Here is a 71,929-nt window from a genome sequence, read left to right as displayed (position 1 = left end):
GAGCTAGAAGGATTTCCTCTCGAAGGAAGATGTGGAGTTCATCGAGGTTGACAACGAAGTCTCTAGATAAATCAGACTTCATGTCGACCTCGGGCCAAACGGTGATATTTGGATGGTATCCTTTGTTAGCAAAGAATGGAGTAATACCAGTGGAAGCATTAGGAGCGTTGTTATAGGCAAACTCGGTGATCGGAAGTAAATGCAACCAGTCATTTTGTTGATAGGAGCAATAGATCCTGATGTACTGCTCGAGAGTCTAGTTGACACGCTCAGTCTGCTCATTGGCCTCCAGATGATATCCAGAGGTATAGTGAAGTTCCATGGAGAGCGCTTTACCAAGAGCCCAGAAAAACGCTGAAACAAATTCGGAACCACAATCGGAAGTAACATGATTAGGAACACCATGCTTAGAGCAAACATGAATAACGAAAGCTCAGCTAGTTGTTCAGAAGTGATAGTATTGAAAGTTGGAATAAGAATAGCTTGCTTGGAAGATCAATCCACAATGACTAGGATAGCTGTGTAACCATTCGACATTGGCAGTTGCTCAATGAAGTCCATGGAAATGGAATCCCATGGGTGGACCAGAACCGGCAAAGGTTTCAACAAGCCGTAAGGCCGATGGTGCCGAGGCTTATTGCAATCGCAAGTTGTGCAGGAGGTAATGTAGTCACGAACAAAGTCTCTGACCTTAGGCCAGGTGTATTGACGGCGTACTCCCTCTAGAGTTCAGTTCTGGCCAAAATGGTCTGAGAGTGGATAATCGTGAAAGTAGCGGAGGACTTGAAGGTGAAGATCACCATGATTTGGAACATAAATACAGTCATCAAGGCGTAATAACCCATCATTACCTAAGCTCCAACTGTCATATGCATGCAATTCACCCAATACGCTTCCCGGCCCGGCCCGGAGCGGCCTGACTTTGGATTAATAACCTTGTGACCTACATTCTATTTATTTATTATTCCGAGCTTTCATCGAGGTCTTCTGACTGTATTTGGGATGTATATAAGCTAGAATACTTTGTACGTTGTAGTCAAGCTTGAAATCAAGTGTACCACCTTATCCCACTCTTTAATACCTTTGCTTCTGAGCTGCTCCGGACTCCCAGATCAGAGGAACCATCTAGGCTGCTCATCTTGATATTATATCCTTGCCATTATATTCCCGGGGACACCAACAGTGTGTGTGAAGGGTGTTGCTAATAGCTTCACCGACGTCCCACTCCCAGTGTGTACTACAGGCCAGTACTTGGCTCCAGATCTCGGAGTTATCCTGGGCCATTTCCGGCACATATCTAACCTCAGAACCTCTATAGTTATTGACCTGTAGGCACGGTCTTGTCACCAACGTTCATTGGAAGTATCTTTTGCAAGTTCCAAACCAGCAACGGAGCTTGGGTCCTTGTTAAGATCATGTACACCGTGTAACCGTGCCAAGGCCACAGGGTGTCTAAGTGCGGAAGACGAATGGGACAGTAGTGAAGTTATTAACAACACCGCCGTTACGCCGTTAGTCCCCGGAGAGCGAGAGTAGAGAGAGAGGAGCTAAGTAGCAGCCAGGTCGGGGCGGCGGTATCGCCGGTGACGAGGAGCGGACCAGAGAACGTTAAAGTCCTAAGGTCGAGGAGAACGTACTTCGAGGCGTTGAGCCTGAAGACTTTAGAGAAGAGTTAAGTTGAGAAGGGAGATCTAAGTTGATAATTAAACTGAGGAACTACAGTAGCGTACAGGCAGTATTTATATCTACGGATCGGCGCAGCGGTGCGGAGCGCCAGACTAACTACTAGGAGCTATACGAGTAGTACCTGCAGGGTAGAGTAAAAGACAATAAGAAGGGACTAGAACGAAAGGGTATGTGTAGCGAGAAAGAACAATAAGAGTGAGATAACAATAAGGAGCAGATCTTCGGAATCCCGAACGGCGGAATGGAGGCCCGCGGCATGGACTTGACAGTATCCCCCTCTTAGGCTTGAGCCCTCGAAAGCCATTAATACCGGTAGTTGGTTAGTCACCAAGGAAAAATTTTAAAGGCCGTCAGGATCGGGGATTTGGCCCTTCAGTCAGCAGGAAAATTTTCAAAAGCCGTTAGTACCGGGAATTGGTGTTAGTGAAAATTTTCGGTTCACCGTACACCCCGTACAACTCGAAGGAAAATTTTCGCTGGTCCGTGCGCAGTTTTTTGTCCTATAAAAGGCCCAGGGTTTTGCCGCTAAGGCCCTAACTTTTCCAAAAATCCTAAGTCCACCAGCATGTCGACCAGCCGCACCATTACCACTACTAGCAACAAATCTTCTACCGCCGGACCTTCGAGGTCGCGACCGGCTCCTCCTCCACCCATTGGCCTCACCGTTCCCAACGAGCCTGGAGAAGACGACGACGATGACGTGGAAGAAGACGACGACGAAGCTATCCGGCGGGCGGAGGAGAAGGTCCGCCGGATGAAGGCACGGAAAGCGGCGGCGGCGGCTAAGAAGAAGGCCGAGGAGGAGGCGGTCAGGAAAGCCGCAGAGGAGGCTCAGAGGAGGAAGGAAGCAGCAGCGCGAGAGTTGGAGGAACGCCGGCGGAAGATGGCGGAGGCGGCTACCGCCCGTAGTCGACGTGGGTCTTCGCCCGGAGAAAGTTCGGTTTCCCCACAACGGCCGGTGGTAGAAATTCGAAAGGACAAAGGCAAAGGCAAAAACAAGGCCCAGGTGAGTAATGAACCCTTAGACGTTAATCCCGTACTAATTTCCTTGTTTGTAGCCTGTTGGTGGGGACCCCGATGACGGCGGCGACGGGGACGACGATGACGATGACGAAGACGATAGAGCTCCCTGCGAACGATGCAGGAGCAAAAAGATCTCTTGCCAGATGCAGGCTGGTAAGAGGAGCTCTATCATTTGCAAACCCTGCCACGACGCAAAGGTACGATGCTCGTATTCCGGGCGGCCCTCAACGGTGAAGCGAGAGGGGGGAGGAAATCCGCTTGGCGAGCGGATAGCCGTCCTTGAGAGCCAGATGGCTCAGTTGCTCGCCGACAACCGTCAACTCCGAGACGGTCAGATCAAGGCGAATACATACCATCGCCACATGGTCCGGAAGTTGGAGTGGTTAGTGACGGATGCCAACAGGAGAAGGAAGACGCCCCCTGAATTGCCGGAGGCCGGGCCATCGGCACCTTCGAAGAAGAGAAGGAGGGTAGTAGACAGTGATGAGGAGGAAGAAAAGGAGATTGAAGGGGAGATGGAGAAGGAGGGGGAAGAAGTGGAGTTGGAGGGAGAAGAAGAGGAGAACGACGAACCGGCGCCGAAGAAGGCCCGGTCGGACAAAGGGAAGGAGAAGGAGAGGGAGAGGGCAGAGTAGGGTAGTTTCGGACATCGGACATCGGCCTCCCGGCCTTCTTCTTGTAATCTTCTTGTAACCCTGCCCGCTTTGTATAGTTTTGTTTTTTGGACTTGTGTATATAAAAAAAATATGTTAACTCGATTTTGAAATCAGAAAGCGAATGGGCCGCGAAGCGGCGGAAGAATTAATTAGTTCAAAGTGTAAGTAGTTGTAAATGTAAATGAAATATAAGTGAAAAATACATTGAAGGGAAAGTAAGCAATTAAGAGAAAGAGATAAACACTCAATTTACTATCATCGTGTTTATCCTCTAAACGCACAAAGTAAACTTCGGCGGAGCACGGCGGAAACGGGGGAAAGGAAATAAAATGTTTTTGTGTGATCAGGGTCCAGGTTTCAAAGGGTATCGAGCGTGGAATGCGGGTACCAGTTCATCCGCATGTAATTCATCAGCAGCAACCCAGGAGAATTCATCGTCGGTACCTTCGTAACCGGCCCACCGAATATAATAACGTAGAGGACAACGCTTATACCTTCTGTCCAGCTTGGAGTCCAGGATTTCGGCCACGTTGTACTCCTCTTCACCATCAACTTCGATTGGAGGTGGAGGAGATTGAGTACAATTCGGGAATGGATTCGGCGTAACCGGCTCCAGCTGTGAGACGTGGAAAACCGGATGAATGCGGCGAAGGTAGTCTGGGAGCTTGAGCTCATAAGACAAAGTACCAGGTCGACTGATGACCTTGAAAGGACCAAGATATTTTTCTGAGAATTTTTCAGTAGGACGAGTAGAACGAATGTGCTTAGCAAGAACGAATACTTCGGAGCCGATCGGGAACTCCGGGTGCGAGATTCTCTTCCTGTCAGCTTGTTCCTTGTAACGAGACTGAGCTAGAAGGATTTCCTCTCGAAGGAAGACGTGGAGTTCATCAAGGTTGACGACGAAGTCTCTAGCTAGGTCAGACTTCATATCGACCTCGGGCCGAACGGTGATGTTTGGGTGGTATCCTTTGTTAGCGAAGAATGGAGTAATACCAGTGGAAGCATTGGGAGCGTTGTTATAGGCGAACTCGGCGATCGGGAGTAGAGGAGACCAGTCATCCTGTTGGTAGGAGCAATAGATCCTGATGTACTGCTCGAGAGTCTGGTTGACACGCTCAGTTTGCCCATCGGCTTCCGGATGGTATCCAGAGGTATAGTGAAGTTCCATGGAGAGCGCTTTACCGAGAGCCCGGAAGAACGCCGAAACAAATTCGGAACCACGATCGGAAGTAACATGATTAGGAACACCATGCTTAGAGAAGACGTGAATAACAAAAAGCTCAGCTAGTTGTTCGGAAGTAATGGTGTCGTGAGTTGGAATAAATATAGCTTGTTTGGAAGATCGATCCACGACGACTAGGATAGCTGTATAGGCATTCGACATTGGTAGTTGTTCAATGAAGTCCATGGAGATGGAATCCCATGGTCGGACCGGAACTGGCAGAGGTTTCAACAAGCCGTAAGGCCGGTGACGGCGGGGCTTATTGCGACCACAGATAGTGCAGGAAGTAACGTAGTCACGAACAAAGTCTCTGACCTTGGGCCAGGTGTATTGACGACGTACAGCTTCGAGAGTGCGGTTCTGGCCGAAATGGCCTGAGAGTGGATGATCATGGAAATAGCGAAGGACTTGAAGGCGAAGATCGCCGTGATTAGGGACATAAATACGGTCGTCAAGGCGTAGTAGCTTGTCACTACCTAAGCTCCAACGTTCATTGGAAGGATCTTTAGCAAGTTCCAAACCAGCAACGGAGCTCGGATCGGCGGGAAGGGCGAGAATGATAGCTTGGTGTAGGGCTTCGATATCCATGATAATCGAGGCTCGTAAGGCTGGGCCTTCCAGGAAGGTAGCTCGAAGAGACGCAGTGAGTTGTTCGTTAGTAAAGATAGGACGAAAGTTATGAGGGTTCACTTGGGCGTAGCCGATATCCCCCTCTTTAGGGTAGACGTCCCAGCGTCTAGTTATCGAATCGGGTTTCTCGCCGAGTTTCCCCGGTCGGAAGCGAATGACCATATTAAATTGATGTAAAAATTCTGACCATCGGACCTGTCGGCGTGTGAGAATCTTGGTAGTAGAGAAATACTCAAGATTTTTGTGATCGGTGACGACGTCCACCGGATGACCCGAGCCTTCCAGATAATGACGCCAAGCTTTAAAGGCCTCGAAGATGGCCAGTAGCTCTTTGTCGTGTGTATCATAGTTGAGTTCCGCCGCATGAAGCGTTCTGGAAAGGAAGGCTAGAGGATGAATTTCACCGTCAGCATATTGGATGGAAAGAATAGCCACAATGGCGTAATCGGAAGCGTCGGTTTCCACGATAAGTGGGCGATTCGGCTCCCAATGGGCCAGTATCGGCGCAGAAGTAAAAGCGATTTTGAGGTTTTCGAAGGCCTCTTGACAGCTGCTGTCCCAGATCCAGGGAGCGCCTTTTCGGGTAAGCCGAGTCATCGGCACAACGATATCGCTATAATTATAAATGAAACGACGATAGAAATTTGCAAAACCCAGAAAGGACTGAATGTCCTTGACCTTCCTCGGAACCGGCCACTCTAGAACTGTCTGAACTTTCTCTTTGGACATGGTTAATCCGTCGGGAGAAAGAATGTAACCCAAATACTCAACAGTATCCATATTGAATTCGCACTTCTCGGGGTTGGCGTAAAGCCAATGTTTCCGTAACCGCCAAAGAACCTCCTTGACGTGTTCTCGGTGTTCTTCTGGCGTATCAGAGTAGATCAGAATATCGTCAAGATAGACGATGACACAGACATCGAGCATGTCAGAGAAGATGTCATTAACAAACCGCTGGAAAGCCGCAGGGGCGTTCGTAAGGCCGAACGGCATGACCTTCCATTCGTAAGAGCCGTAGCGGGTCCGAAAGGTGGTTTTCCATTCGTCACCTTCAGCGATTCTGACTAGATGATAAGCGTGAGCGAGATCCAATTTGGTGTATATTTTAGCTCTTTTCGGAGCGTCGAGAAGATCTGATATGAGTGGGAGTGGGTAACGATCCTTTTTGGTAATACGATTGAGTCCACGGAAATCGACGCAAAGGCGAAGTTTGCCGTCTTTCTTCGGGACAAAAAGGACCGGAGCGCCGTGAGGAGAGGATGATGGGGTGATGGCACCAGTAGCCAGCTGTTTGTCAATAAAGTCTTTAAGGGCGACTAACTCCTTTTCAGACAAAGGATAAATACGGCCGAGGGGCGGCGAAGCGCCCTCTTCCAAGTCAATCTTCAAGTCGTAAGGTCTGTGTTCAGGAAGAGAATCTGCAGCTATCTCGTCAAAGACGTCTGCAAACTCAGCATACTCTGCTGGGATGGAAGGAGGAAGTGGAGGGGCAGTAGGAGCGGTGGAAGAGCGGTCGGCGGCGCGGGCCGCGACCTCTGAGTGGAATGCACGAAGAAGAATGGGTTCCATACCGGCGTCCTTGCAAGCCCTATTGAAGACTGCAGCACTGACAAGTGCAATGTCTACCTCGGGAGTTTCCAGCTGAGCAGCGAATTGAGAGACCGTAGGGTAAGAGTAGATGGGTTCAAAAGGGAATTTGGACGAAAGGGGCTTGGCCCGTGAAGTCCGAGAGCGGGAGCGAGAGCGAGAGCGAGGTGAGTCCCCAGGAGGGGTCTCCAGAATTGTCGGTGAAACCGACGGCGAAGGATCCGGTAGCGGAACAGCGACCTTTGCATCAACGGTGTTGATAGCAGAAGGCACAGACGTCTGTGGAGAATCAAAATGTGAAGTGTTACGGAACGTAATGTTTCGAGATGCCCAGTCAATCAACGGATTGTAGCGGGATAAGAAACTGTAACCTAATACTGCTTTACAGGATGAATCTAAATGTGTAACATAAAAGGGTAATAGAAGCAGCTCGCCGGCAGGGAACCGAACGGCGATATTCGCCATATCGGTAATAGGTTTAGAAGACAATGAACCATCAAAAAGACGAAGATTAACAGGAGAAATTTTGGTCGTAGGAATAGAGTTCTGAGAAACGTAACGAGTATCGATGAAAGAGTCAGTAGAACCAGAATCAACAAGAGTAGGAAATTTAAGAAGAGCAGAGATGGGTTCGGCCGGCGCGGCCGAATCGGATAAAGGAAATTCAGTAGTCAATGATATTACAAGAGATCGTTCAATAGAAGAAAGAGCGGACGCGTTGAGATATAACTCCCCAGATGAGGTACGAACCTGATCAACGCAGCTCCCGTTTCGTACCGGGGAACAAGAGCTGCGGACTAGTTTTCCGATTCCTCTTCAACAACCTCAACGGTTGCTTCGGGGGTTTCTTCAACCTCAGCAGCACGGCCCTTCGATTCTCGGGCCTTTCGCTTGTTGCAGTCGGCAATCTGATGCTTACCACCGCAGAAGAGACAAAGGTTGTTCTTCATCCTTCTTTCCTTCTCGGAGGGAAGGACTTTCCCATCTGCACCAAGATGGTTGAACGCGGGGCGTTGACCGCCGGATTGGCCGGAATTCGAAGAGTTCTGGGGCTTACCATTGTTGTTAGGCTTACCACCAGAGAAGGGTTTAGGCTTCGGCGTGAACGGCGCCGAAGAGCCAGATGGCTGAGAGTTGTTTTGCTGGTTAGTAGAACCAGTCTTGAAGTCCGAGGAACCCTTCTTCGGGTTCCGAGCAACAAAAGGCTTACCAGCCTCACGCTTTCTAGTTTCCTCGCGTTTCCAATAACAATTGTCAATACGAAGAACTTCTTGACGATAATCGGCGAGCGTCGCCGGCTCGGGCAAACGCGCCATTTCGTCCTTGATGCGTTCAGCTAGGCCTCGTCCATAAGCCCATTTCAGGGCAGCAGAATCCCAGTTGGTACTAGCAGCCAGGGTGTTGAACCGGATGTTGTATTTCCGGATGTTCTCGGTTTCCTTCATCTTCAGATTACCGAGAGAATCTTCGGCCTCGCCTTGGGCGTCGTAAACGCCGAAATTGTCCTGAAGCTCCTTTACAAGGGCCTTGAAGGAGGATGTCCAGGCCGGCAGCGAGTCGAGATCCGGGTCGAGGATATCAGGGACAAACCATTCTTTGGCTGACCCACTGAGATAGGAAAGGGTATAGTTCACCTTCCTTTGGTCGGTGAAGTACTTTGGACGGTCATTGAAGACCAGGGCGAGATTGACGAAGAATGTCTTGAGTTTTCGGGGATCCGAACCGTCGAAGACCTCTGGCTCCTTGACCTTGCTCTTGGATTCAGAGCTGTCAGAGGGACGGTACCAAGGGTCTCAATGGAACCCTTGAACCCCGAGAGGAGTTCCAACATAGCTCGTTGCTCGTTGGGGATGTCAGGAGAGATTGGGGAACGAGGTCCACCAGGTCCACCAGGACCGCCGGGACCGCCGGGACCACCAGGCCCACCAGGTTCACCACGCGGTAAACCGCCGGAATCGTCATCCAGATCGTCATGATTGTTGTCGGCGCCCGGATCGTCGGGGTCGACAGGAGGGTCTTGATCATCGTGATCACCGGTGTCCAAATCGAAGTGAGGAGGTGGGTCACGAGGAGATTCAGAAGCAGCTCGACGTTGGGGTTGTTTCCCCGTACGGCGGGCTATGGCTTGGAGGATTGGAGAGTCAATACGAGTAGTTGAACGGCCCCGAGCCGGAGCGACCACGGGGGGTTGTCCACGGCGAGGGGTCAGGACTTGGACAGGTTGTCCGTCCCCAGTGTACAGGGTGCTGTATTCGAATTGTTGTTCCTCTTCCATGGCTTCAGGAAGAATCGACGTAGTTGGGACTGTAGCTGGACCGAAACCGCGATTACGGCGACGTGGTTGACCGATAGCAGAGATAGAGTCGGAGAATGGGGCAAATGATTGAGCTGTAGTGAAGAAAGTGTTTTCTTCGGAGTTAGCTCTAGATTGAGCTCGAGTTTTCGGAGGCATAAAAAATGATATGTCAGTACGACGTTAACGGATTGAGTTTAATTATACTGTTAAGATCATGTACACCGTGTAACCGTGCCAAGGCCACAGGGTGTCTAAGTGCGGAAGACGAATGGGACAGTAGTGAAGTTATTAACAACACCGCCGTTACGCCGTTAGTCCCCGGAGAGCGAGAGTAGAGAGAGAGGAGCTAAGTAGCAGCCAGGTCGGGGCGGCGGTATCGCCGGTGACGAGGAGCGGACCAGAGAACGTTAAAGTCCTAAGGTCGAGGAGAACGTACTTCGAGGCGTTGAGCCTGAAGACTTTAGAGAAGAGTTAAGTTGAGAAGGGAGATCTAAGTTGATAATTAAACTGAGGAACTACAGTAGCGTACAGGCAGTATTTATATCTACGGATCGGCGCAGCGGTGCGGAGCGCCAGACTAACTACTAGGAGCTATACGAGTAGTACCTGCAGGGTAGAGTAAAAGACAATAAGAAGGGACTAGAACGAAAGGGTATGTGTAGCGAGAAAGAACAATAAGAGTGAGATAACAATAAGGAGCAGATCTTCGGAATCCCGAACGGCGGAATGGAGGCCCGCGGCATGGACTTGACAGTCCTTTGGAAGAGCGAGAATGATAGCTTGATGTAAAGCTTTGATATTCATAACGATAGAGGCTCAGAGCATTGGGCCTTCTAAGAAGGTAGCTCGAAAAGAAGTAGTCAGTTGCTCATTAGTGAAGATAGGTCTGAAGTTGTGAGGGTTGACTTGTGCGTAGCCGATATCCCCCTCTTTGGGATAGACATCCCAGCGTCTAGTTATCAAATCTGGTTTTTCACCGAGCTTCCCTGGTCGGAAGCGAATTACCATGTTGAATTGGTGGAGATACTCTGACCAATGGACATGTCGACGGGTGAGAATCTTGGTAGTAGAAAAATACTGAAGATTTTTGTGATCAGTGACAATGTCCACCGGATTGCCAGAACCTTCCAGATAGTGACGCCAAGCTTTGAAAGCTTCGAAGATGGCGAGGAGCTCTTTGTCGTGTGTGTCGTAGTTGAGCTCCGCAGCGTGAAGAGTTCTGGAAAGGAAAGCTAAAGGATGAATTTCACCGTCAACAGTCTGGATGGAGAGAATCGCCACAATGGCATAGTCGGAAGCGTCGGTTTCCATGATGATAGGACGATTGGGTTCCCAGTGAGCAAGAATAGGCACAGAAGTGAAAGCAGTTTTGAGGTTTTTAAAAGCCTCTTGACAGTCGTTGTCCCAGATACAGGGAGTGCCCTTCTGGATAAGCTGGGACATCAGCACAACGATATCACTATAATTATAAATGAAACAATGACAGAAGTTTGCAAAACCCAGAAAGAACTGAATGTCCTTAACCTTCCTAGGAACAGGCCATTCCAGAATGGTCTGCACTTTCTCTTTGGACAAGGTCAATCCGTCAGGAGAAAGAATGTAGCCCAAATACTCAACGGTATCCATATTGAACTCGCATTTGTTAGGATTGGTGTAAAGCCAATGTTTCCGTAATTGCTGAAGAACTTCCTTGATGTGTTCTTGGTGTTCCTCTGGCGTGTTGGAGTAGATCAGAATGTCATCGAGATAGACAATGACACTGTCAAGTCCATGCCTCGGGCCTCCATTCCGCCGCTCGGTACTCCGAAGATCCACTCGTTATTGTAATCTCTTCTTATTGTTCTTTCTCGCTACACATACCCTTTTGTTCTAGTCTCTCCTTATTGTCTTTTACTCTACCCTTTTGTTCTAGTCTCTCCTTATTGTCTTTTACTCTACCCTGCAGGTACTACTCGTATAGCTCCTAGTAGTTAGTCTGGCGCTCCGCACCGCTGCGCCGTTCCGTAGATATAAATACTGCCTGTACGCTACTGTAGTTCCTCAGTTTAATTATCAACTTAGCTCTTCTCTAAGTCTTCAGGCTCAACGCCTTGAAGTACGTTCTACTCGAACTTAGGACTTGAACGTTCTCTGGTCCGCTCCTCGTCATCGGCGATACCGCCGCTCCGACTTGGCTGCTACTTAGCTCCTCCCTCTATACTCTCGATCTCCGGGGACTAACGGCGTAACGGCGGTGTTGTTAATAACTTCACTACTGTCCCATTCGACCTCCGCCCTTAGACACCTTGTGGCCCTGGCACGGTTACACAGTGTACATGATCTTAACAGAGACACATTAATTTGCCGTTTGCTGCAGATGTTCCGAAGACAGATAGGAACTATCTTCAAGCATTGAAACCCAAAGTAGAAGACCAATTTAAGGATCTTCTGGGAATTAAATTAGAAAGTTTGATTCCAAGGGAATTGACGGAAGAACAACAGCAGATGGTTGCGTTGAATAAAGACCTCATGGAGGCAAATATGAAAGAAATTAGAGCTGTGAAGTCATTACAGTCGGACTTCAAAGAAGGAGCAGACATTATGACGCAGTTAACAGCAGTAATGGCACAGATGGCCAAAGAAAATGCTAAAGGAATGATTAATTCGATACCACCGAGTGGTCCCTCGAATCAATCTAATAGATTTGAAAGAAATACGACACCGAGAAGTTCGAATGGAACTCAGTGGGCATGTTTCTTGTGCAAGTCGACAGATCATTTTATGAATGAATGTCCACACTTGCTGGAATTTACAAAAAGAGGTTGGATGATGCCTGAAGGAGGTGACTCGAAGCGTTACAAATTAAGAGACAACGCTAGAATGCCTCGAGACGATCCAAACATACCTCGTTACAAGAAAATTGAACAAATGGCGAAAGACTTGGGATGGGATCGTGCTGAATCCTATTTTGCAAACATGGAAGATGATGAAGATGATAAAGTCATGGATCAGCAGATGAATCCTAATGTCAATCTAGCTGTTTGGATGACAAGAATAGAGGAACTATCAGATAGACTTGGGAATTTGGAAGCACATCGAGAAGATGATGTTCGTGTGTTCAACCAAGATAGTTCAAATGGAAAAAAATAAGTACTCCAATGAAGGAGCAGGATCGGTCCATGAGAACTTTAAGATCCAATGCTGTAGCTCCGGAGGAAAGTGAGAAAGCAAAACGAAATCAATTTAATGATAATACGAAAAGATTAGTATTTGATGGGGTGCATATACCCAAGAAACCAGGTTTAATAACAGGTAAATTGGTTGAAATGACCAATGGAAATCAGAAAACAGTGAGATTTGAGGGTCCAAAGCCCATAGTTCGGCCTTTGAAGAAGCCCTCAGTCACGATTGAAGACGTTGATGCATCGGATGACGAGGACGCTATTAAATTAATTCCTTCGTCAAGACCAACGAATCAAATTAATAGCGAACATAGACCATATGATCATGTTCAACCTAGGACGTATCGTCCTATTCAAATTAATACACCTACGAAGGTACCAAGAGACCAGACGAATCAAATTGATAGTCATGGATATACTCCAGCCTATAAAATTAGGAATGAAGTCTCGAGACCAGGTGTAGAAGAAGATATAGCAAAGAAAATATTCGATGCTAAAGTTGATTTGAGTACAAAAGAATTAGCAGCTTTATCACCTGCTATCAGAAAGATTATTATGCGCAAGATACGCAATAGAAGAGTCCGTCCAAGGACTAAAACGAATAACTACGTATCAACTTTATCTGAAGATGGAGAAACTGAAATTTTGGACGATCCATCTAGGGTACAGATGATTGATACATGCATTAGAATTGAAGATCTTTGGCAGGATCAGGCGGATATGTTTGAAGTCTTGACTGAAAGTCGTAATGACATCCCTGTGGGATCTATAGTGCAGAAAGATATTGTGGAAAGTTTTCTACGAGACCTTTCTATTGATGATGAACGAAGGAACATTGCCATAGTTGCTAATCAAAGCGTGGCATATGAAGATCATAATGATCATCCAGTGGTAGTAGCGAATCAATCCAATGGATTACGTGCTGTTACTCCTGAAATCAATAATAAAGATGAAGAGATTGAAAGTGTATTGGACCAAAGTTCACAAATTGTTGTAATAGACCGATTGATAGCTATAGGTCTAGGAATCACTTGGGATCCAGAATTCACGATCAGAATGCAAGATGCAAGTGGAAAATTAAACCAAACTCTTGGTTTAGCAACAAATATTCCATTTAAATTTGGTGAAGTTACGGTGTACTTACAACTACACGTACAGAATAAAGCGCCATTTCAACTGTTATTAGGGAGACCTTTTGACGTCTTGGTGGAAAGTGAAATTAAGACCTTTGGAAACGGAGATTCCGAGATAACAATCAGCGATCCGAACTCACACAAGAGGGTTACTGTAGGAACCTATCCTCGTAGCCAGAAAGGTCAAAACATTCAAATTAATACCTCACGGTATAATGAACCAAAGAATGTTACACCTGATAATGAAAAATTGACAGGTGAAAATGATTCAAAGGGAAATTTTCATTCCTCAATGAGTTGAGTAGCAACCAAGGAGAGGATGAATACGCTATAAGCTTCCACTTTGATGAAAAGCAAAACATCGTATTAGATGGATACAAACGATGTGAACAAGAAACGTTCTCTAAGAAAGAGCTTTCTGAAGCATATGTTCTTGCATCTAGAGAACATTTAAAGTCTCAAGATGATCGAGCCGAAGAAATAATTGATTGTTACCTTAATCAAAAGACGATTGGGGATAAACAACTATTCTGTGTATGGAGAGATGGTGTTTTAGGTGAATTGGACAATCAATTGAATAATGACCAATTCAATTTAAATCCTATAAAGTCATTCTTCCTTCAGAATGGAAGGATCAAGCCTAAACCCATACGAAGGAAAGTTCAGAAGAGGCGATTTGTTGAACCTGTACTACAAAATTTTAGTTTGGAGGAGAATTGCGATAAATCTGAATCCACAGAGACCACACAGAATCAATGTAATAACGAAAACATCTCTGAAACGATCAGAGATCATAATTGGAATAAACCTAAAAACTCTCAGAGAACTAGGAAGAGAATGGTTCGATATGAAGTACTCAAAAGAGGGACTGAATCATTTCAAAGATCTCAGCCGAGTTTTGAGAAAGTAAGATATGAGTCGAGGCAACGAAAGAAAGGAAAAGCCCAGGACTCGAAGGACAAGAAAGAGAATGTTCAGCCAGACTTATTGAATGAACCTCCAACAATTAAACTTGAAGAACGTATTAAATTGAATCCGCAGGATAAATCTCCTATCAATTTAATAGATGAAATGAATAAACAAGTGGTTAATGAAGCCATAGGAGTCGAGAAACCAATCAACTTGAATACAGAAGAAGTGTTTACGAAGTATAAACCTGTTGACAAGAAGGTTAGCCCGATAAAGGCAACGTGTAAGACCTGGGTCAAAATGGGTCTTAGGGTAGGTTTGGTATATGAAGTTTTATGTTGTAGCGTGCTAGGAGCAGGCTGGAGCTCGAAGGGAGCTACGAGAACCGCGACCGAGGACGGGAATGACCTAGTAGTGTCTGGAACGACGAGATGATGACCCTTGAGGGGGTCCCTAGGAGGTCCAGGGAGGTCCCTAAGGCGTAGGGAGGTTAAGGAAGAGTGCGGGACCGTACAGTATTGCGTAGTAGGAGTTGTACTCGCTAGAACGTCAATATAGGATCGAGTAGGTCGTATATGCAACTGGGTCTCGAGAGTGTAAGCTCCCGAGAAGGGATATGTCAGGAAGGGTAGGTCCCTGGGGGCTGAGCTTGAGGATGGATGTCCTCGAGTGTGGGAGGTGGTAACGGAGAAGCAATACGTAGTCCGACGTGAGGGGTAGCTTCGACGTTACCTAGATCGAGGTCCCGAAGCTTACGAAGTAGCTAGGGAGCTCTGGGAGGTTTGGGGAAGGGTAGCTCACCAAGGCGGGTAGGCGTTGGGGAGCTTTAGTAATGTTCGAGGGAGCTCGGGGACTCACTCGGAAGGCTTAGACTTGAAGTGAAAGCGTATATTCGATCGTATAGATGATCAGAGAGACAATAGACAGAAGTAGAGAGAAACAGAGGTAGAGAAACAGAGAGTAAAGAGAAATCCGTATGGTTAGCAGGTACAAAGGGACAGAGACTGGACCTATGCAAAAGGGTGTGTATTCAAAATATACCAAGCTGGGGCTTCGGGACGTATCAGAGCTACTTAAATAGGTACAGGAAGTGATCAAGGGAACATCAGGGGCCATGAGGCATGTAATCGAGATTAGTATCTTAATGGGGTAGGTGTAGGAGGGCTTCGACGCGTGTCGGGGGAGGTTTAGGAGCTGTCTTGGATAGGTACAGGCGTGGATCTGGGGAGGTACGGGCGTGGATCGGTACTGAGGGGTGAGAGTGTTTGGCTGATACTGGGGCTGTCCTGGTCGTCACCATTAAGAGGGCTGTGGATAATGGTCGAGGCATGACACAACGTTACCAGATGAATTTAGAATTGAAAGACATATTCATGGTGATCCGTTGTTGGAACTACCTGAATTGTCGAAACATCCTAAACCGTTTGTTCCTACGGGAAGATATACAGAAGAAAGGAAAGAGATAATAGACAAGAATCATCCTGAAGGATTTTTGTGGGAACAAGAGAGAGATCTTATGCACGAAATGATGTGTAAACAGGAAGCAGGCTTTGCTTGGCAACCAAGTGAAGCTGGGACCTTTAAAAATGAATTCTTTCCACCTGTGAAAGTACCTGTAATTCCACATGAACCGTGGGTTGAAAGGAATATACCAATTCCGCCAGGTATCTTCAAGGATGTGTGCAAAATAATTAAAAGTAAAATTGACTCAGGAATATACGAACCATTGAATGCTAGTTATCGTTCGAAATGGTTCTGTGTCATTAAGAAAGATAGCAAGAGTCTACGATTAGTACATAGTTTGGAACCTTTGAATAAGGTTACCATCCAACACTCAGGCGTACCTCCTGCAACTGCAGATCTAGCAAGATCCTTCAGTGGAAGATCTTGTGGAGGAACCTTAGATTTATACGTTGGATATGATGAACGAGAATTAGATCAATTGTCTAGAAACATGACGACGTTTCAAATGCCGTATGGACCACATAGGTTAGTAAAACTACCTATGGGGTGGACGAATTCAGTGCCTATATTTCACGATGATGTGACATATATTCTACGAGATGAAATACCACACGTAACAATTCCTTACATTGATGATGTGCCTGTAAAAGGACCATCAACTCGATATGAATTACCAGAAGGAGGTTACGAAACAATTCCAGAGAATCCTGGAATTAGACAATTTGTTTGGGAACATTTCCAAAACATGAATAGAGTAATACAATGAATGAAATATGCAGGAGGAACCTTCAGTGGAACCAAAGCATTCCTTTGTTGTGAGGAAACAATTGTCATAGGACATAGATGTACCTATGAAGGCAGTATGCCAGAAGAACATATTGCTCAAGTAGTCCTAGAATGGCCTTCATGTTGTGATAAGACCGAGGTTCGAGCATTCTTAGGAACTGCAAGTCAATTGAGAATGTTCATTGCAAACTTTGCTAAGAAAGCAGCTCCTTTGACTAAGTCGACGAGTAATGTTCCATTTGAATGGAATGAAAAATGTGACAAAGCAATGGACGAATTAAAGGATGGAATCCAAGACTGTCCAGCTTTGAGACCAATTAATTTTGATTGGGATGTTTACTTAGCGGTGGATACCTCTTACAAGGCTGTGGGATGGTATATCTATCAAATTGATCCATCTGAGAAGAAGTTCTTCAATTACTTTGGATCAATGACTTTGAACGAACGTGAAGCACGGTTCTCGCAATCTAAGAGAGAATTGTATGGCTTGAAATTGGCATTGGAAGCTAGTTATTATCATGTCTATGGATGTAGACGTTTAACAGTTGAAACCGATGCGAGTTATATTAAAGGCATGCTAGATAATCCTAGTTGTGGTCCTAATGCAACCATAAACCGTTGGATTGAGCCTGTACGCAACTATCACTTTACATTAATCCATGTAAAAGGTGCAACCCATGGTCCTGATGGATTATCACGAATCACACCTGGTGGATGGCAAACAAAGCATCCAGAAGTAAATCCAGAAGATTACGTTGATGAGGATGGTGGGGAACCAATTAATTTTATTATGGGAGATGGGGAAACGGAAGAGCCGTATCAATTTGATGACTTCAAAGATCAAATTGACCCTAGAAGTGGTTACTTATACGAAGCAGCTCAAGAAGCTGATAATATTGAATTAGATGTACAAGAAGCTCTGGATGAAGAGCGCGGCTACGAGATTCGTAGGAACCACATGTTAGAATCCAAAAACGCGACATGTGAAGTCTTCAGTAGGAATTTATTCCCTACTTTTGATGAAGAATTTGTACAAAACAATCCGTACCCAGAAGCACATAGATCTTCTGAGGGTAATAGATTGGACGACTTAATCCCTATGATTGGGAAGTACTTGTCAAACCCATCAGATGAATTCCTGGGTGAAATGTCGAAAGAAGAACAGATTAAATTTATTAGATTGATTAAGAAATTTCAAGTGGACGACCAAGGAAGGTTGTACCATAGGAATACTGATCAACCTGATCAACCACAATTAGTGGTAGGAAAAGAAAAGTGTATGCACATGTTGAATAGTGCACATGATTGTTTGGGACACAAAGGAGTCTTTGCAATGAATGATTTCTTGCAGAAACAATTCTGGTGGCCTGACATATATAAAGACGTGGAATGGTATGTGAGATCATGTCAGGAGTGTAAAAATAGACAAATGAAGCTGTTGAAAGCACCTCCTACTTTGATGCATACACCTTCATTGTTTCAGAAGGTACATGTCAATACAATGATAATGTCGATTACATCTAATGGATGTAAATACATCATCCATGGAAGGGATTCACTGTCTTCGTGGTCTGAGGCCCGAGCAGTAAAACATGAGAATGCTAGAACTTTAGGTGAATGGTTCTTTGTGTCATAAAGTACGCAGCCCCTATCATTTTCCTTTTCTCACCGTCTCGACGCCTTTACTTGTACGATACATCATCCCATCACTGTCAAACCCCCATCGATTACTGATCCATCGATTACTGATCCACCTGACCCATCTTCTCCTTCTATTGGCTTCCGCCACCTTCCTTGTTCCTAAACTGTACAGTATTACATCGTTGTTTCTCGCAGACCGGATTATGTATATATAGCCAACCCTCCACAGCCTGGTCCCTTATCTTGACCTCTCTGTCATTATCTGGGACCAGGTATGTGCTTACTTATTATTACCTATGACTACGATACTCAATATATCTCTGTCATTATCTGGGACCAGTCTGCCGCCGTTCTGCTTAGTCGCTCCGCCTTGTTGCCTTGTCCAGTTGCTCCGCCTCACCGTTCTGCTTAGTCGCTCCGCTTTCCCGCTCCGTTAGTCACTCCGCCTCCGCCGCTTCGTGACATTAGGTCAAGATCCATTACTGCACTGACAGCCTACCGATAAGGTTGTCCTTGCAGGGTCTATAGACACCACGTCTTCCCCAGGTCCGCCCGACTCTGAAACACCTGTTGCCAGTATAGACTGCTCCGCACTCCCGCATGCACTTGACCCCAGAGACCAAGCTCACGCCCATAACAACGACGATACTTGGCGCGATTGCCAGTCTCAACCTTGCCCCAACGCCCTTTCGAACTCAATCCGAGAGCCACTCACTGTGAGCAATATAACCTTCCTGCCGATTCCTCAGCCCCGATTGCCTACTCCCATCATGTCGACTCCTATCCCGCCTGTCCCAAACACCTCTGCAGATGATCTCATGGCTCAGCTCATCAGACAAGTAGCTAACCTTGCTACAGCTATGGAGGAACGCTCATCCTCCAAGTCAAGCATGAACAAACCCGAGGTTTTCAAGGGTAAAGATGGCGCTGAAGCCCGTCGCTTCATGGCTCAGTTCCAGAATTGGGCGTCAGAGCAACCGGATCTCGCCAAAAGCCAGGTAAAACTCATCAAGTCCGCCTTGGGCTTCTTCACAGAAAGTGCCGGAGATTGGGCAACTCCCCATCTGCTACATTTCAATGCAGAAAATCCCCCTTTCGGAGGAAATTGGGAGGCGTTTCTGAAGGAATTTAGCCAACGGTTTGAACCAATGGACCCAGGTATGGAAGCCCGTAGCGAGATCAAGAATCTCAGGCAAAGTAAAGGACAGACAGTTGCGGAATTCGCTCAGAAGTTCAAGGATATCGGAGATCGGACTGAAATGTCTGATATTGACTTGCGGGAATGTTTCTTCACTGCATTACTCCCAGAGATCCGACAACACCTCATCACCGTAAACATTGCCCAAGGAATTGCTCCGACTCTGAAGGAGGCAATCAAACGGGCCATATCGGTGGATGTCTACCTGCACGATCCCACCATGACTGGCCGGAACTCTGGATACCCTCCCACGCATACCGCTCATACTACCCCTGCTGACCCCCACGCTATGGACATTGATGCAACCCACACCAGTAATGGGAATACTAGGGAAGCATTCCTAGCTCGCATGCGAGGACGATGCTTCGGCTGCGGTGCCCAAGGTCATGTCAAGCAAAACTGCCCACACCGAGAAACCACCTGCCGCTACTGTGGACGTCGAGGACATCTGGAAGCAGTCTGCCAAGACAAATTTATGGGACTCGGACGAGACCGAGGCCGACGCCAGCAACCTCGACGCCAACAGATATCCGCTACGGGACCCGCGCCATTCTCCCTATTCCCAAACGAATCCGTCCAAATCGCGTCCTCGACCCCAACATCTGCTTCTGCACCCATAGCTGCTACTCCGAGCCCCCCTAACCAGGACTTTTCCAATCAGATTGGTCAAATAAGGGAATTACTTGATCGTGCTAACGCTATGTCCTCCTCGTCCTCTGGCTTCCAACAGGGTTTTTAAAGAGGGTACCCGCTTCGGCTGCACCGAGAGTACCCCGTAATCAGTTTGTTATGTTCGCTACTTCCTCATATGACTCGCACCCATCATGTACAATATCGTCGATCCGGGAATTAAACTCTACTTCCCCACATTTCCGAATTCATGCGAGACTAAGAGGAAGGAATCACAGTATAACAACTGCAGCCATGGTAGACTGTGGAGCTACCGCCCTGTTTTTAAACCAAGACTTTGTCACCCGGAACCATGTAAGATGTGCACCCCTCCATAAACCGATCGACGTTTTTAATATCGATGGAACACCTAACCGAGCTGGACGGATAACCCATTTTGCACGTCTAGCACTCACAGTGGATAATCAAGAGCGATGGATGGACTTTCTGATCACCAACCTAGGAGGTGAAGACATCATCCTTGGACTCCCCTGGCTACGGAAGGTAAATCCGGAGATTGATTGGGAGAAAGGACGACTTTCAGTAAAGCCTCCTCGAGTAACGATAGAAGAAGTCCCAGACGAGGAGATCTTGTACTCTCATCTAGCCGCCACTCACACAGAAACCCCGATCCTCGAACTCCCGGAACTGGAACCTCCCGCAGAAAACCCCCACATTGAGGTGCCACTAGAAGCGACCCTTGAACCGAGTGAATCAGCAGCGGTGGAAGAACCACCAATACACCGAATTCGAGCCAATCATAAAACTCGCCGCGCATGGGTAAAAGCAGGAATTCTAGAGGAACAGACGGAGGAAGTCTGGTGCGCCGCAGGATTCACTTACTCCCAGCAGCTAGCAGAGGAAGCCAACCGAGACAAACCCGTTAAAACCTTCGAAGAAATGGTCCCTGAGCAGTATCGTGATTTCAAGAAGGTTTTCTCAGAATCCGCCTCCGAACGATTACCTGCCCACCAACCTTGGGACCATGCGATTGATCTCGTACCTGGAGCACCGGCAACCATGCGTACCAAGATTTATCCCATGTCCCTAAACGAGCAGGAGGAGTTGGATCGTTTCCTAGAAGAAAACCTACGAAAAGGCTATATCGTCCCCTCAAAATCACCAATCTCATCACCGGTCTTCTTCGTAAAGAAGAAGGATGGGAAACTCCGTTTCGTACAAGACTACCGGAAACTGAACGAGTACACTGTGAAGAACCGATACCCTCTTCCATTAGTTGCTGATATCATTAGTCGACTTCAGGGAGCCAGATACTTCACGAAGTTTGATGTCCGCTGGGGTTACAATAACATACGGATTAAGAAGGGGCATGAATGGAAAGGCGCGTTCGCAACAACCCGAGGCTTGTTCGAGCCTAAGGTCATGTTCTTTGGTCTCACAAATTCCCCTGCCACGTTCCAAGCACTTATGAATGCTATATTTGCTGATCTCATTGCAGCCGGCAAGGTGGCAGTCTACCTAGATGACATCCTTATCTTCAGTAACGATCTCGAGGAACACCGACGAATGGTACGGGAAGTATTAACCCAGTTAGAAAAGCACGACCTCTACCTACGACCAGAAAAATGCGAATTTGAACAACAACAGATTGAATACCTCGGACTCATCATCTCAGAAGGGGAGGTGAGAATGGATCCAGTAAAAGTAGCGGCTGTTCGCGACTGGCCAGTCCCTACTAATCTTCGGGAACTACGAGGGTTCTTGGGATTTGCAAACTTCTACCGACGCTTTATCCGGAATTTTGCCAAAATAGCACGACCTCTGAACGACCTGACGAAGAAAGACACCAGCTTTACCTGGACCGACACTCGACAGAAAGCATTTGATACCCTTCGAGAAGCCTTCATCTCCGCACCAATCCTCGCTCTATGGACACCAGACAGGCCTACTCGAATCGAGGTAGACGCATCAGGCTTTGCCACGGGAGGTGCCCTTATGCAGAAGCAAGACGATGGCCAATGGCATCCGGTAGCCTTCAGATCGGCATCCATGCAGCCAGCAGAACGGAACTACGAAATCTACGATCGAGAAATGCTTGCTATCATTGAAGCACTGAAGGATTGGAGGAACTTTCTAGAAGGACTCCCTCAACCATTCGACATCATTACGGACCATTCGAACCTCGAATTCTGGCGCACTGCCCAAGACCTCACCCGCCGACAAGCACGATGGGCCCTCTATCTGTCACGGTTTGACTTTCATATGATCCACCGCCCTGGTAGAGTAAACACCCAAGCTGATGCTCTCTCCCGCATGGCAGTTCATCATGTATCGGACAGCGATGATAACCGACAACAGACAGTCCTTAAACCTGGCCACTTCGTAAAAATTGCAGCTTCGATCCTACAGAACCCCTTAGAGGATCGTATCCGGAAAGCCTCAGAACGGGAGGCACAGATATTGGAGGGTCTCAAAACTGTCAAAGAGCACGGACTACAGCGCTTGGCCAATGGGATAGCCGAATGGGAAGAAGACAATGGGTTGGTCTACTACCGAGGTCGAGTATACGTACCAGCAAATGACGACCTACGCACTGAGGTACTCCGTCAATGCCACGACCATCCAACTGCAGGACACCCCGGACTACACGGGACACTCGACTTGGTCAGTACCCATTTCTGGTGGCCTACGTTGCGCTCTTTTGTGGAAAAATACGTTGAGGGATGCGAGGTTTGTGCCCGTAAGAAGATCCAGCGACACCCACGGGCCGTAACTCAACCATTAGATGTACCATCCGGTCTATGGGAAGAGGTAGGGGTTGACCTGATAACACAGCTACCTAACTCCCAAGGCTACGATGCTGTCTTGGTTTGCACAGACCTGTATGGAAAACAAATTCACGCCATTCCTTGCACCAGCTCCATCACAGCCGAAGGCGTTGCCGATATTTACTACCGAGAGATCTTCCGTCTCCATGGTCTTCCTCTTCACTTTAAATCCGACCGTGGACCCCAGTTTGCAGCTAAGCTCATGCGATCCCTTCTCGCTAGGCTAGGAATTAAATCAGATCTAACCTCCGGATACCGTCCTCAGTCTAATGGCCAAACCGAACGAGCAAATCAGGAAGTAGAGAAATACATCCGCCTCTATGTAGGACGACGACAAGACGACTGGGCAGAGCACCTTCCCATGGCGGAGTTTGTGATTAACTCACGGACTCATTCTGCGCTAGGCATGTCCCCGTTCGAGCTAACCTACGGCTATCTTCCCCTGTTCAATATCCCAGTGGGCCAACGCAGCGGTATTCCAGCTGTGGATGACCGTATACGGATTCTCCGAGAAGCGCGACAAGATGCCGGAGCTGCCTTACACCTAGGAAAGAAACAACAGAAGGAGGGATACGAACGCGGGAAGCGGAAAGCTCATCAATTTAAAGTTGGAGACCTAGTCTGGCTCAGTGCAGAGGACATTAACCTTCAACTTTCCAGTGAAAAGTTAGGAGATCGACAGCTTGGCCCTTATCGCATTCTGGAGAAAATTGGCCCTTTAGACTACCGCCTTGACCTTCCCCTATCCCTAGATCGCCTCCATCCCGTCTTCCATGTTGATAAACTATACCCCTGGAAAGGTAACTCCATTAATGGCGAAATACCAACACCACCAGAGCCGGTATACTTAGAGGATGAAGACGAACCGGAATACGAAGTAGAGGAGATCTTAGACAGCCGGGTTCGATGGAAGAAGTTGGAATATTTGGTTAAGTGGAAAGGTTACGACACAGGGCACAACTCTTGGGAACCCGCAGCCAACCTCAGTCGAGCACCAAAAATTGTTCGGGCCTTTCATAAAAAACACCCAACAGCGGCAAAGCCTTGACCATCGAGGGCAATGGTCATAAGGAGGGGGGTAATGTCATAAAGTACGCAGCCCCTATCATTTTCCTTTTCTCACCGTCTCGACGCCTTTACTTGTACGATACATCATCCCATCACTGTCAAACCCCCATCGATTACTGATCCATCGATTACTGATCCACCTGACCCATCTTCTCCTTCTATTGGCTTCCGCCACCTTCCTTGTTCCTAAACTGTACAGTATTACATCGTTGTTTCTCGCAGACCGGATTATGTATATATAGCCAACCCTCCACAGCCTGGTCCCTTATCTTGACCTCTCTGTCATTATCTGGGACCAGGTATGTGCTTACTTATTATTACCTATGACTACGATACTCAATATATCTCTGTCATTATCTGGGACCAGTCTGCCGCCGTTCTGCTTAGTCGCTCCGCCTTGTTGCCTTGTCCAGTTGCTCCGCCTCACCGTTCTGCTTAGTCGCTCCGCTTTCCCGCTCCGTTAGTCACTCCGCCTCCGCCGCTTCGTGACACTTTGACGATATAATTTGTCGTTGGGGATGTCCTGAAGAAGTGGTGACCGATAATGCAGGTCAAATGAAAAACATGCTAGCTTGGTTAGAAGAGAAGTATGGAATTAAAGGAATAAGAATTTCCGCCTACAACTCTCAAGCTAATGGCAAGATTGAAAGAGTGCATTTGGACATACGCCAGGCCTTAATCAAAGCAACTGGTGGAGATGTATCTAAGTGGTTCTATTTTTTGAAAATGATACTATGGGCAGATAGAGTAACACCAAGACGTGGTCTAGGTTGTTCTCCATATTTCCTGGTAACAGGTGCTGAACCGTTGCTTCCCTTTGATATTGTGGAATCAACTTGGTTGGTGAATCCACCTAATAGAATCTTAACTAGAGATGAATTAATTGGATATCGTGCTCAAGCTCTGTCGAAACATAACTCATTCATTGAGAAAGTACGACATAGAGTAGATGCAAACAAAGTTGCAGAGTTACGAAGATTCGAACGAAAATATAGACATACAATTAAAGATTGGAAATTCAAACCAGGTCAATTAGTCCAGGTTAGGAATTCTGGAATTGAAAAGAGTTTGGATAGAAAGATGCATCCAAGATATAGAGGACCTATGGTCGTAATTAGACGAACTAAGGGTGGCTCTTATATTATTGCTGAAATGGATGGAACAGTACTCAAAGAGAAGGTCGGAGCCTTCAGAGTATTGCCGCATTTTACACGAAATGAACCAATTGAATTGCCAAACAATATTCACGAGCTTATTGACTTAACTGCTGAACAATTAGATTTAATGGTAGAAGACAAAGATGAATATTGGATGACACCAGAAAACGATTACATATTCGATGCCATACCGCACCTAAGACTCTCAGATACCAACTCTGACGAAGAACTCAGTGAGGAAGAGAATCAATAATTAGATTGAAACTCTAGGTGATATACTGTTACAAACGAACATCATGAAATGAATGGCGATGGTAAGATGATGCATCTACTATACAGCTGTGATGGCGTAAAGACAGTGGGCATGGAATGAATGAATGAGAATATATGAAACCATGTAAAGACAGTGGATGAACACGAACAACTGTTTTTATAATATTTATGGGTTTTAAACGAATGCATCTAAATGATGATGTATCAGTTTAAATATAAATCAATTAGATGGATTGCAGACCTAGGCAGATACGTGTCCTTTGTCTTCCATCATAGGAGTAACACCACGAGTGAATGGAGTGGTAGCTCGTTCGACGGTCTTAAGGACTGGAACAGCAATCTCTGTAGGAGTGACGACGGTGTCCTCAGAACCAGTGGTGGGAATACTCTGAGCAGTAGTGAAACTTGCGTCAGAACCAGAAGAGTCTGAGCCAGAATCTTGGCGACTTTTCAGGATGCTGCAAGCTTCGTCCGCAATTACTTTGGCAATATGTGCACGAGTTGCATAAGTCTTGACCAAGTTTGCATTAAATTCGAATTCAGCTGCCTGAAAGTTGAGTGTAGCAGCAATGAATTTCGTACTTTGCGACTCAAGAGGAGCTGGCGGAGTATTGAGATTGGAAGATACGACTTGAGCAAGAGCATGATTGATATGCTTGCTATGGGTCACTAAAACACAAAATAAGAATCCATTTAAAACAGATTTGAATTAAATTGAATCACCTTTATCTTCAGCAAGACACGACATACAGTTAGATGAAACATGACTGTCTGAGTGGCCATGAACCTTGCTGAGACGAGGAGAAGCATCGTTCACAGCAGACTTTTCATCCTTATTGGATCCTTTGTTGGAACCACTAGTTGGATAGGGAGTGCTGCAACGATTCTACAACATAGAATGAGTCGTGGTTACAGAACATGATACCATTTTAACTCAGCTTGATAAAAGAGAGAGTAGGCTTCTGTTTGAAACTGTGTTCAGTTCCAGACACCAACTCGTCCTCGGAGGCTGAGTTCATCTGAACGAAATTGATAAATCAAATTAATTGAGATTAGATCTGAAGATTTACCTCGACATCAGAGTCGAAACGAACGGATCTAAGTTCCCGTTTGACGTCACGAGAGGAAGCAAATCTTGTTGTTTTCTTCTTGGACTTCTTCACGAAAGGAGAATTATCGGAACGAGTAGACGCCTCGTGATCCGAATGAACAGAACGAGCACGATTGAGGAGACGATTTCTAACAAAAGTGTTCTGAAAGACTATTAATGTAAATGGTCACGAATAAAATGGATACATACACGAGCATCATTGGCAAAAGCCATGAACTTAAGATGTTGCTCGAAGTGAGAATCACTGACAATGTCAGGAAATAGTTTGTGACCAAGACACAAAGTATCAATAATGCTCTGACGAGCAGTCAAGTTAGAGATCTGTCTAACATGACTACGAAGTGTAACAGGCTTTTCCTGATAAAAAAAAAAAAAAAATAAAACGATTTAAATTGACACGTATCAATTAAATTGAATGAATAAAACATACCAAGAGGTCATGAAGATACTCGGTAGACCGACGTAGGACTGAAATTGTTGCCTTGTCGGGATTGTTCGTCTTCTTGCCTTTGTACGAAGCAAGTAGCTGCTGCAAAGCACCCAAGTGGGGCTCGGCAACTCGAGCAATGTCAAGATCCTTCTTGTGATGAATAAGCATGCTAGGATGAATAATGATAGATGTTGATGGAACTTTGTATGGAATGAGAGCTCGACTGAGTCCGACTAATGCAAGTCGACTTGGAACGAATGGCATATTGAAAGTCAATTGGCCTGAGCTTTTATACCGAAACAGTGAAATCAAGCTCCTGACCAAATTAGGACAACTGAGGACAGTTGAATTCTTTAGTTTGGGGAAGGAGGATATCGATTTGATTGAAAATTTACAAATTTTCAATTAGACTAATAGTTTTGCAATCAGATTGAATGGTATTGTGAATGCAGCGACCCAGAATTGATCAAAGTGATCATACAGAAGGTCAAAATATGCGGAGTGAGTAAAGAAACTGTGCTCAGAACCTGAAAGTGGAGTTGAGAATACCTCCCAATGTCGTTATGATCAATGGCAAACGGAGATCGACTTGAGCACTCAGGACAATGAAGACAGTAAAGTCTTGCGGACCTGATCTCGTGTGAAAATTCATGCCAGGATCCGGAATTGAGTCTTACCTTGAACCCCTATTCAAAGGTGGAACTTAGAGCTGGCTCGATAATTCGCAAGCACTCATTCAGATTAAAACATGAATCGAGTTGAACAAAGTATTGAGAGAAGAGAAAATGTATCTACTCATTCAAATTAATAAGAATGAGCAAGTGCAGCTCCTCAATCAAAGTAAATGGGATAAACAAAGTATTTGTCTAAGAACTTAGTTTCACTCATTCAAATTAAGATGAATATGAGCATAAAAGCTCGTAAATTGATATTTACAAGATAGCAGTAAAGCTATCCACAACTAAAGCAATAGGTAAACGTACCTACAAGAAATACAAAAAACAAGAAAGATACAAGATATAAATTAGACTAATGAAATCTAATTAAAACGAAATGGTCTCGAGCGACCAGTGGTCCTGAAAAGGTCCATAATGAGGTTTTGGGTCTGAAGACCCGTAAAGACGATAAGACCGCGGGTGGTCAGCTATGATGAGATATGGGGGTTATAAAACCCGTCCGTCCGTGAATCTATGAAAAACGAAATTAAAATAAAACAAATAAAAAACAAAACGATACCCCAGAGACCAGCCATGATTCATCGGGCTTGTCGTGCTGTTAACTGCTTCGTAGTGGTGAAGTACTGGAGATTGTTATGGTCTGAGTATACTTGGATCTGGTGTCGGGATCCTTCGCAGTACGCCCTCCATTGTTTGAAGCAGTCCACGATGGCTAGGAGCTCCTTATCGTATATGTCGTAGTTTAGTTCCGCGGAGATCATTGATCGTGCATGGAAGGCGATAGGGTGTATCTCCCCCGTTTCGGGATCCAGATGTGATAGAATCCCTGCAATAGCCAAGTCGGAGGCATTGCATTCGAGGATTACCGGTAGGTCCGGATTGTAATGTCCCAGAACCGGGGCTTTGGAGAATGCTGACTTCAGAAGTTCGAAGGCACTACTACACTGTGGGGTCCAGTTCCACACTGAATCTTTTCGGAGGAGCTTCGTGAACACCTTGGTGATTCCCGAGTAGTTGTCTATGAACCTCCTATAGAAGTTTGCGAATCCGAGGAACGCCTGGAGCTCCTTAACTGTCCTTGGTTTTGGCCAGTCCATTACCGCCTTGACTTTCTCTGGGTCCATGGATACTCCCAATGGTGATATGATGACTCCCAAGTACTCGACAGTGTCGACATGGAATGCGCATTTTTCCGGCTTTGCATGGAGGTGGTTCGCCCGTAGTCGTTCAAGGACCTTCCTGACATGTTCGACATGGGATACTTCATCGTCTGAGTAGATCAGAATGCCGTCCAAGTAAATTACCACGCAAACGTCCACCATGTCGTGAAAGATCTCGTTCATGAAGAATTGAAACGCGGAGGGAGCATTCGTGAGCCCAAAGGGCATTACCAGGTATTCGAAGGACCCATACCGAGTTTGGAATGCAGTCTTCCACTCGTGTCCCTGGGCTACCCTGACGTTGTTGTATCCTGCGCGGAGGTCGATCTTTGTGAAGATCTTCGCCTTCCGTAGTTGATCCACTAAGGTTCCTATCAGCGGTAGAGGGTACCTATTCTTCTTCGTAATCTTGTTCAGAGCTCGATAGTCAACGCAGAGTCGCAGGGTACCATCCTTTTTCTTGGCAAACAAGACAGGAGCTCCCGCAGGGGAGCTGGAGGATCGTATGAACCCCTTGCCTAACATCTCATCGATGTACTCCTTGAGGGATTTCAGCTCCTTCTCAGACATGTTGTAGAGCTTCCCTATGGGAGGTATCGCATCCCCTTCTGTCTCGATTTTGATATCGTAGGGTCGGTGAGGAGGTAGTGTCCTTGCTTCTCCAGGTGAGAACATGTCCAGGTAGTCCTGGTATTGGACGGGAATGGATTTCTTTAACTCCTCTGTCTCCTGACGCTTCGATTCTTCTTTGTCGAGCTCCTTGACGACCCCTCCTTGTTCCGAACTAGGGTCCCCACTCTCAGGATCCTTTGGTTGCTGCACTCCCTTTGTGGCGCTGCTATCACTTGCCCGGAGCATTTCTTCAGTAGGGGACTCCTCCTTCGTAGGCGATATATGAAGGAAGTATGCTGGGGTTCCCTCCCTCAGTAGACGATCCATCCCAGCAGCTCCTATTAAGCTGATGGGTTTCCCTTGTATGGTTGGGTCCGATTTTTGTTCCACCACATGGGTACCCGCTATGAGCTGCTTTCTCCGGAAGTTGTTGCGTCGTATTGAACCCTTGGGAGTCAGACCAGACCTTGAAGGAATCTTGGGTATGTTCAGGCTTTCGATGTCTAAGGTGGGGAGGTCAGGATAAGGTCCATGTTCCCTCCTTTTCTTCCTCCACCGGACTTTTTGCTGAGCTCCAGGCCAGGAGGAGGATCGTTCCGTATCCCTACTCTTCCACTTTTGATAGGCCTCCTCTGAATCCTTCGCTGGTTTCGGGGTTACTTTTTCCATGGCGGATCGTCCAGCCTCGAGGATTTCCTCCACCTCTTCTTCCCTGCTTTCGCTCGCGAACGCTAACCATTCGTTGATTCCCATAAGGATTGGGTCGTCTGGCCCTAGATCTTTGTCCGAGGGGAATAACTTGTGTGGACCTGGTTGACTCGCTTCGTACTCTTCGTCCTTTACTTCCTCTAGTTTCACCCTCGTCTTTGGAGCTCTAAGGGGAGCTTCCGGAGTTTGTTGAGGAACTTCTGGAGGTGGTTGCGGAGCTTCAGGAGGTGTTTGGGAAATTCCTTCGTGTATTTCCTCGTCGTTTACCCCCTTTCCTAGTTCCTCAGTACCTCCCTCGGCGCCTGGTTGGACAATTTCCGACGCAAGGGCTGCTGAGATTCGGACGTTTCGGTCCTGGAACGTCAGGCGAAGTTCCTTCCAGTCAATTACTGGGTTGTGCATGCGTAGCCACGGCAGTCCTAGCACAATTGGAGCCGTGGGGTGTAATCGAGTTACTAGGAACTCCACCTTGTGAATCGTTCCATCCGCAAAACTGATCTGGTCAGTGTAGGTCTGAGTTATCAATCCTGCGGAGGTAGGTTGCCCATCATAAAGGGATGCTGTTTGTTAGGTCGACCAAATTTTCGGGATGTCGCATAGCGACGGTTTTGTCTATGAAGCATCTAGTTGCTCCACTATCCACTAGTGTGGCGTATTCTTTGTCTTCATCGAGGTCGGAGAACGGGAAGCGTGTAAGGATGATGAAGGAATTGTAGGATCGGGATGTGAGACGAGCTAGCTGACTCCCCGCGAGTGCAGCTCTTATTGTGGTAGGCGAAGGTGTTGCGGGGCTTCGCAGTTCGCCCTGATCTACCTCGAAGCCCCCTGTCCATTTCCCACTTCGTCCAACAGTTCTTGCTCACCTCCCTTTGGTGAGTCTAAGATGTGGATGTTCCATAGATCGTCCATTCCTTCCCGTTCTTCCACCATGATCCCGGCGCGAATCCGTTCTAAAGGACGAGTTGAGACCTCCCCCTTGGTTGGCCGTCCCTCTTCCTCGAGTTGAATCGGCCTTGGAAGCTCTCTCTGAGCTCCCTTGATCCTCCGCTGGACGTTCTAACGATTCTGGGTTAGGGCAGTCCTTTGCCCAGTGCTCCTTTCGTCCACAATGCATGCAGAGCTCCTGCCTTCGTCTCCTCCACTTCTCCGCTCTTTCCTCAGGAGTCCATTTCCTCCCGGTATCGGTAACTCCTGCTCGGAGGACCGCTTCAGTCCATTCTCCTCCATCCCTGCAGTGACAGCAGTCTTCGTCCCCCTCTCGATTCTCACTATCGTAACTTTCTCCTTCCCCCCAAGCTGCAGACGCCCTTTGTCGTCCCTCTTTCCAGTTGGACCTGTTTTGGAACCTCCCTGTCGCAGCTGGTTTCGGATTGGAGGTCCATACATCAGCTGGCTCTCTTTCCCTCCGCAAGGGGGACTTGTAAGGAGCTTCAGGTGCTAATTCCAACCCGGGGAAGCGACTCAGCCATCCTTGCAGTGGTTTTTCGCCGTGGAGGTTCCTCAGACTCTCCGCTTGCGCACGTACAGCTCCATCCCATTTCGTGAACACTCGAGTCCATTCGTCGTAGGATCGAGGTTCTTCCCTTCCGGTAACAACCTGTAGAGGCAACCAGGGAGCTACCCCTTTTTTGAGGTATGTTATCAGAGCCTCGTCGTTAAACCCGGTCAGAGGAGCGTATTCGTTGAAGCGAATGAAGAAGTTGGCGAAGCTTTCCTCCGGCATTTGCTTCATCCAGGCCAATCGCCTCCTTGCCTCGTCCGCTTCGTCAATGGGTCCAAATTTGGACCCGAACTCTCGTTTAAACTCCGTCCAGTCCTCGAGGCAAGTGTACTCCCCCTTCAGTCGTTGCCGATTCAACGTGTCAAAGTGGGAGAGTGCTGCACCGGTGAGATGGCTGGCTGCCAAAGCGCACTTGTCCTTTTCCCGAGCATAGATGGTAGGTCGTACTCCAAACATCCTTTCCAAACTGAGGACCCACGTCTTCCATGCAGACCGGTCGTCACCTGCGAAGCTTTCGATCTTACCGACGTCGAGCTTCGACTCAATGGTAATCCGATTTTTTTCTTTGTTGCTCTCCCACGTACTCCGTCCCTCGTTGGGAGGTCTAGGAGCTGCCTTACGGTGCCAACCTTGTCTTGGATCGTAGTACCAGGGTTGGTCCGGGTCATAGCATGTTGGAGGTACTTCAGGAGCTCCAGTGGGGAGCTCTCCTCTGTCCTCCTCTCTCCTTCCACCATTCCTACTCGATTGGTTCTGTTCCCCCTCGTCGGAACCTTCCGAATTACTATCACCCGGTCCCCCGGAAGGTGGTGGAGGTGGTGCCCCTCCCCCGCTCCTTCCTCCCTGTTCTCTTTGACCCTGTCCCCCTTGACTCAGAGGTCGTTCCCGATCTCTCAATTGACTAGAAAAATGTGGGGGAGGTACTCTAGGAGGGGGGTTAAAACCGCCTTTGCCTCCTCCCTCGTTTTCCAACGCGTACGCTCCTCCTTCTGGTCTCCCATACTCCCCTAGTTCAGCTCTTTGCACTCGGGCTCCCCACTCGTGAATACGTCGTCGGTCCACACTCGGAGTATCCGGGATCTGTCCTGCTTGTTCTACCTGGGGGTTTCCATCCTTAGCTCCTGTAGGAGTGTTTCGGTTAAAGGATATTGGTTCCGTAGCTTGCCAGCTCCTTGGCTGGGGAACTACAGGAGAAGGACCCCCCCTCGTATATTCTCTCATTACCCTAGGTGCTCGCCCGGATAATCCCGCCGTGTTTCCTGTTTTGGAAAGGGGTCCTCCAGTCGGTACTTCCCCCGCTGTGAATCCTTTCTTTACCTCACGGAGTTGTTCCTGGAGCGTCTCAATAACCCGAGCCTGTTGTTGGATCATTGCTACCGATTCCTGAGAATGTGCCGAGTCGACAACCATGCCAGGTCGGTTCGTCTGAGCTCCAGTTACAAAGGGAGTTCCTAAAGGGGCTCCCTGCGGGGGTACCGCCTCTTCGTGAACTACCAACGTCCTTCGTTGGTTCGGATCCCTTTGACTCTCCGCTCCCACCGCGTGGGATTGCATCGATACCGACCCTTGATAGGGTATGACTGATGGATTGCTCAGTCTTGGAGGAACGTGTACAGGGTTGGGAACCAGCCGAGCTGTCAGATCTTGTCCGTAGATCCGTGATGAATGTTGTGCACCATCCATCCTTACCTCCCCAAACTGGTACCACTGTGTCGAGACTGGCGTTACCGGTTTCGTTTGCAGGTTAACTCTGGGGGGAGGAGTCGAATTTTGAGCCAAGGCATGTACCGTGGGGGAGGTCCCAGAGCGTAACTGGGGGCTCCTCGTGGCCGTGTTACCGGGGTTAAAGAATTCAGGAACCTCGATACTCCTGGGCGATGAATGTTTCTGTGCCAGGAAACGACCATCAGATCCATGGAGCTGCCTTTTCTGGTCAAATTGCTCCAGAGGGAACTCCCCTACGCTCTCTGGTCCGCATTGAACCATATACGAGGTTCCCCGATTATCCGCGACCAGTCTGCGACGGAATTCCAAAGCTCTTTCTAGATTCGATCCAGAAAGTTCCTCCGACAGCATCAGAGTGTCTGATTCCGCTAGTAACGTCCAGTGTCGGGTCTCCTGCGAACACAACATCGCTTCAGACTCCTCACTCCTGACCAGAAGCTGGTGCATATGCCTCATGGGCGTGTACGTGTATACCATCTGCCCGTTACGGACCCGGACGGGACTATCCTGATCAGGCATTGACTCCACTGGGGCCAGGAGGTGAGCCATGGTGTATCTCCTGCGTCTACGATTTTTTGCAGCGATTGCGTTAGCATCCTCGTTACTTTCCTCATCGATTTTAGCTGCTGCTTCCGCTAGGTTTGCGTTCCGAAGTATTTGGACCGCCTGGTAGTTTGGTATGTTAACCCTCGAAGGGGGAGGTTCAAACCGTACGGCTCCTGATCTGTAGTTAGAGGCTCGGTACAATATACGTAGCCCTGCTTCGCCACAGAATTCCTTCTCCCTTCCATGGGTATGAGGGAGGAGGGGAAGTATTCCCCTCGAGTTTCGGAACGATCGCCCGTAACGTGCCTCTGCCTCTAACAGTTCCAACATCCTCTCTCGGTCCAACAGGACGTTGTACAGCCAGAGAAAATCTGATCGGTTCGCGGGGGTCATCAGCCACTGCTGGGCCTTCTCTGGGAGGTCTATCTCCAGTTGAGTTCCCACTGTTAGGAACTGTACTCGTAGGTCTGAGAATTCGAGACCGTCTCCCAATATTTCAATCCCCATTGACTCCAATACCTCCCTTAGGACCATAGCTACATCCTCCGGGATACACTCCTGAATTCGAATGACGTCTTCCAGACGCAATGTCATTTCGGACAAGGGTTGTACTGGGAAGTTGGTCCTGCTATGGTGTATTGCATGGGTACACTCCCAGTTGGGCGTATTCATAGCTGGGCTCTTCAGGAGACTGGAGAGTGAACTTCCTGTCTAGCTGCGGTACCGGTCCAGGGGGAGGTCCTCTCGTTCCCCAGGTAGGGGAGTATGCGAAACCTCCCATGGGACTACTGGCAGGTTGGGCGTAACCCATGGAGGTAAACCTCCGTTGTGGTGGTCCCATCCCAGGTTCCACTGGAGGGGGCCCCTGAACCTCCGGTTGACGTCCCTCTGGGGTCCGGATATTGCTGGCGGTTTCATCCCCGAACGACTGTTCTGGGATGGACATCAGGCGTTGACCAGCTGCCACCGTGATGACAGTGGAGCTAGCAGCCTGGTTCGATTTTTGGGCTTGTGTCGTGTTTCCACGAGATAAGGCGCTCTTTTGTTTCTTTGATTCGGTCTTGGAACTAGAAGGTCGTTCTGTTGACGTCGCGACGAGTCCGTTCGGTGACGGGAGAGCTTGGTATAATGTAAGACCTGGGTCAAAATAGGTCTTAGGGTAGGTTTTGGTATGTGGAGGTTTATGTTGTAGCGTGCTAGGAGCAGGCTGGAGCTCGAAGGGAGCTACGAGAACCGCGACCGAGGACGGGAATGACCTAGTAGTGGTTGGAACGACGGGATGGTGACCCTTGAGGGGTTCCTAGGAGGTCCAGGGAGGTCCCTAAGGCGTAGGGAGGTTAAGGAACAGTGCGGGACCATACGATATTGCGTAGTAGGAGTTGTACTCGCTAGAACGTCAATATAGGATCGAGTAGGTCGTATGCATAGATGGGTCTCGAGGTTGTAAGCTCCCGAGAAGGGATGTGCCAGGGAGGGTAGGTCCCTGGGGGCTAGGCTTGAGGATGGACGTCCTCGAGTGTGGGAGGTGGTAACGGAGAAGCAGTACGTAGTTCGACGTGAGGGGTAGCTTCGACGTTACCTAGATCGAGGTCCTGAAGCCTATAGAATAGCTAGGGAGCTCGAGGAAATTTGGGGAGGTTAGCTCACCAAGGCGGTAGGCGTTGGGGAGCTGTAGTATTGTTCGAGGGAGCTCGGGAACTCACTCGGATTGCTTAGACGTGAAGTAAAAGCGTGTATTGGATCGTATAGACGATCACAGAGACGATAGACAAGAGTTGAGAGAAACAGAGGTAATGAAACAGAGAGTAAAGAGAAATCCGTATGGTTAGCAGGTACAAAGGGACAGGGACTGGACCTATGCAAAAGGGTGTGTGTTCAAAATATACCAAGCTGGGGCTTCAGGACATTGCGGCGTTACTTAAATAGGTACGGGAAGTGAACAAGGGAACATCTGGAGGCATGAGGTAGCTAATCGGAGGGAGGGAGGTAATCGAGATTAATACTTAAAGGGGTTATCGGCTAGAGGGTTTTCGTACGCGTGTCGGGGTGAAGGACGTTTGGGTAGCTGCGTCAGAAATACTTGGGGAGGTGTCTGGTGGTACTTGGGGAGGTGCAGAGGACATACGGGAGGTGGGTAGGACGTATGGCAATGTGTGGTGGGTACTGGGACTGGTCTGGTTGTAGCCAGGGCATGACAGCTTGCAAGGACGCTGGTATGGAAACTATTCTTCTTCGTGCTATCCACTCAGAGGTCGCGGCCCGCGCCGCCGGCCGCTCCTCTACTGCTCCTACTGTCCCTCCACTTCATCACTCTATTCCAGAAGAGTACGCCGAGTTTGCAGACGTCTTCGACGAGATTGCTGCAGATTCATTACCTGAACACAGACCCTACGACCTGAAGATTGACTTGGAAGAAGGCGCTTCGCCGCCTCTCGGCCGTATTTATCCTTTGTCTGAAAAGGAGTTAGTCGCCCTTGAAGACTTTATTGACAAACAGCTGGCTACTGGTGCCATCACCCCATCATCCTCTCCTCACGGCGCTCCGGTCCTTCGGCAAACTTTGCCTTTGCGTCGATTTCCGTGGACTCAATCGTATCACCAAGAAGGATTGTTACCCACTTCCACTCATATCAGATCTTCTCGATGCTCCAAAAAGAGCTAAAATATACACCAAATTGGATCTCACTCACGCTTATCATCTGGTCAGAATCGCTGAAGGTGATGAATGGAAGACCACCTTTCGGACCCGTTACGGCTCCTACGAATGGAAGGTTATGCTGTTCGGCCTTACGAACGCCCCTGCGGCTTTCCAGCGGTTTGTTAATGACATCTTCTCTGACATGCTCGATGTTTGTGTCATCGTCTATCTTGACGATATTCTGATCTACTCTGATACGCCAGAAGAACACCGAGAACACGTCAAGGAAGTTCTTTGGAGATTGCGGAAACATCGGCTTTACACCAACCCCGAGAAGTGTGAATTCAATATGGATACTGTTGAGTATTTGGGTTATATTCTTTCTCCCGACAAATTGACTATGTCCAAGGAGAAAGTCCAGACAGTTCTAGAGTGGCTGGTTCCGAGGAAAGTTAAGGACATTCAGTCCTTCCTGGGTTTTACAAACTTCTATCATCATTTTATTTATAATTACAGTGATATCGTTGTGCCGATGACTCGGCTTACCCGAAAAGGCGCTCCCTGGATCTGGGACAGCAGCTGTCAAGAGGCCTTCGAAAATCTCAAAACTGCTTTCACTTCTGCACCGATACTGGCCCATTGGGAGCCGAATCGCCCACTTATTGTGGAGACCGACGCTTCCGATTATGCCATTGCGGCTATTCTTTCCATCCAATATGCTGACGGTGAAATTCATCCTCTAGCTTTCCTTTCCAGAATGCTTCACGCGGCGGAACTTAACCACAATACCCACGACAAAGAGCTACTGGCCATCTTCGAGGCCTTTAAAGCTTGGCGTCATTATCTGGAAGGCTCGGGTGATCCAGTGGACGTCGTCACCGATCACAAGAATCTTGAGTATTTTTCTACTACCAAAGTTCTCACATGCTGACAGGTCCGATGGTCTGAATTTTTGCATCAATTTAATATGGTCATTCGCTTCCGGCCGGGGAAACTCGGCGAGAAACCTGATTCAATAACTAGACGCTGGGACATCTATCCTAAAGAGGGGGATATCGGCTACGCCCAAGTGAACCCTCATAATTTCCGTCCTATCTTTACTAATGAACAACTCACTGCGTCTCTTCGAGCTACCTTCCTGGAAGGCCCGGCTTTACGAGCCTCAATTATCATGGATATCGAAGCCCTACACCAGGCAATCATCCTCGCCCTTCCCGCCGACCCGAGCTCCGTTGTTGGTTTGGAACTTGCAAAAGATCCTTCCAATGAACGTTGGAGCTTAGGTAGTGACAAGCTACTACGCCTTGACGACTGTATTTATGTCCCTAATCACGGCAATCTTTGCCTTCAAGTCCTCCGCTATTTCCATGATCATCCACTCTCCGGCCATTTCGGCCAAAACCGCACTCTAGAAGCTGTACGTCGTCAGTACACTTGGCCCAAGGTCAGAGACTTCGTACGGGACTACATTACTTCTTGCACTATTTGTGGTCGCAATAAGCCTCGCCGTCATCGGCCTTACGGCTTGTTGAAACCTCTGCCGGTTCCGGTCCGGCCATGGGATTCCATCTCCATGGACTTCATTGAGCAACTGCCTGTGAGGCCTGGCACAAAAGGCCTGCTCTCGTCCTATCTGGACTGGGCCTAAGCAAGCAGGACAGCTGCCTAGGCTGTACAAGGGGAGGTGGGATAAGTGCCGCTACTGGTGTAGAGAGCCTGACCAGTGGTGGTTGCGGAGCTTGGGTGGACCTAGCCAAAGGTCCTGGAGTGGGGGAAGGATGTGTAGTTGGTGAGGATGGAGGTGGTTGGGGGTGTGGAGCCTCGACGTAGACTGTAAGTTGTAGGAGAGGCTCAGGAAGTTGAGAGAGGTGTTCAGAGAGGTGAGACAGAGAAGAGAAACAGAGTTGAGTGAAACAGAGGTGAAGGAAACAGAGTTGAGGGAAACAGATAAAGAGGAAATGTATGACAGGTGAGACGTGTCAGGCCCTGTTAGCAAGTACAAGTAGACTGTACTAACAGGGACCAAGCCAGGTTGGAAGAGTTTCCAGATAAGATTTGACAATAACACGCTGGGGAGCTCCGAGGGGAGTCCCCAGCCTAAATACTATACATGTGACAGCCATGTGGCATATTACATAATGGTAAAAGCGGACAAGGGGAGCTCTGGGTATACAGTGGGGAGATATAGGGAGGTAGTAAGGAGGAATATGATAGGTAAGGAAGCAAAATCAGGCAAGGCATGACACTGCCAATGTCGAATGGTTACACAGCTATTCTAGTTGTCGTGGATCGATCTTCCAAGCAAGCTATATTTATTCCGACTCACGATACCATTACTTCCAAACAATTAGCTGAGCTTTTTGTTATTCACGTTTTCTCTAAGCACAGTGTTCGGAATCATGTCACTTCCGATCGTGGTTCCGAATTTGTTTTGGCGTTCTTCTGGGCTCTCGGTAAAGCGCTCTCCATGGAACTTCATTATACCTCTGGATATCATCTGGAAGCCGATGGGCAGACTGAGCGTGTCAATCAGACTCTCGAGCAGTACATCAGGATCTATTGCTCCTACCAACAAGATGACTGGTCGCCTTTACTCCCGATCGCCGAGTTCGCCTATAACAACGCTCCCAATGCTTCCACAGGTATTACTCCGTTCTTTGCTAACAAAGGATACCATCCAAATATCACTGTTCGGCCCGAGGTCGACATGAAGTCTGACCTAGCTAGAGACTTCGTCGTCAACCTTGATGAACTCCATGCTTTCCTTCGAGAGGAAATCCTTCTAGCTCAATCCTGTTACAAGGAACAAGCTGACAGGAAAAGAATCTCGCATCCGGAGTTCCCGATCGGCTCCGAAGTATTTGTTCTTGCTAAGCACATTCGCTCTACTCGTCCTACTGAAAAATTCTCTGAAAAATATCTTGGTCCTTTCAAGGTCATCAGTCGACCTGGTACTTTGTCTTACGAGCTCAAGCTCCCGGATTATCTTCGCCAAATTCACCCGGTTTTCCACGTCTCACATCTGGAGCCGGTTACGCCGAATCCATTCCTGAATCGTACTCAATCTCCTCCACCTCCAATTGAAGTTGATGGTGAAGAGGAATACAACGTTGCCGAAATCCTTGACTCCAAGCTGGACAGAAGGTACAAGCGTTGTCCTCTACGTTACTATATTCGGTGGGCCAGTTACGAAGGTACTGACGATGAATTCTCTTGGGTTGCTGCTGATGAATTACATGCTGATGAACTGGTACCCGCTTTCCATGCTGGATACCCTCAGAAACCTGGACCTTGATTACAAAAAAAATCATATTCTTCCTTATTCCTTTCCCGCCGAGCTCCGCCGAAGTTTACTTTGTGCATTTAGAGGGTAAACACGATGATAGTAAATTGAGTGTTTATCTCTCTCTCTTAATTACTTATCTTCCTTCAATCTACTGTTTCACTTATGTTTTCATTCACACTCAAACTACTTATACTTCGAACTATTTACTTCTTACGCCGCCTCGCGGCCCATTCGCTTCCGACTTTAAACACAATAACATTTTTATATACAAAAAAGGCAAAAAGGAAAACCAAGAAGACAACAGAAGGCTACAAGAAGTTACAAGAAAGGCCGATGTCCAATGACCGATGTCCGTGATACTACTACTACTCTACTACTTCCTTCTCCTTACCCTTCTCCGAGGCCACCGTCTTCGCCGTTGTCGGCGCCGGCGCCTCCCCTTCTTCCTCTGCCTCCATCCCTCCTTCTTCTTCTTCTCCTTCTCCATCTTCCTCCCCTTCTTCCTCTGCCTCCATCCCTCCTTCTTCTTCTTCTCCTTCTCCATCTTCCTCCATTCCCTGCTCCATTTCCATTTCCTCCTCCTTTTCCTCATCTTCCTCGTCACTTTCCTCCACAACCCTCCGCCGCTTCAGCGGGCGCCGCCGCTTGGTAGTCTGTCTCGACGGCGCCGCCGCCGATCCTCCTCCCATGCCCATCATGGCCATCCTGGTCTCTATAGCTATCAACCGGGCATGATTGTCTTCCTGCTTCCTCAGCAGCTGGCGGAGGTACTGGTGGGTCTTCAAGTCCGCCTCTCGTAACGCCCGGAGATCGGCGAGACTCTGCGCCATTTGACTCTCCATGATGGCGATACGCTCGCCGGACCCGCCTTCCCGTTGTTTTGAGGTGGTGGGGCGTCCTCAGTATGAACACCTCACCTTGGCATTGTGACAGGGCTTACAGATGATGGAACTCCTCTTGCCTGCCTGCATCTGGCAAGGGAGCTTTTTGTTCTTGCACCGTTCGCATGGTGCTCGGTCGTCTTCATCGTCGTCATCGTTGTCTCCGTCGTCCGGATATCCGCCGACCGGCTATCGACGAATGGTAAATAAGGATATTGGTACCAACGGAACTCAAAAACTCACCTGAGCCTTGGCCTTTCCCTTCCCCTTGCTCGTCAACTTCCGCCGAATCTCTACCACCGGCCTCCTAGGAGAAGCGGACATCTCACTTGGAGAAGTTCCTCTTTGACTTCTGGTGGTTGCCGCCTTGGCCAAGAGCCTTCTCCGCTCCACAACCTCCTCCTCTTGCTGACGAGCCCGAAGGGCCCGCTCTTGCGCCTCCTGCGCCGCTCTCTCTCTCGCTGCTGCTGCCCTTGCAGCCTGTTCTTCCGCGGCCTTCTTCGCCACTGCAGCCGCCTTCCTAGCCTTAATCTTCTCCACTCTCTCCTGCGCCCTCCTAATTATATCGTCCTCGTCTTTGTTTTCCAGGCCTTCATCCTCTTGAACGGCGGGGTCGGTAGGAGGTGGTGGTGGTACGGGTCGTGACCTCGAAGGGCCGGCGGTTGAAGAAACGGTAGTGGTGGTGGTGCGACTAGTAGTCATGTTTGTGGACTTAGAAGTTTTGGAACTTGGGTCTTGTTGGCAAAACCTTGGGCCTTTTATACGGCAAAACTGCGCACGGACCAGCGAAAATTTTCCTTCGAATTGTACTCGGCTTACGGTGAACCAACAAAATTTTCCTGATGACTAAAAAGGATAATTGCCGATGCTAACGGGATATAGAATTTTTTCTCTGGTGACTAATAGTATTTCCCGATACTAACGGCTTTCGAGGGCTCAAGCCTAAGAGGGGGATACTGTCAAGTCCATGCCTCGGGCCTCCATTCCGCTGCTCGGTACTCCGAAGATCTGCCCTTTATTGTAATCTCTTCTTATTGTTCTTTCTCGCTACACATACCCTTTCGTTCTAGTCTCTCCTTATTGTCTTTTACTCTACCCTGCAGGTACTACTCGTATAGCTCCTAGTAGTTAGTCTGGCGCTCCGCACTGCTGCGCCGTTCCATAGATATAAATACTGCCTGTACGCTACTGTAGTTCCTCAGTTTAATTATCAACTTAGATCAACTTAGATCTCCCTTCTCAACTTAGCTCTTCTCTAAGTCTTCAGGCTCAACGCCTTGAAGTACGTTCTACTCGACCTTAGGACTTGAACGTCCTCTGGTCCGCTCCTCGTCATCGGCGATACCGCCGCTCCGACTTGGCTGCTACTTAGCTCCTCTCTCTATACTCTCGATCTCCGGGGACTAATGGCGTAACGGCGGTGTTGTTAATAACTTCACTACTGTCCCACTCATCTTCCGCACTTAGACACCTTGTGGCCCTGGCACGGTTACACGGTGTACATGATCTTAACAGACACAAACATCTAGCATGTCAGAGAAGATGTCATTAACAAAATGTTGGAAAGCAGCAGGTGCGTTACTGAGACTGAAAGGCATAACCTTCCATTTGTAGGAGCCGTATCAGGTCCGAAAGGTGGTTTTCCATTTGTCACCTTCTGCAATTCTGACTAGATGATAAGCGTGAGCGAGGTCCAATTTGGTATAGATTTTAGCTCATTTCGGAGCGTTGAGGAGGTCCGAGATCAACGGCAAAGGATAGCGGTTCTTCTTGGTGATGCAGTTGAGACCACGGAAGTCCACACAAAGCCAAAGTTTCCCATTCTTCCTGGAAACAAAGAGTACCGGAGCACTGTGAGTGTAAGACCTGGGTCCATGTGCGGGGTTCCAGGACCCTGTCGTGGAGTGGTTCGGTTGCATTGAGGGGAACTAAGGATCATGGAGGTTGTTCTAGCAGTAAGGAGGTCTGCGGGACATTGGGAGTGTTTTCAGGGATTCAGGGAAGGGGGCTGAAGAGGTAAGGGGGCTGAGGAGGTTGGGAACTATGTTTAAGGAGGTTATGGGCTATGGAATTCGGGGTGAGGCATGACAGTGAGGCGAGGAAGATGGGGTGATGGCACCAGTGGCCAGCTGTTTGTCAATAAAGTCTTTAAGGGTGACTAACTCCTTTTCAGACAGAGGATAAATTCGACCGAGAGGCGGTGAAGCGCCTTCTTTCAAATCAATCTTCAAGTCATAGGGTCTGTGTTCAGGTAATGAATCTGCAGCAATCTTGTCGAAGACGTCTGAAAACTCGGCGTACTCTTCTGGAATAGAATGATGAAGTGGAGGGACAGTAGGAGTCGTTGGCAGCACGGGCCGCAACCTCTGAGTGGATAGCACAAAGGAGAATTGGCTCTATACCAGTGTCCTTGCAAGCCCTGTTAAAGATGGCAGCACTGACCAGTGCAATGTCGACCTCGGGAGTTTCCAGTTGAGCAGCGAATTGAGAGACCGTAGGATAGGAATAGATAAGTTCAAAGGAGAATTTAGACAAGAGGGGCTTAGCCTGTAACATCCGAGAGCAGGAGTGAGAGTGAAGTGAATCCCCAGGAGGGGTTTCCAGAATTGTCAGTGAAACTGATGGCAAAGGGTCTGGTAGCGGAACAGCGACCTTTGCATCAACAGTGTTGGTGGCAGAAGGTACAGACGTCTGTGGAGAATCAGGAAGTGAAGTGTTACAGAACGTAATGTCTTGAGATGCCCAGTCAATCAACAGATTGTAGCGGGATAAGAAACTGTAACCTAATACTGCTTTACAAGATGAATCTAAATGAGTGACATAAAAGGGCAATAGAAGCAGCTCGCCAGAAGGGAACCAAACAGCGATGTTCACCATATTGGTAATGGGTTTAGAAGATAATGAACCATCAAAGAGATGAAGATTAACTGGAGAGATTTTGGTGGTAGGAATAGAATTTTGAGAAACATAACGAGTATCGATGAAAGAGTCAGTAGAGCCAGAATGAACAAGAGTAGGAAATTTGAGAAGAGCAGAGATGTCAAGTCCATGCCTCAGTGCCCCATTCCGCCACTTGGCATTCCAAAGATCTACCTTTTATTGTAATCTCATTCTTATTGTTCTTTCTTGCTACACATACCCTTTCATTCTAGTCTCTCCTTATTGTCTTTTACTCTACCCTGCAGGTACTACACGTATAGCTCCTAGTAGTTAGTCCAGCGCTCCACACCGATGCGCCAATCCGTAGATATAAATACTGCCTGTACGCTACTGTAGTTCCTCAGTTTAATTATCAACTTAGATCTCCTTTCCAACTTAGCTCTTCTCTAAGGCTTCAGGCTCATTGCCTCGAAGTACTCTCTACTCTAACCTTAGTACTTATACGTTCTGTGGTTCACTCCTCGTCACCGGGGTTACCGCTGCTCCAACTTGGCTGCTACTGGCTCCTCTCTTCTATACTCTTGATCTCTGAGGACTAGTGGTGTAATGGCAGTGTTGTTAATAACTTCACCACTGTCCCATTTGGCATTCCACCTTTAGACACCTTGTGGCCTCTGGCACGGTTGCACAGTGTACATGATCTTAACAAGAGATAGGTTCAGCCAAATCGAATAACAGGAATTCAGTAGTTAATGATATTACAAGAGGTCATTCAATAGAAGAAAGAGCGGACGTGTTGAGATATAACTCCCCAGGTAAGGTACGAACCTGATCAACGCAGCTCCTGTTCCATACCGGGGAACAAGAGCTGCAGATTAGTTTTCCAATTCCTCTTCCACAACGATTGGCATTGCGTCAGGGGTTTTTTTAACCTCAGCAGCATGACCCTTTGACTCTCAGGCCTTTCACTTATTGCAGTCAGCAATCTGATGCTTACCACCGCAGAAGAGACAAAGGTTGTTCTTCAGGATGTTTTTGGTTTCCTTCATTTTCAGGTTACCGAGAGAATCTTCGGCCTCGCCTGGGCATAGTAGATGCCGAAATTGTCCTGAAGCTCTTTTACAAGGGCTTTGAAGGAGGATGTCCAGGCCGGCAGCAAGTTGAGATCCGGATCGAGGAAATCAGGGACAAACCATTCTTTGGCTGAGTCACCGAGGTAGGATAGGGTGTAGTTCACCTTCCACTGGTTTGTGAAATACTTTGGACAGTCATTGAAGACCAGGGCGAGATTGACAAAGAATGTCTTGAGCTTTCAGGGGTCCAAACTGTCAAATACCTCTGGCTCCTTCACCTTGTTCTTGGATTCAGAGCTGTCAGAGGGTCGGCTGAGAGCGGCTAAAATGGTACTGAGGGTTTCAATCAAACCCTTGAAGCCAGAGAGGAGCTCCAACATAGCACATTGCTCGTTGGGGATGTCAAGAGAGATTGGGGTATGGGGTCCGCCAGGTCCACCAGGCTCACCACGCGGTAAACCACCGGAGTTGTCATCCAGATTGTCATTGTCAGGATTGTTGTTGTTGGCACCCAGATCGTTGGGGTCGACAGGAGGGTGTTGATCATCGTGATCACCAGCATCCAGATTGAAGTGAGGAGACAGATCACAAGGAGAATGTGAAGTAGCACAACGTTGAGGCTGTTTTCCAGTACAACGAGCTATGGCTTGGAGGATTGGAGAATTAAAATAGTGGTGATTTGACGGTTGTACTGATAGCAGGCAAATATTCTTCCATTCGAGATGTTCCTGTTGGGCAGATCCCATTGTCATCGGGAACAAGACCAGTTATGATGAAAATAAAAAGTCAATAGAAATTTTCTGTCCGTTATGTAATGACTGGGGTCAGAGAGGTCATCCAGCAACATCAAACCCTCATTGAATTCTTGAGCGAAAGTAAAGGTGAAGGGGTCGCAGATGATAAGTATGATCATATGTGGCATCTATGAGCATGGCTTCAAAGTATGAAGAGTGATGTGAGATCGGAAGTCGTTCCTCAAGAGCGGCACTCAATGACGAAGAGGAGTATTGAAATGAGGGAAGTGTAGACATCAGCAGTACTTCCGAAGTTGGCTCCTGGAAAGTAGCCGGAACATCCTCTAGAGGAAACAAGGGATACAATCCGGGTGGGTAATAAGGAGATCCTGATTCAAATTCGTTCTGAGCAGGTGCAGTCAATGAAGAAGTTTGCACAATAGATTTCTTTTTACATTGAAGGGCTTTGAATCTATGATCAAATATATGTTGCGCCAGAATACAGTGCCATTGATTCAACTGCAAAAGTACCTATTACGGCACGCCAGGCTACTCCGCTGAAGCTGAGATCCTATTTCCTTCCATTTGCCACCAATTATGCTGTATACCTGTAAAAGTTTGGCTTCCTCATTGGAGGTCCATTCATTTTTCTTCAAGGTAGGATGAAGTGCTTCACTATACTGTTTCAAACATGCATCATCTGTCCTACCTTCAATTTGCCTTGCAATGAATGACCATTTAGGGCCATGAGCACTGAGGAAAGAAAGGAGAAGATAATCTTTGTCTGCAGTCCAAGGCAATTTCTTGACTGCTGGGGAAAGACAGTGAAGCCATCTCTAAGAGAGTATGTTCATACAGTGGTAGACTGAATAGAAATTATGACAACCCACTTTTCTATGGTGCACGTCACTTACCTACCACTACCTGCGCACTAGCGTGGGAATATTGAATAAGCGGCAAAATCGCCAGCTCATTACCAGACACGATATAATACACATAGAATTATGTGTGGACTGAATGAAATAAATGTAGAATGTTGAAATTTTTGATGCTATAATGTCCACTTACCATAACACAAAGAAAACTGCAGCTTGTGCTTGTGCAGGCCGGGCACGACAACATTTGGGGCTCAGCATACTGCCCAAACCAGACCTACAACCCCGAGATGTCAGTAATGAACTGATTTGGAAGAGGCTGGATTGACTGGCCTTGAAGATGACCTCAAGAAGCTTATTCACTGAATCACTGGCAATGTATCAGTAGAGATCAATAGATAAATATTACTATATCAGGGAACTACAATATTACATAATATTACTATAAAAGGAAACGGCAAAAACGGCCCCATGATTTTTCTGAAATTCAACTTGTTCCAAAATCCCTATAGAGCATTTCATCCCCTATCTATTTACTATCTTTTCACAAGAGGAACAAAGGATTCATCTACTCCTTGAGGCTGCTCCCACGCTGGTGCACAGGTAGTGGCAGGTAGGTGACGTGCACCATATAGGCTTTGTTGTCTCGACCTGGTACCTCACTGGCAAGGGCCTGCCAACCAGTTATCTTGCGTGCCATATTTTGCCACGGTATCTCGAAGAAGGTCATCATCCTTCTGGGTTCACGGTCGAGTAACCACTTTCTCGCCCATTTGTTATACGATCATGACAATATGAAGAAACAATATAAGAAACAGGCGATAGGTCAATTCAAGTTGTGTGCGGAGTGTCCGCACGTGTTTCAGGCGCTTAAATTCCTGAAGCGCCGGGGAAGAGGATTGCACTGCTGATAGATACTTCAAAATTTAAACGTAAGGAGTTGTTCACTCCGACTCTACACTCTCTACTTAGCAAATGTTGACAGCGATAGTCACATTAACAAAGATTTTCTAAAAATTGATGATATTTGTATCATTTACCGGGTGCCGTTTTTTCCTAATAGGCTCGTTGTTTATGCGCCGAAGATCGTTGATACCAATTACTCCAGCCCCACCAGCAGATGTTTAAAGTTCTGGGGGTACATGCTACTTCTTTGGTTTGCAGCCAGAACTTGAAGATCGCCACTTCCGCTCAACGGGCAGCATCGAGAGTGATGACCGCGTACCCATCCGGGTATGCATCCAACACAGCCTGGAGCTTTCCGAGGAACTTCTCATAAATATCCCCATTGAACACGTCCCCCAGCCGCCAAGCATCATCGCTCTTTTTCATGGGAAGCGACCTGACAACCCGCCGGTATTCTTCACGCAGAGTTATCGACAGATCGAGAAGTTGTAGGATGAGAGGGCGATACACAGATTCCAAGACACCTCGGAGCAACACATTGCTTGCTTCGTTTCGGATGACGTCGAAGCGGGTGTGATTTCCGTCAATACCATAACCAAAATACAGTTTAGCTTGTTGTTTAATTTCTTCCAATGCTGATTGCGAGGGTTCCGAAGTTTTAGGGATGCGGTTGTGGAGGAACCATAGATATTGCCAGTAAACCGATTCGATGTCATGTACAAAATGGGGTGAAAACCACTGGCGCTGTGATTTCATGAGTTCTGCGGTTGTGTCTGTTGGAGAGGGAAGGAAAAAAAAATAATTCGCCTGGTATTCTGCAGCCATGAAATCAGGCGTGCCCTGGTGCCACGTTAGGTATTGGATGTACTAAACTAGGCTGAGACATACCGTCTTGGGATCGTGACTCGACACTTCATTGTACCTCTTGGAGTATTCCAGATCAGATATTATCCCCCTGCCTTCAAAAAACAGTGTATTTCCTCCACTCAAATCACGATGAATGAAGCCAGCGATACGGAAAAGATCAAGACCTGAAATTATCATGAGTTTGATCAATTCATAAAAATGGCAAAACGACGTGCATATGATCATATCTCTCCAGCATATTAAAGCATTCTTGAAATCGGTGAGTTGATAAAGACTTTCACACTCTTCCTTTACTACAGAACGGACATGCTTCCGCAGCGTGTGTGTCCGGGACATCATGATAGGTTGGACTTCGGTGCGAGGGGGCTTTTCTCTGGTTCCACGAGATGTGGAAGGGTTGGGGTTCTGATGAAAGTAGGGATCAGTTTGCCAAGCTGTAGACTGGAATTCCCCGTTTTGGGGCCTGGGAGTAAGCCTCGGCTCCCCTTCAAAGACGATTACCTCCTCCATGATGAAGGTGAGAAAGTGTTTCTTGAGCTTGGCTTTCTGTTCTTTATTGAGCTTTTCCTTAATACTTTTTTGGATCTCTCGCTCGCAGAGTGCCTCGTCATATAACCAAACATCCTTCAGGACACGTCTAGCGTCACCTCGTCGAAACCTACTTCCTCCGACTTCAATGTCTCCATTACTATCGGCAAACAGTGTTACAACAACCCAAACTCGAGTAGCACGCCCGACCATCCGATATGCAGCTTCTTCGGAGAGCGGCGACCCAACGGTGAGAAAGAAGGACTTGCCGATTTCATAACAGTAGCAATCTTCGCCGCCCACGGAGATCCTGTGCACTGTAGGATCGAATCCGATTTCATGCTTTTTGGCGAAAATGACAAAAAGAAGAAATCTGACGAGTAATTCAGGTTTCTAAAGCCATCTCAGCGATGAGGGGAGTTGTTAACAGAACTGAGGCACGCACTTCGCTGATATCAAAAGGCTCGGACACTGCGATTGCACATCGCGAAAAGTCCCAAAATCGGGTTCGCTTTTTCTCAACCGTGAAACCTAGAACACGCTCCCGGCACGGATCATTCCAAAGCAACTGATTTGCAGCCCCGGCCATTTTGTCCTCGTTCTAGTTTCATTAGTTGAGATCGATTGTATCATTCATCGCAAAACTTACATCAATAATCTTGTCGGTAGTATCTTCGAGCTTGAATTCTGCGATGGATGCAATGTCCGAAGTTTTGACAGAGGTCTTTCTGGATGCCCCGAGTTTTGAAGGCTTTGCATCTACGTGAATGCTGGAAGAGAGCACATTGACCACTGCTGTCCAGTCAGGATAGAAACGGTATCCCGGTTTTGAGTGTTGAGATGTAGCAGTAGGAGACGGGCGGGCAACGGCCTGAGGCTCTAAGGTTGTATCGTGCTTGGTGGCAGCGGAAATGATGGTTTCGGCGACTTGGCTTAGAAATGCAAAGGTCTCGTTCTCATTCTGTCCCTTTCCCATATTCCGGAGAGAAGTCCATCCATTATCGTCTAAGAGCTTATCCTCCTGCAGTGCATTCATGACAACGCCCCTTAGATCCTTGGAGCGCAGCTGTTTATTCGAGGCATAGGTCTTTAAGAACGTCGTCGGGCTACATTCTATCAGGTTGTCGGCATTGTCCCGTTTGATGCGAGATCGCATTTCGGATTGTCGTACAGTAGTGCCATCGTAGGGAGGATATGCAGAGTCAGATTTACGAGGACTTGAGCTGGGCATTTCAAAGTGTCGGTGGCAGAGACGCTATTAGTGCCCAACAATTCTCGGTAACCCACGTGTACAGAGAGCACGTGCTTCTCCCGATGAGTCCGAAATCCTATATTCCTATAACCAGGTACACCACCACTTGATCCGGGACATTCCCAGAATCTTACCTGATACAGGGTGACCTCCCGTGGGCTCTGAAATTTCAGATTATCTTCTAAACCACTGTAAGCGAAGTTTAGCGAGCAAAGCCGACACCGCGTATAAGGGATGCAAAATTTGATGGTGGCACCACAGTTTTCAGACTTTGTTCTGGAAGAGGCCTGACCCCCCCTTGTCTAGAGCGCTGTAGAGGGAGCAGATGTACCAGATGTCGAGCCCGCCATCATATGCAACGTCGCCATTCAGGTTATGACTGACATTCCTTTGTTTCCTTCGATCATTCTCACTTCTTATTGTTCTTCATCTGCAAAACATGGATGTTCGCCAGAGCAAGGATACTGGCTGGAGAGCACTGTCCAGCACTGAAAGCACTCCCAGCAGTATTGATCAACTGCTGGGAGTGCTTTCCCAGCTGGACAGCGCTGTCAGCTGCTTTCCAGGTTTTACAGATATTTAAATGACTTACATGCTACCTACATACTAGCTGAGGTTTCACATACACGTCGCAGCCTCACGCACAACAATACGTCTCAATAGTCCCTATATATTTATGTAAGACCTGGGTCAGAATAGGTCTTAATATAGGTTTGGTATGAGAAGTTTATGTTGTAGCGTGCTAGGAGCAGGCTGGAGCTCGAAGGGAGCTACGGGAACTGCGACCGAGGACGGGAGTGACCTAGTAGTGGCTGGGATTGAGAGATGTGACCCTTGAAGGGGTTCCTGTAAGGTTCAGGGAGGTCCCTAAGGCGTAAAATAGAGGAGGTGGAGGTACGGAACCTAGTAGCATTGCGTAGGAGGAGTTGTACTCGCTAGAACGTCAACGTGAGATCGAATAGGTCGTATGGAGAATAGGTCTTGACTGTATAAGCTCCTGAGAAGGTATACACCCGGAAGGGGAGGTCCCGGGAACTGGGGGTTGGAGGTGGACGTCCTCGAGCGTTGGAGGTGGTAACGGAGAAGCAGCAAGTAGTTTGACATAGGAGGTAGCTTCGACGTTACCTAGACTGAGGTCCCAGAGCTTATGGAGCAATTGGGAAGCTCAAGGAGGTTTTGGGGAGGTTAGCTTACCAAGGCGGTAGGCGTTGGGGAGCTTTAGTATTGTTTGAGGGAGCTCGGAGACTGTCATAAAGTACACAGCCCCTATCATTTTCCCTTTCTCACCGTCTCGATGCCTTTACTTGTACAATACATCATCCCATCGCTGTCAATCTCCATCGATTACTGATCTATCTATTACTGATCCACCTGACCCACCTTCTCTTTCTATCGGCTTCTGCCTCCTTCCTTGCCCCTGAACTGTACAGTATTACATCGTTGTTTCTCGCAGACTAGATTATGTATATATAGCCAACCCTCCACAGCCTGGTCCCTTATCTTGACCTCTCTGTCATTATCTGGGACCAGGTATGTGCTTACTTATTATTACCTATGACTATGATACTCAATATATCTCTGTCATTATCTGGGACCAGTTCGCCTCCGCTCCGCTTAGTCGCTCCGCCTCACTGCCTGGGTTAGTCACCCCGCTTCCTGCTCCGCTAGTCACTCCGCCTCTGCCGCTTCGTGACAGAGACTCACTCGGGTTGCTTAGACGTGAAGTTAAAGCGTGTATTGGATTGTATAGACGATCGTAGAGACGGTAGACAGAGTTGAGAGAAACAGAGATAAAGAAATAGAGAGTAAAGAGAATTCCGTATAGGTAGCAGGTACAAAGGGACAGGGACTGGACCTATGTTAAAGGGTGTGTGTTCAAAATATACCAAGCTGGGGACGCTTATGTTACAGAGGATACTTATATAGGTCGGCTGAATAGGTAATGGGACATTGTAATAAACGAGCATCTAATGGGGCTGGCGTGAAGTGCGGAACCCATGAGGCTAAATTGATAGGGGATTGTCCGGCGGCATATGCGAGTCGCGGAGCTGTCGCTTCAGATGGAGGTTAGCATTGGTCAGGAGGTTGGCTAGGGCTCCGTGGTTCATGGGGGTTCCATGGGAGGTTATTTGGGAGGTGTGAAGGAGCTGATACGCGGTTCTGGGATGTCTAGAAGGGTAATGAGGGGAGCTTTTAGGGACAGGGCATGACAATTTACTATAGATGTACGGGACAGGCTCCCAGTTTTTGGAACTTACAAAGCAATACGACTGTTTAGACTTACAACGGACACTCGCACTACAGCACCATCACATTTCTAGACCAATTGTGATGATATTTCCATCTCCGATGTGAGAAACAATCTGACGCTTTGCCTTTCTTCTTCCATGTCACTGCAGGTTTTGACTGGAAATGCTGCGTATCTTTGCTGAAGTTGCTGGAAATTTAGGTAGTCTTCATGTATTCTTCACACATATGTTGTTTTTAGAATGTTTACAAGGCATATTCTAGGTCAGGAACCTCGAAGTGCTTTTGGCACCGGTACCGCAGTTTGTGTTGCACTTCAAAAAAAGGCATTGCGTCAGGTTTATATTGTTACGCAGTCACTAGACAGGGAATATCCTGCTGTTGAGCATTCTCGGGCTTGGTGTGCTATTCAATAAAATGCAGTAGTCTGTGCAAACTGACCTGAATTTGCTCTTAGAGTTACGGATGAGAGTACCTATATGTCATTCCCTGTCCTTTACATTGGTCGTGATGCGTGTCTATGCAAAGAATCGGCTGAATTGCAAACTGAGAGCTCTTTAAAAGTCCGAGAAATATCTGCAGAACTTTGGTATCAACTCTTACTTCTATGCTTTTATTCTTAATCCTTGACTCTCTTTTTGTTGCCCTACTTCTCATGCATACTAATAACAGGAATGATGATGAGATTCATCGCAATGCTGAAGGCTGTGAATGGGTCTGTGGTCCTCACAACACCTGGTTGCCCAAATATGCTCAGACCAATAACTTAGTGAGTTGTGTCAGCCTTGTTGAGGCAAGTATCCACTAAAATTTTCATGATTTAGCCCTATCCTTCTCGGAGGTCCAATTTCTCACCAGTACCTCCCCATGCTCAACTCGATATAGTATGTATTATGTATCTCATGGATTGTAATTTTGTTGGGATACAGGTAAGGCATGTTATTTCTCTAATAACTGATGTTCTGATCATCCACATCAGCAGCCCTATCAACAAGCAACTCAAACTCTGGGAGTGGGGCCTTCTATAATAAATCCTGCAAGTGTTCTATTACCTGCTGATGACGAGGATGACTTTCCACCGCCATCAAAAATACTGTCTGAAATTGCACGCCCAGCTACTAAAGTAGGCGGTGCTCATCATTCTGTTTCCAAAGGTAAAGGCAAAGCAAAGGCTACTCCGGATGTAGATGACGATGACACTGCTTCTCGGAAATGCAAACGTGGTTCTCAGAAGGGACGTGTTAAGATCATGTACACCGTGTAACCGTGCCAAAGCTACAAGGTGTCTAAGTGCAGAAGACGAGTGGGACAGTAGTGAAGTTATTAACAACACTGCCGTTACGCCGTTAGTCCCCGGAGATCGAGAGTAGAGAGAGAGGAGCTAAGTAGCAGCCAGGTCGGAGCGGCGGTATCGCCGGTGACGAGGAGCAAACCAGAGAACGTCTAAGTCCTAAGGTTATAGTGGAGAGTACTTCAAGGCGGAGAGCCTGAAGACTTAGAGGAGCACAGAGTTAAGGAGGGAATCTAAGTCGATAATTAAACTGAGGAACTACAGTAGCGTACAGGCAGTATTTATATCTACGGAACGGCGCATCGGTGCGGAGCACCAGACTAACTACTAGGAGCTATACGAGTAGTACCTGCAGGGTAGAGTAAAAGACAATAAGGAGAGACTAGAACGAAAGAGTAAAAGACAATAATGAGAGACTAGAACGAAAGGATATGTGTAGCGAGAAAGAACAATAGGAAGAGAATACAATAAGGAATGGATCTTCGGAATCCCGAGCGGCGGAATGGAGGCCCGCGGCATGGACTTGACAGGACGCACCAGTGGTTCTTCGAATTATACAGACGAGGATCTTGGTATTCTATTTGAAATTCTTCGGCGCAACCTTCCTCTTGGCCAACAAGCTTGGTCCCGATGTGCTGATGAGTTTAATGAACAAGTGGAGCAACAAGGATGACCTACTCGTTTAGCAAAATCACTCGAACTCAAATACAAGCAAGTAAGGCCCTGTTTCTTTTGTCTGACAACATTAATATTGATATGACAGCTGGTGAAGACAACGAAACCCACTGGGGATGCGGAGCTGCCTCGGAATGTGGAGGAGGCTCTTGAGATTGAAGAATTGATGAACGACAAGGCAGGAACGTGTGATCTTGATGACTCGGATATAGGTGATTTCGATGATAATGATTCAGACTCAGAGTCAGATAACAAGAATGCACCAATGCGGAAGAAATCAAAGGTAATATTCGATCTTACATTATCTGTACATGACTAATATGTTTCTTCCTCATCAAAGGCAACTGTTAAGAAGCAGTCCAGTGCTACTGGACGACAGACATCAGTAACCCGCAGCAGAGACTTTGTAGATACTCTTTCAGCAGCTTTGCATCCTGTTGCACAGACAGCAAGGGCTGAGGAGCAGTCATCCCGTACTTTACAAGACACCAGCATGTTGACCATGTCTAGCCAGCTTCGAGAACTTCAACGCACAACCGAAAATCTCCGCCAATGTCTAGATGAATTGCAGAGGGATTTAATGCAGGCTGAGCAGTGTGCTGACTGTGCCAAGATGCATGCCGATTGTTTGGAGATAATGTCTGCTGTTATGCAGACTCCTGTAGCTCCTGCTCATAGTTTCCGCCCTCCATCTTGTGCTGTTCCTCCTCATGCTTGTGTATGTAAACAAGAACCAGCCCCTGAACCTGAGCGTTGGGTGAGGCAGGAAATACATTATCCCAAAGGAGGATGCTCTTCTCGTTCGTTCAACGTAGATGAAGACATTTCAAGCCCAGGCAGGTATGAGGACTATAACCAAGAAAATCTTGAACCTGGGGCTTGTGTGTGTTATTCTGATGTTCAGACGCGCTTTCCTATGTCAATTCACCCTCCTCGTACACCTCGTAAGCTTGTATTTCATTCTTATTTTGATCCTGGGTTGATATTTTGTTCAAATAGCTCGGCATCGAGATAAAAGCTCAATACTTGATGTGATAGTCTCTCCAGGCTCTGTGGCTGGATCTTCTGGCCACCAAGCTTCAGTATCTGTTTCTGTTACTCCTCGTCACCTGCATCACCATAAAGATTCTTTCCCGACATTTGAAGCATCCCAAGGCGACTGTGACAAACATTCTCAACCTGACCGTGAAAGCTTCTAATGCCTGATATTCATTCCTTCTGATACATGCTAAATATTACCTACATTATTAATACTTTCCATATGAAACCTACGGACTTGGTCATTTCGACGTTGTTCACCAAATACAATGTGTTCGAAGTCCCTCCAGATCTTCTCCTGAACATTGCCCTCTTTCCAAATACTCATATATACAGTCTGAATTTGGTTATGACCCACTGTGCATGTGCAATAATTGCATAACCGCAAGCAAACTTCAAGTAAGTCTTCACGTCGATTCTCATCATTCACATCTAGAGGGACACGTAACCTGCCAAAACTTCCTTGGATTAAGCGCATACCCCACTCTGATGTTTGACAAAATGATAGTGCTTGATTATTGTATGCAAGCAGGGCCTCACGTTTGACCTGATCTGCTGGAAGACGTGTTCCTTCCTTGATTGGGGCACATATACAACCCTCTATCTGTGATGTGCCTCGAGGAAATGCAGTATCAGTAACTAGATAGAACCCATCAGGTGTAGATCTGAGAAGATTTCGATAAATTGGTTGTGCAACACGAGAATCATGCCAACTTCCGGGCACATTCAGACGACAACCAATGATTTCTCCTAGAACAAATGTCAAGTTTGATTTCATTCTGCACATATCCTGAAATCATACCTGTTGGAGAGAACGCAATGACATTACTGATGAAGTGCTTGTATAACCATCCATTGTAAGTCTCGTTCTCAACATCATCATCTGAAGAGGTTTGAACCGGAAGTTTTAATTCTTGTCCTTCGAGTCCTGGGCCTTTCCTTTCTTTTGTTGCCTCGACTCATATCTTACTTTCTCAAAACTCGGTTGAGATCTTTGAAATGATTCAGTCCCTCTTTTGAGTACTTCATATTGAACTATTCTCTTCTTAGTTCTCTGAGAGTTTTTAGGTTTATTCCAATTATCATCTCTGATCGTTTCAGAGGTATTTTCGTTATTACATTGATTCTGTGTGGTCTCTGTGGATTCAGATTTATCGCAATTCTTCCCCAAACTAAAATTTTGTGGTATAGGTTCAACAAATCGCCTCTTCTGAACTTTCTTTCGTATGGGTTTAGGCTTGATCCTTCCATTCTGGAGGAAGAACGACTTTATAGGATTTAAATTGAATTGGTCATTATTCAATTGATCGTCAAATTCACCTAAAACACCATCTCTCCATACACAGAATACTTGTTTATCCCCAATCGTCTTTTGATTAAGGTAACAATCAATTATTTCTTCAGCTTGATCATCTTGAGACTTCAAATATTCTCTAGATGCAAGAACATATGCTTCAGAAAGCTCTTTCTTAGAGAACATTTCTTGTTCACATCGTTTGTATCCATCTAATACGATGTTTTGCTTTTCATCAAAGTGGAAGCTTATAGCGTATTCATCCTCTCCTTGGTCGCTACTCAACTCATCGAGGAATGAAAATTTCCCTTTGAATCATTTTCACCTGTCGATTTTTCATTATCAGGTGGAACATTCTTTGGTTCATTATACCGTGAGGTATTAATTTGAATGTTTTGACCTTTCTGGCTACGAGGATAGGTTCCTACAGTAACCCTCTTGTGTGAGTTCGGATCGCTGATTGTTATCTCGGAATCTCCGTTTCCAAAGGTCTTAATTTCACTTTCCACCAAGACGTCAAAAGGTCTCCCTAATAACACTTGAAATGGCGCTTTATTCTGTACATGTAGTTGTAAGTACACCGTAACTTCACCAAATTTAAATGGAATATTTCTTGCTAAACCAAGAGTTTGGTTTAATTTTCCACTTGCATCTTGCATTCTGATCGTGAATTCTTGATCCCAAGTGATTCCTAAACCTATAGCTATCAATCGGTCTATTACAACAATTTGTGAACCTTGGTCCAATACACTTTCAATCTCTTCATCTTTATTATTGATTTCAGGAGTAACAGCACGTAATCCATTGGATTGATTCGCTACTACCACTGGATGATCATTATGATCTTCATATGCCACGCTTTGATTAGCAACTATGGCAATGTTCCTTCGTTCATAATCAATAGAAAGGTCTCGTAGAAAACTTTCCACAATATCTTTCTGCACTATAGATCCCACAGGGATGTCATTACGACTTTCAGTCAAGACTTCAAACATATCCGCCTGATCCTGCCAAAGATCTTCAATTCTAATGCATGTATCAATCATCTGTACCCTAGATGGATCGTCCAAAATTTCAGTTTCTCCATCTTCGGATAAAGTTGATACGTAGTTATTCGTTTTAGTCCTTGGACGGACTCTTCTATTGCGTATCTTGCGCATAATAATCTTTCTGATAGCAGGTGATAAAGCTGCTAATTCTTTTGTACTCAAATCAACTTTAGCATCGAATATTTTCTTTGCTATATCTTCTTCTACACCTGGTCTCGAGACTTCATTCCTAATTTTATAGGCTGGAGTATATCCATGACTATCAATTTGATTCGTCTGGTCTCTTGGTACCTTCGTAGGTGTATTAATTTGAATAGGACGATACGTCCTAGGTTGAACATGATCATATGGTCTATGTTCGCTATTAATTTGATTCGTTGGTCTTGACGAAGGAATTAATTTAATAGTATCCTCGTCATCAGATTCATTATCATCTTCAATCGTGACTGAGGGCTTCTTCAAAGACCGATCTATGGACTTTGGACCCTCAAATCTCACTGTTTTCTGATTTCCATTGGTCATTTCAACCAATTTACCTGTTATTAAACCTGGTTTCTTGGGTATATGCACCCCATCAAATACTAATCTTTTCGTATTATCATTAAATTGATTTCGTTTTGCTTTCTCACTTTCCTCCGGAGCTACAGCATTGGATCTTAAAGTTCTCATGGACCGATCCTGCTCCTTCATTGGAGTACTTATTTTTTTCCATTTGAACTATCTTGGTTGAACACACGAACATCATCTTCTCGATGTGCTTCCAAATTCCCAAGTCTATCTGATAGTTCCTCTATTCTTGTCATCCAAACAGCTAGATTGACATTAGGATTCATCTGCTGATTCATGACTTTATCATCTTCATCATCTTCCATGTTTGCAAAATAGGATTCAGCACGATCCCATCCCAAGTCTTTCGCCATTTGTTCAATTTTCTTGTAACGAGGTATGTTTGGATCGTCTTGAGGCATTCTAGCGTTGTCTCTTAATTTGTAACGCTTCGAGTCACCTCCTTCAGGCATCATCCAACCTCTTTTCGTAAATTCCAGCAAGTGTGGACATTCATTCATAAAATGATCTGTCGACTTGCACAAGAAACATGCCCACTGAGTTCCATTCGAACTTCTCGGTGTCGTATTTCTTTCAAATCTATTAGATTGATTCGAGGGACCACTCGGTGGTATCGAATTAATCATTCCTTTAGCATTTTCTTTGGCCATCTGTGCCATTACTGCTGTTAACTGCGTCATAATGTCTGCTCCTTCTTTGAAGTCCGACTGTAATAACTTCACAGCTCTAATTTCTTTCATATTTGCCTCCATGAGGTCTTTATTCAAGGCAACCATCTGCTGTTGTTCTTCCGTCAATTCCCTTGGAATCAAACTTTCTAATTTAATTCCCAGAAGATCCTTAAATTGGTCTTCTACTTTGGGTTTCAATGCTTGAAGATAGTTCCTATCTGTCTTCGGAACATCTGCAGCAAACGGCAAATTAATGTGTCCCCTACTAAATGAATTAGGGTTATTAATTGGTGGGCTCGAAGAAGCAATGGAAAGTGTTTGATAGTAGTTATCAAATGAACTCCCAATCATATACTTCTCAGCCGCATTCATTACTTCGTCAATCTTGAAAGGATCTTCCTTTCCTCTATCTGACATAGAAGTAACTGATACATCTTTCACAACTGTTTCTAGCACGCCTCTCCTTACTTCGGGAGTCATAGGTGCCAAGAACAATCTTACTGCATCACTATTTGTGATCATTTTTGGTTCGTCCATCAGCTTTTTCATTTCAGCATCGAAGAGAAGTCTGAAGATTCTCATCTTCTCCTGTTCACCTGCATCAATTGGATTAAATTGATGGACCAATTGTTCAAGCAATAATCTAGATCCTCTTTTGTCTCCTACAGATTGCGGAAACATATTCTTTAGATCCTTTTTAAATTGATCCCAATTCGGATTCTTCACCGAATCAAAGACTCTTAATGCTTCTCTCGTTTTATAAGACGTCCATTCTAAAGCTAATCTCACTTTAGCCTCGTCAGATGTAATTCCTCCATGTTCAAATATGCTTTCAGTAGCTTCGAACCATCGTATCATTTGACTTGGATCAGTTATATCAAATAATGGTGCTGTCTTATACTTTCTTGGAAGTTTCGCACTGGCTTTATCAATCTCAGCCTTAGCTTCAGCTGACAACGCAGGCATTCCATAATTATTGGTAGTCATTTTGACTGGTTCAATCGTATTACTTGCTTGAGAGATAGTCTGATGTAACGTATCTATCAATCTAGTTGATTCAATCGACGTAGAAGATGTTGAAATTGACTCTGGAGCAATCAATTCAATTATATCTTCTTCAATATCAATCGGATTAATTTCTTTTCTCTTCCCTTTCGGATCGAGACTAGATTTCTTCAAATTCCTCGGCAAAGATGTAAGTCTTCCTCGAGATATAGATGATCCTGTTCCTCTAGAAACAAAACTTCCACGCGATTCTTCTGTCGGTATTTGAGAAGAGGATGGACGACTGGATTCGTTCGTAGGGTTTAATAGGGATGTTCGAGCTGATGTGCCGAACGTAGATCTCCCAAATACAACTCCTGCTTTACGATATTCTTCCGGTGTCAATACTCCTGCTTTCTCCGAATTCTTCGAAGTACGCGGTTTTCCTGATGAACTAATGTTGACAGTTCACAGAAATGGTATCACAAAGATCAACACACTTCTACCAAATAATTGAATATAATCCAAACAAACGTTCAATTTAATTTATCAAGCTAATTGTAGCTTCAAAACCACCCCTCGCGGTGGGCTCCAGATAACGAGCTTGCCTCGTTTTTGTGTGAAAGAGAAGGGAAGGAATCTAATGGGCACTCCAACCAACCAATCTAATACACAATATGCGAGTTCACTGCTATCAAATTTATTTAATAGCAAGGGGTAGCGTTGGCAAAGGTTCCGCAAAGCTTTGAGAGCTAAGTACGAAGCTTTGATCAATCAATTTGAATCGTTCTAAGGATTTGATATATTCCTTTGATCAGGGTAGATTTAGCACGATTTGTGCTTTGGTTTGTATCGATTTGGGTATATCAAGAATTGGGGGTTTGAATCAAAGTAAATTAAAACCGAAACACACAGACCCCTACAGAGGGCTAGAACTATGTGCTGGCACAACCACACAGCGTGATTTGCCCTTAAGACCAACGACTGATCCTAAGTTCGAAGAATACCCAACAACTGGATAGACTTCTCGCAGTCACAAGGAGCAGAACACGACGTTCCTATACTCACAAGTGCCAGGCCCGAATGGCTGCTAGCGAAGAGGTTTCAGTCTGGCGGGAGTGTGTCTTTCCTTTTTACGGATTAGCACTGCAACGTCATCCCAAAATCACTTGTATTCCAGATACATCGGATCGCTATTTATACATACAGAATATAGAGTCGCATAGTATAATTAATTTAATACAATAAACGTTCGGAACCGCAAGGAAACTTCTACACTCAGTCAGATACCATTTAATTTGAATCTACATGTCCTTATTTGGTCCATATTGGTTCCAAGATTCTAGTATACCTCCAAACATAGGTAGGTACTTCAATATTCATTTAATTTAATTGTTTTGGAGGATGACTCGAATGGTGTTCAACTGTCATTGCGGTCCAACACTTACTTCGATCGTTTGTCACCTCGTCCGGAGGCAAATCAGCTCTCCTCGATTCTAATCCTATCAATCTGATTCATCTGGATTAAACTAATTGCTTCTCTCTTTCAATAGACACCCATTGTGCCTATACTCTATCAAGGGAGTTACGCATAGTATTCATTTAATTTCGTTCTTCAATATTTTCTAAGTCAGGACTCTTTGACATTCATTTGATATGTCTTCGGAGCCTCGCAGTACTTCGATCGTTCTTCTAGTCATTTTCCTCAACCATGCAACTTGATTGGTCTATTAGACTAAATCACAGTCTTTTGGATTAATGCATGATCTCGTTCTAGAAGGAGTATTTGATAATTCCTGAGTTCTAGAAAGTCATTTCGAGTCAATCCTCGGTTCATGGTCACTTGAGTAAGTTCTTCCAAACTCCTGCCAGTGTAAGGTCCAAAAAGAATACCCTTGGTATGTCATACGTGAATAGTCATCCTTCGGATGTAGTCCGAGTCTGGTATAATCCTGCTTGACAAACAGGTAGACTGCTATCCGTAGGTAGTATCGGGGATGGGTAAACTAACCAACTTGTGGTAGTATGGGTATATGGTCCCTTCAACTCATTAGACTGATTCAGTATTGACTTTGACTGTCAATCTGGGTCTCAATTACAGTCCTCTTGATACAAATCTATACGTGAAAATGTCACAATTCACAGCATAGACGTCTAGCCAAAATTTAGGCGTGTCATTGGGAGACAGTGGTTAGAATAAGAGCGAAAATTTCCATGAGGCTGGTTTCAAGTATAGTGGAGTTCAAATAATGGAGTACAAGGCCTAAAGCACCTGCGGCATCTAGAGATCGTTGATAAACTCAAGGAGTGGAGGAGCATGCAACATCACGCCAGGGAATAACTTGGGAAATCCATTGCTCCTCAAAACCACTTTCCAGCAATTTATTGAAGGAAGCAACATTGAATCCCATTGTAGTGATGAAAGCATGATCACTGTGACTTCTGTAGAGGACTTGCCAGGGAGTCATTCCACGAGGATCAGGAATCAGTTGTGGACAAGTTAGATACAGGCGGGTAAGAGCCCGGCGTTCTGCGCATAATCTGCGAGACTCAAGAGTGCCATAGTAGATATAAGCAGACCCATGTAAGACCTGGGTCAGAATAGGTCTTAGGGTAGGTTTTGGTATGAGGAGTTTACGTTGTAGCGTGCTAGGAGCAGGCTGGAGCTCAAAAGGGAGCTACAGAAACCGCGACCGAGGACGGGAATGACCTAGTGGTGGCTGGGGTTGAGAGATGTGACCCTTGAAGGGGTTCCTGTAAGGTCCAGGGAGGTCCCTAAGGCGTAGGTAGGGGAGGTATGTCAAGTCCATGCCTCGGGGCCCCATTCCGCCGCTCGGTATTCCGAAGATCCACCGTTTATTGTAATCTCACTCTTATTGTTCTTTCTCGCTACACATACCCTTTTGTTCTAGTCCCTCCTTATTGTCTTTTACTTTACCCTGCAGGTACTACACGTATAGCTCCTAGTAGTTAGTCTAGCGCTCTGCACCGATGCGCTGCTTCATAGAAATAAATACTGCCTGTACGCTACTGTAGTTCCTCAGTTTAATTAACGACTTAGATTCCCTCCTTAACTCTGTGCTCCTCTAAGTCTTCAGGCTCATCACCTTGAAGTACTCTCTACTATAACCTTAGGACTTAGATGTCCTTTGGTTCGCTCCTTGTTACCGGCGATACCGCCGCTCCGACTTGGCTGCTACGTAGCTCCTCCCTTCTATACTCTCGATTTCCGGGGACTAACGGCGTAACGAGAACATCAACGTAGGATCGAATAGGTCGTAGAGAGAATAGGTTCTGAGTGTGTAAGCTCCTGAGAAGGTATATGCCCGGGAGGGGAGGTCCCAGGAACTGGGGGTTAGAGGTGGACGTCCTCAAGTGTTGGGGGTGGTAACGAAGAAGCGGCACGTAGTTCGACGTAGGAGGTAGCTTCGACGTTACCTAGACTGAGGTCCCAGAGCTTGTGGAGCAATTGGGGAACTCAAGGAGGTTTTGGAGAGGTCAGCTCACCAAGGCATTAGGTGTTGGGGAGGTCAGCTCACCAAGGTGTTAGGCATTGGGGAGCTTTAGTATTGTTCGAGGGAGCTCGGGGACTCACTCGGATTGCTTAGACATAAAGTAAAAGCGTGTATTGGATCGTATAGACAATCATAGAGACGATAGACTAGAGTTGAGAGAAATAGAGATAAAGAAATAGAGAGTAAAGAGAATTCCGTATAGGTAGCAGGTACAAAGGGACAGGGACTGGACCTATGTAAAGGGTGTGTATTCAAAATATACCAAGCTGGGGCTTCTGGACGTTGCGGCGCTACTTAAATAGGTACGGGAAGTGAACAAGAGAACATCTGGAAACATGAGGCAGCTAATTGAGGGAGGAAGGTAATCAAGATTTAGTACTTAAACGGGTTGGCGGTTAGGAGGGTGTTGTATGTGTATCGTGGTGAGCATCAGGACGTTTGGATAGGTATGTCAGGGGAATGGTGATAATTGGGGAGGTGCATGGAGAAAGAGGGGATTGGGGAGGTGTATGGTGGTACTTGGGGAGGTGTAAAGGTAGGTAGGAGATGGTGGCTGGTACTGGGACGGGTCTGGTTGTAGCCAGAGCATGACAACCCAAGTGTGGCTATATGTCAAATGTCTTCTTCAGCCTGATATGAAGCCCGCTCATCCTGCATGAGCATACATATGAGAGCTTCAATATCATCATCGTCATCCATAAAGTCTGATGAAAGCTAGATCTAATCTAGAACAAATTTAGCCCATGGTTTAGGATGATTATTCTAGATCTTCCTAAATTTTTTTCACACTCCGTATTTGATATATCTAGTAATAATTTAGGATTCTAGATAGCGACGGGAGGTCACCCAATACCAACGGGAATGTCAATCCAGACCAGGGATGATGTGTTTAAAACCTGAGAACATAATTTTTTGATTATTATTTTGAGGCATCCCGTGGAACATATATCAAACAGTAACCCTAAATGACATTAATTTCGAAACGTCTAGGGGACGTTCTGTGAAAGATATTTACTGTGGGTGGGGTCGAGAAAGATCTTCAGAGAGAGTATCAATTTTAGCCTATGCAATGAATGAATAACCATGAGCTCGTATAACCAAAATAACATATAGAAAATAACATTTGTATCTCCAGAAATTGTGACCAGGCCATCCAAGGGATGAATCAAGTCAAAATGTGCTCTGATATCTAAATATAATGCAGCATGCCACATATCTGACTCCTGTCACGAAGCGGCAGAGGCGGAGTGACTAACGGAGCGGGAAAGCGGAGCGACTAAGCAGAACGGTGAGGCGGAGCAACTGGACAAGGCAACAAGGCGGAGCGACTAAGCAGAATGGCGGCAAGCTGGTCCCAGATAATGACAGAGATATATTGAGTATCGTAGTCATAGGTAATAATAAGTAAGCACATACCTGGTCCCAGATAATGACAGAGAGGTCAAGATAAGGGACCAGGCTGTGGAGGGTTGGCTATATATACATAATCCGGTCTGCGAGAAACAACGATGTAATACTGTACAGTTTTAGGAACAAGGAAGGTGGCGGAAGCCAGTAGAAGGAGAAGATGGGTCAGGTGGATCAGTAATCAATGGATCAGTAATTGATGGGGGTTTGACAGTGATGGGATGATGTATCGTACAAGTAAAGGCGTCGAGACAGTGAGAAAAGGAAAATGATAGGGGCTGCGTACTTTATGACAACTCCTTTCCAGTGGGTATCTAACAATGGCATGAGAGTGAAAAAAGAGATATAATCAAAAACTTACCCTTGCAAAGTCAAGGAGCTCGATTTCATCTTCCTTCTTCAAACAAAATTTGCATGTCAATATGCGGGCATGCTGCACATGTTCGAGAGGACGTTTTCCATTTCTATTAATAATATCAGAAGTTATATTTGCAATAGGCATACGGGCTGGTGTTTCTGGAGTTTGAGAAGGAGAATTCGGAGGTTGGCTACTCCGCTCTTGGGTTTCATTAGAGCCAGTTTGGACTGGAGTACCTGTTGGTGATTCAGGAAATTCCAAAATAGGTTGAGACCGAACAATAGGTGAGCTTGGTGGCAAGCTCTCTAACTGAAAATGTGAGGGCATTGAATTGCAGAAGCAAGAAGTGAAAGTCACGTCATCCAACTTGTCAGTAAAATTAGGTGGCATGATTCCCACACTGAGTCTAAAGACTTGTGCAGTTCAATCTGATATTGCTGCACTCATCAAAGCAATGTTGACACAAAATTCTAAAGGTGCACTCTAAGCTTAACATTTTGCTAAATAAAGCTCATGTAAAGAAGATTTCGAAGCAATTCCTGGGGATAAAGCATGGATCCTTTGCCGGCTCTGTTCAGACTTGGATGAGACTCGGGATTATGTTTTGTTAAAAACTTCGAAACTGTCTCACCTCAAATCAAAAGGGCATCTACATGCTCTTGCAGCCCGCTCAAACGTGCCTCAACCAACCCCGACATCCAATATGATCACCCTTCTAGTGAAAAGCACCCTTGATTACATCCCAATGCTTGCAGATAAATCAAATGTTCCATTTCAGATAAGTCCATTGCAAAATGTGCAGATAGATCCCACATCTGGCTTGTCAATGAATGGTTCTGGACAGTGCATTATGTTCTCTGCTGGTGAAAATGAAGAACACAAGATTCAGCAAGAGAATGAGGTGATCAAAGATCAGTTTTATAATCTGACTTCATTGGATGGACATACTTTTTTTGGACACTTTGATGACAATTCTGGAAGCTTTGAAGAGTCTGAAAATGATACTTTAGATGACCCAGACTCTATAGTTGCTCAGATATCTGCAGCAATTGAAGCTATGTGTAAGATCTAAGAAAGTATGATCTAAATCTTTCCTTATTTTCTGTAGCAATGGAACCTGAAATAAATGATGAAGATGAAGAGAACAACAAAGACTCAATTTACCACAGCATGCAGTCAAAATCATTTGACTGGTTCCCGCATGACTCAAAAACAGTAAGTTTCTCATATCTTTTAAATCACCAATATATTATATACACATGTACAGATGTTCATGCTGGATATGCTGGATAACCTGCCAAGATTGTGGCTCTCCGATGATCACTTAAAGGCCATCATATAGGTCATGCGAGAATGTGGCACCCCCAATGTACCCTCCTTCTTCAAGCTTCGCAAAAAACCAGCCAAACTTACTTTGACCTTCAATATGAGTCCAAAACACCATGTTTCTGCACTTGGAAATCATTTCTACATGAACCATCCCATAAAGTTATTTGCAATGGTAAGAACATTATTTTTGAATAATATTACATGCACCAGGAATCGTAATTGCTTCCTAGGACTGGGCAAATCCTCTGGTTCAGAAACACATATGTGTATATCCCAAAATATCCAGCACAGTTTCAGAAATGTATCAGGCTAGAAATGGCTGGACAAGGTTCCTATTAATGATCTCTCCCTGATGTGGGCAGATTGGAGTTCATCTTATAGCCACCATCAATATTTTTATGTAAAGGAATTGGCCCAGACATCAAATGATGACTATGTCATTGTTCTGCGTTGGATCACAGTGGACCAGACTGTTTATGCTGAAGTCATGCAGATGGATGCTACAGTTTCAGAGGCAAGTAATTCACTCAGTGTGGTTGCACTTGGGTATCAAAGGCTTGCTCGGATTCCTGCAAAAATCTTGATACGGAACCTCATCTATATTAAGTCTTGTTTCTTAGGGGGAGTGACTGTGATTGGACAGTTTGGACTTGGGTCGGAGGATCCTATACATGTAATCACAAAAGGCCGGCCAGATTTCCATTTGCGAGTTATTCCTTGGAGCAATGATGTGTCTGGAAATGTGAGCAAACAGTACAATGCCCACACGAATATCTATATTTCAAATGCAAACATTCTGCACCAAAAGCTTGCACAAGAATATTTTGTCCGTTATTGCTCAACATTAGCTATAGCATCTTCTTCTGAGCAGTTTGTAGCTTTATGTGAAGATTTGTGAGTTATCTTTATCTTTCTTGGATGGTATCACCAGTTCATTTATTAATGTTAGTGATGAAAACCACTGGGAAGAAGCTTATGACTGTGAACTCAAAGAGCAGATTCTATTTCAACTTATTCCACATTTTCTTCCAGCCAATAATCCTCAACAGTTGGAAACCACCTCACATATTGGGGTCAATGGTAATCATAACTATCGCCAAGATCTGACTGGAGGATTAGAGGCTGAAAAAGAGTCTGTTGAAGGCTACTCAGCTCTGTACCACACCGGAACTGCATGGACAGTTGAACAAACTATTCAATGCATACAGTACCAAGTCTGGCTTGCATGCTTAGGAAATCGGGAAGCAATATGCGAGGTTTCTACTGCTTCAGGAATAAAGGACAAGATTTCCCAATTCTGGATCAAGACCCTACTTCTGAAGTCTAAGGAACTGCAGGATATGCGCTTGAAGAGGCCTGAAACTCGTGATCCTCAGCTTGCAGGACTGAAGGGTGATGAGCGTAAAGCCCTGGTATCAAAAGTCATGCAGGAAATCCAGCTACAACTCTGGAATTGGGTAGTGACACAACCGGCAGTGTCATACCACAAGCTTCCACTAGATAGTGGTACATGGCTAACAACCTATGAACACTGTAATGCTTACAATTATTCTTGAAGCTTCTCGTCTGGATATTCGTCCTGGAGACCACTTCAATATTCTCCTTCTCACACGAGGTACCATTCTTTGTACCTGCTCTACTCAGTAATGTTGATTTTTCATATTCAGGAATTGATCCCTACAAAGATAGCCCTGTTAAATCACTTCATACCTACTTACTTGGGATTGATAAGTATGACTGGCATATCACAAGTAGCAGGTGGAACACTTTGGAGGAATCAATTTTTGCAACATGGCTTGAGTCATCCTGCTTGCATGGCCTGACCATTGCATGACCTCGAGGGAACTACATTGTCAGATACAAAAATTCGCTTATTGGAAAGCACTTCAAGACAATACAGCAACTTGCGGTTTTTCACATTCATGATCTCTGTACACCATTGGTTCTTGACTTATGGAAAGCCACGGGTGAGCTGGGGGCATTCTTGTGGATGGCAGAAATACTTGATATGGAAGTCTTTCTGGTGTGTTAACTAAATAATGTTGGGGATAAAATTTTTGATACTTTTGAACTCAGGGAGATCTCCAAGTCCTCATAGACAATGTACTGGATTGCTGGGCTGCAATTGATCCTCAGAGGATCATTACCAAGGTTATGTTGCATATTCTCATATACTTGGTGCAGGATATCCACCGATTCGGTCCTTCAGTTATTTTTTCTACCAAAGTATTGGAATGCTTCAATGCTGTCTTTCAGATGTGCAGCATTTTGTCCAACCATCTCTCTCCAAGTCATGATATTGCCGTAACTCTTGGGGATATGGAATGCTTCAAGCACATGGTGTAAGACCTGGGTCAGAATTGGTCTTAGGGTAGGTTTTAGTATAGTGAGTTTATGTTGTAGCATGCTAGGAGCAGGCTGGAGCTCAAAGGGAGCTATGGGAACTGCGACTGAGGACAGGAATGACCTAGTAGTGGCTGGGATTGAGAGATGTGACCCTTGAAGGGGCTCCTATAAGGTCCAGGGAGGGGGGTTAGAAGTAACGGGAACCTAGTAGCGTTGCGTAGTAGGAGTTGTACCTGCTAGGACATCAACATAAGATTGAATAGGTCGTAGTTGAAGGGGGTCTCGAACATGTAAGCTCCCGAGAAGATATATGCCCGGGAGGGAGGTCCCGGGAACTGGGGCTTAGAGGTGAACGTCCTCGAGTATTGGAGGTTGTAATGGAAAAGCGGTAACGAGCTTGCCTCGTTTTTGTGTGAAAGAGAAGGGAAGGAATCTAATGGGCACTCCAACCAACCAATCTAATACACAATATGCGAGTTCACTGCTATCAAATTTATTTAATAGCAAGGGGTAGCGTTGGCAAAGGTTCCGCAAAGCTTTGAGAGCTAAGTACGAAGCTTTGATCAATCAATTTGAATCGTTCTAAGGATTTGATATATTCCTTTGATCAGGGTAGATTTAGCACGATTTGTGCTTTGGTTTGTATCGATTTGGGTATATCAAGAATTGGGGGTTTGAATCAAAGTAAATTAAAACCGAAACACACAGACCCCTACAGAGGGCTAGAACTATGTGCTGGCACAACCACACAGCGTGATTTGCCCTTAAGACCAACGACTGATCCTAAGTTCGAAGAATACCCAACAACTGGATAGACTTCTCGCAGTCACAAGGAGCAGAACACGACGTTCCTATACTCACAAGTGCCAGGCCCGAATGGCTGCTAGCGAAGAGGTTTCAGTCTGGCGGGAGTGTGTCTTTCCTTTTTACGGATTAGCACTGCAACGTCATCCCAAAATCACTTGTATTCCAGATACATCGGATCGCTATTTATACATACAGAATATAGAGTCGCATAGTATAATTAATTTAATACAATAAACGTTCGGAACCGCAAGGAAACTTCTACACTCAGTCAGATACCATTTAATTTGAATCTACATGTCCTTATTTGGTCCATATTGGTTCCAAGATTCTAGTATACCTCCAAACATAGGTAGGTACTTTCAATATTCATTTAATTTAATTGTTTTGGAGGATGACTCGAATGGTGTTCAACTGTCATTGCGGTCCAACACTTACTTCGATCGTTTGTCACCTCGTCCGGAGGCAAATCAGCTCTCCTCGATTCTAATCCTATCAATCTGATTCATCTGGATTAAACTAATTGCTTCTCTCTTTCAATAGACACCCATTGTGCCTATACTCTATCAAGGGAGTTACGCATAGTATTCATTTAATTTCGTTCTTCAATATTTTCTAAGTCAGGACTCTTTGACATTCATTTGATATGTCTTCGGAGCCTCGCAGTACTTCGATCGTTCTTCTAGTCATTTTCCTCAACCATGCAACTTGATTGGTCTATTAGACTAAATCACAGTCTTTTGGATTAATGCATGATCTCGTTCTAGAAGGAGTATTTGATAATTCCTGAGTTCTAGAAAGTCATTTCGAGTCAATCCTCGGTTCATGGTCACTTGAGTAAGTTCTTCCAAACTCCTGCCAGTGTAAGGTCCAAAAAGAATACCCTTGGTATGTCATACGTGAATAGTCATCCTTCGGATGTAGTCCGAGTCTGGTATAATCCTGCTTGACAAACAGGTAGACTGCTATCCGTAGGTAGTATCGGGGATGGGTAAACTAACCAACTTGTGGTAGTATGGGTATATGGTCCCTTCAACTCATTAGACTGATTCAGTATTGACTTTGACTGTCAATCTGGGTCTCAATTACAGTCCTCTTGATACAAATCTATACGTGAAAATGTCACAATTCACAGCATAGACGTCTAGCCAAAATTTAGGCGTGTCATCCCCCCCAAACTAAAGAATTTGACCATCCTCGGTCATTCGTAGCTTTGCATAGGGAAAGGATGCCCAATCTGTTATTAGATTGATTCGACAAGACTATATCTCCTTTTAATGTAATTCACTGGGTTTGGATCTCTACTTCTCCGTGCTCTCCAATCAATTTGGATGCCCTCAAATGGGTTTCTAGCGCTCATCTTATCAATTTATTCACACGCCTGCTACGAATCGTAACAGTTTAGCGCTCAATTTGAATTGGATACTTTTTCGGTATTCGTATCACATTTCGAAAATTTAATTCACAATCTTTTCATCATCTAGTCACAGAATGAGCTTCCATTTCACGGAGAGCTGCTCTGACGTATGCACTGATTCAGTGTGTACGTTTATTTGGTTCGGGGCACGGGGTTCAACAAATTTTCGTTGAAGTCCGTTTTCTTCCCTTTCTTTTCTTTCCTTCATCTCTTTCTTATCAATTCAAAATGGCTGCCACTTCGAGTCAAACTCAGGCTGCAGCTTCGACCACGCTTCTTCCTACCTCTCTTATGGAGGCCCAGGTAATTCTGGCGGGTCTCTCATTTAAATCAACACTCCCTTTGTTCTTCGAGAGCGCTGTTTTTGTTCGTCTTCAACAGGGAGATTACTCCCCCCCTATGCTCGATTCTCAGAATTCCCCGGATTTCGATGGATCTACTACCTTTCCAGCCTTTTCGTATCCTCGTTCTCTGGTTTCCTTCTGCTTCCCTTCTAACACTTCGCGTCCTCTATGTGTTGCCTCATGCCTGGACTTATATTGTTCAGCCCAAATGGCCGTGCGGACGTTACAAAGTGGGGATGAGGACTCCATTGAAACCGATCCGATGGAGTTATATCATTTATTTGAGGAAGCCGCCCCGTATCTGGTGCGTATTCCACTTCTCATTGCTTTTATTTTATTTTAATTGTTCTTATTAGCTTTATATTCATGAATTCTGGATGGGAAGGGCGAATTGTCCTTTGTTCGCAGAACAAATCCTTCTAGCTGCCGAGTTCTTATCTGCCCATCTCCCCGCATTTCTTCGCGATAGCTTATTACAGCAGTGGGGAATTCCCCCTGAACATCGGTCTTCTTCTACGGTAAGTCTTTCCTGTTTCCGAAGCAATCCTTTTATTCATTTTAATTCGATTTGTAGGATGCTCCTGTCCTTGAACACTTCCCCACTATTCCCATTCCTTTCTGTCTTCGATTCCGCGAAGGGAGCGCCATGATGCGTCTGGCGCCTTCGAAGGATCTGGATGTTTTTGCCTCGTTACGTGGTAAGGTCTCACCGGCGGTCGCATCGAAAATTAGTACTCCTTCACTACCTTTGGAGATCAAACCTTCGACACCTGCTCCCAAGGCACCTGTAGCTCCTCCTCGATTAATTAGAAGGAATCGGGAGTTAGAGAGCCTTAAGGCTGATGCTTCCAC

General features: G+C 46.1%; 6 protein-coding genes across 6 annotated transcripts; 3 read left to right on the top strand and 3 right to left on the bottom strand.

Annotated features, from left to right (window-relative positions):
* Positions 1-45,828: 45,828 nt before the first annotated feature.
* Positions 45,829-46,888, bottom strand: C8R40DRAFT_1061265 (uncharacterized protein; the record flags this gene model as incomplete). Its single annotated transcript, XM_046225418.1, has 2 exons — positions 45,829-46,149; positions 46,811-46,888. The coding sequence occupies 2 exons, from the start codon at positions 46,886-46,888 to the stop codon at positions 45,829-45,831; spliced, it is 399 nt and encodes a 132-aa protein (XP_046079775.1).
* Positions 46,889-47,409: 521 nt separating this feature from the next.
* On the bottom strand, positions 47,410-49,259 carry C8R40DRAFT_1260346 (uncharacterized protein; the record flags this gene model as incomplete). The annotated part of the gene is made up of 7 exons (XM_046233812.1): positions 49,139-49,259; positions 48,935-49,090; positions 48,560-48,882; positions 48,426-48,478; positions 48,177-48,332; positions 47,983-48,125; positions 47,410-47,934 (listed from the first exon to the last, which is right to left on the bottom strand). Coding segments are annotated over exons 2-7 (1,344 nt in total), but the record flags the coding sequence as incomplete, so codon positions are not given.
* A 3,336-nt stretch (positions 49,260-52,595) lies between these two features.
* C8R40DRAFT_1177527 (uncharacterized protein) lies at positions 52,596-53,252 on the top strand (the record flags this gene model as incomplete). The annotated part of the gene is made up of 3 exons (XM_046232701.1): positions 52,596-52,757; positions 52,813-52,917; positions 52,968-53,252. 3 exons carry the CDS (start codon positions 52,596-52,598, stop codon positions 53,250-53,252), a joined length of 552 nt encoding a protein of 183 aa, XP_046079773.1.
* A 544-nt stretch (positions 53,253-53,796) lies between these two features.
* C8R40DRAFT_1177526 (uncharacterized protein) lies at positions 53,797-55,153 on the top strand (the record flags this gene model as incomplete). Its single annotated transcript, XM_046232700.1, has 5 exons — positions 53,797-53,911; positions 53,966-53,994; positions 54,043-54,237; positions 54,295-54,898; positions 54,954-55,153. 5 exons carry the CDS (start codon positions 53,797-53,799, stop codon positions 55,151-55,153), a joined length of 1,143 nt encoding a protein of 380 aa, XP_046079772.1.
* A 6,704-nt stretch (positions 55,154-61,857) lies between these two features.
* On the bottom strand, positions 61,858-62,070 carry C8R40DRAFT_1061238 (uncharacterized protein; the record flags this gene model as incomplete). Its single annotated transcript, XM_046225417.1, has 1 exon — positions 61,858-62,070. A coding segment is annotated over one exon (213 nt), but the record flags the coding sequence as incomplete, so codon positions are not given.
* Positions 62,071-66,481: 4,411 nt separating this feature from the next.
* Positions 66,482-68,512, top strand: C8R40DRAFT_1163890 (uncharacterized protein; the record flags this gene model as incomplete). Its single annotated transcript, XM_046230418.1, has 6 exons — positions 66,482-66,494; positions 66,853-67,060; positions 67,116-67,558; positions 67,834-67,966; positions 68,024-68,189; positions 68,243-68,512. The coding sequence occupies 6 exons, from the start codon at positions 66,482-66,484 to the stop codon at positions 68,510-68,512; spliced, it is 1,233 nt and encodes a 410-aa protein (XP_046079770.1).
* Positions 68,513-71,929: the final 3,417 nt, after the last annotated feature.

The sequence above is a fragment of the Lentinula edodes genome (genome assembly GCF_021015755.1).
Source record: "Lentinula edodes strain Le(Bin) 0899 ss11 chromosome Unknown C8R40scaffold_65, whole genome shotgun sequence".
In the NCBI taxonomy this organism is placed as follows: Eukaryota; Fungi; Basidiomycota; class Agaricomycetes; order Agaricales; family Omphalotaceae; genus Lentinula; species Lentinula edodes.
Note: the sequence above shows the minus strand (reverse complement) of the source record. Positions and strands in the feature narration are given on the sequence as shown.